The sequence below is a fragment of the Salmo trutta genome, chromosome 3, assembly GCF_901001165.1.
Source record: "Salmo trutta chromosome 3, fSalTru1.1, whole genome shotgun sequence".
In the NCBI taxonomy this organism is placed as follows: Eukaryota; Metazoa; Chordata; class Actinopteri; order Salmoniformes; family Salmonidae; genus Salmo; species Salmo trutta.
The window spans coordinates 21502227-21574315 of NC_042959.1; the positions used below are offsets into that span (position 1 = coordinate 21502227).

A 72089-nucleotide genomic window follows, 5' to 3' on the forward strand; every position below is an offset into this window, starting at 1 on the left:
CAACTGTAGGTCCAATCTTTGGATAGACTCAATGCCTTGAGGGAAGGCGTGTGTTTTTTTGTTTGTCTCGTAGGTTATTTGTGCAAATACTATATGGGGTACATGTGAACAGTAGAGGTCTACTGCAGACAACTCATTAAAGGAGACACATTGAGCCTAGGAAATGGCAACTTTATGAAGCTCAATTTTACAACATGCTGTGTGTTGGCCTAATGCCAGCATGCATGGAATGTATGGACAGTTGAACTGAAGCATGGTTCTCATGGACTAGGCCTCGGGGGAAGATTTTTCTTGGATGCTCACATAAGAATCTTGATATGACTTCAAGATACAGTAGGGAAGAGCAGTGCAGGATGACTCTGGTTGGCTACAAAAACCTTTCATTCAGACTTTAATTAGATTTGACCAAAACCTAGAAACTAGTCTGACCATTGCAAATGCAACTATTTTGATAATAAGCACATCCTTGTATACTATTGTGACATTGGGACTTCTTTGGACTTGAAAGCAACCCTTGAGACTACACGAAATGAGTTTTGCTTTTGTATCAGGTTATCATGGTTGATTTAGGCTATAGCACATTGGGATCTTTCAATTCAAGGCAACAGCGTAACTAACTTGTAAGTCAGTATGACTTTGCAGAAAGTGACAGATGTGGGCGTGTAGTTGGGAGTTTAGAAAGGGACAACCCCCCATTCAATTTTCAAACGTGTTCATTTCACTGATCACTGTCAGAGCCACCTAGAAGTCACTGCAACACTTGCGTCACAAAAGTAAGTAGCTAGCTTTAGACAACAATTGCAAAATATAGTTATGTTATAACAAAGCAATGTGCAATAGATGACTAGGACTTTAGGATTTATACTGCGCACAGTCAGATGTTTGTCCTAGCGGGCGAGCTATTTGCCTTTGAATTAGGTTAACTTTAATTAGTCTACCTTGCCATTAAATTCATTTTGCAACTTAAACTGATCCTCGACGGTATACGAAAAATAAGACCAATAGCTAGCTAGTTGGAAGTGATGCTACTTTCTTCGCTAAACCTGGGTTATGTAGCTAGTTAACTGAACAACAGATTGCCCTCCCACGCAGTTATGCATGGTGGTTGACAGTTGGAATGTTTTTACTTTCAGAATTCATTCAAGTTTCATATTCGAGGATATCTATGCTTGAGTTGGTTGAAGTGCTGTCAGACTGACTGGGTGAATTTGAGCGTCCTGGCTAGCTAGACTAGGGGTGTATTCATTAGTATGATTCCGTTGCAAACGTAACGTTTTGCAACGAAAACGAGTTTATATTGGCCAAACTCGGTATGTCCCTCCCCGTTTAGTGACATTTACTCTGGTTGCTTCCGTTTGTTTCCTAGAGTAAAAGTTTTGCAACGGAATCTGACTAATGAATACACCCCTGACATAAACCGGATGCTTGATATGCTGAAATGCCAGAGGCCAGACTGACCACACTGCGAGATTTGTTTGCCAACAAAAACAATCGTTTATTCAAATATTCCTAGGCGCATGGGATTTTCACATTCAAATAGCACTTACAACTTGGCCTATACTCAAGCAATAAGGCATCTCGGGGGTTTGTGGTATATGGCCAGTATACCAGGGCTAATGGCTGTTACGCGCGGCGCAACGCAGTGTCTGGATACCGTGATAAATTGGCAATATACCACCAACCCCTGAGGTGCCTTATTGCTATTATAAACTGGTTACCAACGTAATTAGAGCAGTAAACATGCATGTTTTGTTATACCCGTGGTATACCATCTGCTATTTAAAAAATTAGAGAGCCGCACGCGCTAGGAGCTCAGATGCAAAAATGTTATAAACTAATGTCCAACGTTTCGACAGACATGTCTTCAGGGTATAATGACAAACACTGCGGGGTGTCGAGTTTAGTGTCAATAGACACACAAGTGTCTGTAATCATGGCTGGGTGTGGCCTGATGTCTTAGTTTTTGCCTAACATTATTATTTGGAAACGGTATACTGATGATATTTTTGTTCTATGCAGGGGTGACGCAAAACAGCTCCCGTTGTTCCATGCTTTTTAAAATTCCTGTTCTGAGCATCTGAGATTTACTATGCAATCGGACACACGTCAAATCAGTTTCCTTGATCTTCTGATCTTGTGTGAAAATAATGTTCTATATACACTGATCTTTACAGGAAACCTACTGATCCTAACAGTTTGAGGGCTGATAGTTGTCACCCACTTACCTTAAAAAACAGTTTGCCCTACAGCCAATTCTGTCGAATGAAAATAATTTGCAAAAAACAATCAGATTCGACAGAAATATGGCTGAGACGCAAAGAAAATTCAAGGAGAGGGGGTACAAAAATGGTCAGATTAATACTGCCATTGAGAAAATTCTAAGCAAAGGTCAATCTCGCAAAAAGAAGCGTTCTTGCATTCTACCTACCCGCTATTCAAAGTGCTCCGAACAAATTAAGGGAATCGTTCACAAACATTGTCATATTCTAAGATCTGATGACAGTATCGGTAATGTTTTCGGACCCTCCCTTGGTCGTATTCTCGCGGGGCAGAAATCTCAGAGATCAATTGGTAAACCCTGATTTACCACTCCAACATATCGCTGCACAACATCTATTTGCGCCCCTACTGGATGGAAACTATAAGTGTAATGGCTGTGCTCAATGCAATGGCACTTATAAATGTAGATCCTTCAAACACCCCCAAACAGGGAAACAGATCCCAATCAAAGGTGTTATCACGTGCTCCACTAAGGCAGTTATTTATCTTATAACTTGTCCTTGTGGTAAAAATGATGTGGGTAAAACAAAGCGCACGTTAAAAGTACGAATCTCAGAGCATGTTAGCACCATTAGGTGCAAAAACTCAACTTACCCAGTTGCGGCCCACTTTTTGGAAGCAAACCACTCTGTCGTCCCTACGTTATATTGGCATCAAACATGTCACACTCCCTAGGAGAGGGGGTGACCTCGATAATTTATTGTTAAAATGAGAGGCTGCCTTGATCTTTAATTTAAAGACCCTTGCTCCCTTCGGTGTCAATGTAGACGTTGATCTGAAGCCATTATTGTGATTTTTCTATTGTAAATGTTTGTAGGCTTATGTAGCCAAATTGTATCTATGATCATATGCTATCCATTTGTTTTTTTGTATGCTATTTTAATATATGAGAATTAACCAATGATATCAGGCTGCACCCGGCCATGATTACAGACACCTGTGTGTGTCTTTTGACACTATATAAACTAGTGACCCCGAAGTGTTTGTCATTATGCCCTGATGAAGACAGCTTGTCTGTCGACACGTTGGACATTAGGTTATTACATTTTTGCATCTGAGCTCCTAGAGTGTGCGGCTCTCCTTTAATTTAAGTGTTCTACTCCGCTAGCCAGCACCTCGCCTAAATAGGTGTCCAGTTCTTTCGCCTCTATACCATCTGATATACCACGGCTGTCAGCCAATCAGCATTCAGGGCTCGAACCTCCCAAGTTTATATTATAAACCACAGGTATGACAACATTAAATATTTTCTGCTCTAGTTGCGTCTTGCCTAAGAACAGCCCTTAGCCGTGGTATATTGGCCATATTGGGCTCCCGAGTGGCGCAGCGGTCTAAGGCACTGCATCTCAGTGAAAGAGGCATCACTACAGTCCCTGGTTCAAATCCAGCCTGTATCACATCCGGTCGTGATTGGGAGTCCCATAGGGTGGCAGTCAATTGGCCCGGCGTCATCCGGTTTTGGCCAGGGTAGGCAGTCATTGTAAATAAGAATTTGTTCTAAACTGACTTGCCTAGTTAAATAAAGGTAAAATAAAAAATATATAAAAATAAATTCCACACCCCCCTCGGGCCTTATTGCTTAAATATACTATATTTGTAGTATTTAATACTAAAGTCTCTTTTTTTGCTTTTAAAAAGTTTAACAGTACTCTCATTAGTATTTTCTTCCAAAGGCAGCTATTTCATTTACAGTGAGGGGAAAAAAGTATTTGATCCCCTGCTGATTTTGTACGTTTGCCCACTGACAAAGAAATGATCAGTCTATAATTTTAATGGTAGGTTTATTTGAACAGTGAGAGACAGAATAACAACAACAAAATCCAGAAAAACATGTCAAAAATGTTATAAATTGATGTGCATTTTAATGAGGGAAATAAGTATTTGATTCCTCTGCAAAACATGACTTAGTATTTGGTGGCAAAACCCTTGTTGGCAATCACAGAGGTCAGATGTTTCTTGTAGTTGACCACCAGGTTTGCACACATCTCAGGAGGGATTTTGTCCCACTCCTCTTTGCAGATCTTCTCCAAGTCATTAAGGTATCGAGGCTGACGTTTGGCAACTCGAACCTTCAGCTCCCTCCACAGATTTTCTATGGGATTAAGGTCTGGAGACTGGCTAGGCCACTCCAGGACCTTAATGTGCTTCTTCTTGAGCCACTCCTTTGTTGCCTTGGCCGTGTGTTTTGGGTCATTGTCATGCAGGAATACCCATCCACGACCCATTTTCAATGCCCTGGCTGAGGGAAGGAGGTTCTCACCCAAGATTTGACGGTACATGGCCCCGTCCATCGTCCCTTTGATACGGTGAAGTTGTCCTGTCCCCTTAGCAGAAAAACATCCCCAAAGCATAATCTTTCCACCTCCATGTTTGATGGTGTTCTTGGGGTCATAGGCAGCATTCCTCCTCCTCCAAACACGGCGAGTTGAGTTGATGCCATAGAGCTCCATTTTGGTCTCATCTGACCACAACACTTTCACCCAGTTGTCCTCTGAATCATTCTCCACGAGGTGAGATCTTGCATGGAGCCCCAGGCTGAGGGAGATTGACAGTTCTTTTGTGTTTCTTCCATTTGCGAATAATCGCACCAACTGTTGTCACCTTCTCACCAAGCTGCTTGGCGATGGTCTTGTAGCCCATTCCAGCCTTGTGTAGGTCTACAATCTTGTCCCTGACATCCTTGGAGAGCTCTTTGGTCTTGGCCATGGTGGAGAGTTTGGAATCTGATTGATTGATTGCTTCTGTGGACAGGTGTCTTTTATACAGGTAACAAGCTGAGATTAGGAGCACTCCCTTTAAGAGTGTGCTCCTAATCTCAGCTCGTTACCTGTATAAAATACACTTGGGAGCCAGAAATCTTTCTGATTGAGAGGGGGTCAAATACTTATTTCCCTCATTAAAATACAAATAAATGTATAACATTTTTGACATGCGTTTTTTTCTGGATTTTTGTTGTTGTTATGCTATCTCTCACTGTTCAAATAAACCTACCATTAAAATTATAGACTGATAATTTCTTTGTTAGTGGGCAAATGTACAAAATCAGCAGGTGATCAAATACTTTTTTCCCTCACTGTAGTTGCAATAGCAATGGGGCACAAAACAGATTAGTTTGTCTGAATCCATGGGATAAAAGTGAGAATAATTTTTGTCTGAAATATTTTCATCAAAGTGTATTTTCTTGTAATGAATTGACACATGTTTTGTATCTCCTCTCTCCAGTGGGTCCCTACACAATCACTTACTTTGGAGTCCGAGGTATGTGGAGCCAGTTAATCCTATTCAACATCACATGACAGAGCCTGGTTGTTGTTTTGAAGTAATAATAGCCTACCATTGGAGAGTGCATGGTTGTTCATGCATTCCCTGTTATAATACGCTTTTTATATTGATAATATAGCTAACTATTACCAAATCTTTCCTGCAATTGGACCGTCTCTTTTAAAAAATGGTGTATGTATTCGAAGACAATAGCCTTGCACCTGTTACTGCTCACATTCATGAAATGTGAACTTATTTAGTGTCATATCCAAAGACCTTATCTCCATCATTCATTACCCAGTAGCCTACTGCAGCAGCTTGACTCAATACTCAATATTGTGTTTCTATTGATTTTATAACATAAACTGGAGGTGAAGTCATTCCAGGTCATCTTAACACCATGTGTGAACTTTCACACAGGTTTTATGACCTGGATTTCACCCACAATGGCTGTTTACCTTGCAGCCTCACCCATCACTTTTGATTGTTATCACAGAAAATACTTGGACTACTAGGTTGGCTCAGCTGGCCCCCTATTATTTGACGCATGCTGGTCATTTATGAACATTTGAACATCTTGGTCATGTTCTGTTATAATCTCCACCCGGCACAGCCAGAAGAGGACTGGCCACCCCTCATAGCCTGGTTCCTCTAGGTTTCTTCCTAGGTTTTGGCCTTTCTAGGGAGTTTTTCCTAGCCACTGTGCTTCTACACCTGCATTGCTTGCTGTTTGGGGTTTTAGGCTGGGTTTCTGTACAGCACTTTGAGATATCAGCTAATGTAAGAAGGGCTATATAAATAAATTTGATCACCGTTCATACACTTAAAACGGTATGTGTTCCTTCTGTGTCTGCTGCTTACATTATTCATGGGGCTTTAGCACCGAGAAGGGCTGGCTTTCAGTCAGGAGGAGCATGTGACCCAGGTTAATGTGGGGTGAACAATCATGTCATGGGACTAGGGTTTCACATTTTGGGGAATATTCAGAGGTGGGAATTAATGGGAATCTATGGGAATTAACAGAAATATATGCAAATTAATATTAATACCATTTAAATGTAGATGTTTTTTGAATTGGATATATTTACCATATATGGAGACAGAAACAAACCTTTTACCTTATCATAAGTAGACATAATTGCAAATTATTAAATCCTTCCAATATAATTTTTTTTTAAACTATTTAGTTACAAATTGAACTTCAATTAAATTAGTTGACTCTTCACATGGGATAATTTCACTGAGCAACAAAAGGGAATATTGAATGATCCATCGCATCACCCAAAAACGTTTTCAAAATGCATCTGTAAAATGATAGTCTAGAAACTAAAGCTTTGGTTGTCTTCCTCTCAGGCTTTCATGTCTTCTCCCTGGACCTCCTCAATGTCCACCTCTTGAACATCAGACTCTGAGGCCTCATCTTCACTGTCACTTTCCAACCTTGTTGAGGATGGCTCGTTGTCAGGCTCAAACACCCTCAAATTTGCCTGGAAGGCCACCAATTTTTCAACTCTTGTATTGGTCAGCCTGTTGCGTGCTTTGGTGTGTGTGTGTGTTCCAAAACAAGGCCCAGTTGCACACTGAGGTGGCTAATGTTGGTTGGAGTTGGAGGATGATGGAGGCAACAGGGGAAAGAGCCTCAGATCCACAAAGTCCCTTCCACCAGGTGGCTGATGAGATATGTTGGCACGACTGCCATATTGCATCTCCGTCCCAAAGCCCTTGCTTGGAAGTGTACTTCGCCAGACTGCCAAGAACCTTGCCCTCATCCAGGCCAAGGTGGCGAGACATGGTAGTGATGACGCTATAGGCCTTGTTGATCTCTGCACCAGACAGGATGATCTTGCCAACATAATTGGGGTCCAACATGTACGCTGCGGCGTGTATGGGCTTCAGGCAGAAGTCTTCATGATTTTTGATGTATTTCAGAAATTCAGTTTCCTCTGCTTGGAGCAACAGTGAATAGGTTTCAGGCTGCTTACCACTCTCTCCTAAAATACATAATCCAGGAAGATTCTCTTGATGGGCCTGTCCATATTGACAGACTGTGATATGGCCATTTCCAGGAGAGACTCCTCCCCTCCAGGAGACTGTCAAACATGATGACAACACCACCCCAACGGGTGTTGCTGGACAGCTTCAATGTGGTGCTCTTATTCTTCTCACTTTGCTTGGTGAGGTAGATTGCTGCTATAACTTGATGACCCTTCACATACCTAACCATTTTCCTTGGCTCACTTGTAGAGTGTATCCATTGTTTTCAATGTCATGATGTCCTTGAGGAGCAGATTCTATGCATGAGCAGCACAGCCAATGGGTGTGATGTGAGGGTAGGACTCCTCCAATTTAAACCAAGCAGCCTTCATGTGCACAGAATTCTGTCACCAGTGCAAATACCTTCTGTGATCCAAGGTCATTGATGACTGCCTTCAGCTCATCTGCAATGTAGAGACTGGTGTGTCTGTTGTCCCTTGTGTCTGTGCTCTTGTAGAATACTGGTTGAGGGGTGGAGACGATGTAGTTAATTATTCCTTGTCCACGAACATTCGACCACCCATCAGAGATGATTGCAATACAGTCTGCTTTCTCTATGATTTGCTTGACCATCACTTGAACTCTGTTGAACTCTGCAACCAGCTAATGAGTAGATAAAGCATGTCTAGTTGGAGGGGTGGGTGTATGCTGGGCGAAGTACATTCAGAAATCTCTTCCAATACACATTACCTGTGAGCATCAGAGGTGAACTAGTTGCACACACAGCTTGAGCAAGACATTCATCAACATTTCTCTGACTATGTTCCTCCATTCAGTCAAAAAAACTTCTGATTCCAGGAGGACCATGAGCTGTTGATATCGATAATGTGTCTGATTCATCATTTTCACCTTGAATAGAAGTAGAGGGACTTTTGTCAGAGGTTGCTTGTTGTGAGCGCTGAGGGAACTTTGTCACTTGGCCAGATGATTCTGCATCTTTGTTGCATTCTTCACATATGATTTGGCACAGTATTTGCAAATGTACACAGCTTTTCCTTCTACATTAGCTGCAGTGAAATGTCTCCACACATCAGATAATGCCCGTGGCATTTTCCTGTAAAGAAATGAAAAAATTTAGTAAATAAAAACCAAATACAACTCCATGTACAAATAAATAGTTAAGCAGTTAGATTAAACAACTCCTTTGTAAGATACATGTTTTAAAATTAAACATGTAAGGAAACAGTTGAATCAACACTCCTCAGTTAGCAGGCTCAAGCAAGCTAAAACCCACATGGTAGCAAAAACTAACTAGCAGAAATTGTTAACAAGTTAGAAATTATGTAAACACACTTTGCCGTAGGCTACTATTTGCAAGTTAACAAAAAATCATGTATGTCATTAAAAAAAATTCACCCCACCCAGTATTGTAATCAAAACTTACCAGAAAGCATGTAGCCCTTGGCTCAGACAGCATAGTAGTGTGGGCTCAATGGCATCTCATTAGTGTGCAAGATCTTGAGAATGCACTGTACATGTGATGGAAGAATGCACTGCACATGTGATGGAAGAATGCACTGCACATGTGATGGAAGAATGCACTGTGCATGCAGAGGATTGCAATTCCATTGAATTGGGGAGAGTTTAACCAAAATATGCCACAAGACCTAGAATTGCCTTGTGTGTATCCCACAAAAAAAGGTTCACTATTATAAGCTAACTTTTTTTTGATGAATTTAAGCAAAATTCCCGGACTTAACTTCCCATTAAAAATGTTATTAAATTTACAGGTAAGTTTCTGACCCTTTGTAACCCGACATGGGACTAAAGGTTCATTGACTTGAACCCAAAAAATATTTTGTACTTGAATAATCAAGGTCGTATAAATCATCCCAGAGATAAAATAGCCTTTTTATTTCTGGATATAAGCTGCCTTTTTATAGACCTACTACTGTACATCAACAAGAAAGCAAACTTTGCACCCCTTAATATTTTACTTCGGCTTACAGTCTTACATGTTTATTTTTTATCTAGTCTGGAATGCATATATTTACACAACACTAGTGCTATTTATAACGCGTTAGATCTGTGCCAAAGTGTCTTATGATTGAGAGCTGCTTTGTTTTTGTTGACCTGTTCTAACTGTCTCTTGTACCACAGGGCGCTGTGGAGCTATGAGGATCATGATGGCCGACCAGGGCCAGGAGTGGAAGGAGATCCTGATGGACTTCTCTGACTGGATGAAAGGAGATCTGAAAGCCTCTTGTGTGAGTGGGGAATGGATCATTCTTTTGTTACCATCTTTCATTTGTCAACCTGTTCAGTTTAGCCAGGGATGATGGTCTGTTAATAACAGCTGGGATGTGCTTTTAAAGGAAAACTGGTTTGTTTAGTGTACACTGTTTGTTTCAACAATCTCTGCCTGTACATTCCATTATTCATATTGAAGTAAAGCGATTTTACCTCATTAACTCAGTTGCCATCAATGTAGAGTTTATTCAGCTACAATAAATATGTAAACCCCATGTCCCTTTTTAGTTGTTACAATCTATAATAAATAACACAACTTCATTTTTTGGTTTAAGGTATTTGGTCAGTTGCCCAAGTTTGAAGATGGAGGATTGGCCCTGTACCAATCCAATGCCATTCTGAGGCACTTGGGCCGCAATCATGGTAATTGATCTGAATTGTAATGTCATATACACAGAGTATACAAAACATTAAGAACACCTGCTCTTTCCATGGTATAGGCTGACCAGGTGAAAGCTATGATCCCTAATTAATGTCACTTGTTAAATGAAGGGGAGGAGACAGGTAGAGGGAATTTTAAGCCTTGAAGACATGGATTGTGTATGTGCCATTGAGGGTGAATGGGCAAGACAAAATATTTAATTGCCTTTGAATGAGGTATGGTAGTAGGTGCCAGGCACATCGGTTTGTGTCAAGAACTGCAACATTGCTGAGTTTTTTCACACTCAACAGTTTCCTGTGTGTATCAAGAATGGTCCACCACCCAAAGGACATCCAGCCAACTAGACATAACTGTGGGAAGCATTGGAGTCAACATGGGCCAGTATCCCTGTGGAACGCTTTTGGAGTGGGGGGGGGGGGGGGGTTTCTAATGTTTGATATTTACATTGTTTTCCTCACTCCATTTATCCTTTATAATCTCTCAAATATTAGACTGAAATGTTTCACCTAACTCTTACACACACAGATGCCTATGGGAAAGATGGAAAGGAGGCCGCCCTCATTGACATGATGTGTGATGGCGTTGAGGACCTTCGTCTTAAATATGTAAAAATGATTTACCAGGAATACGTAAGTATTCACCAAGGCTGAAATTCTGACTAAGGGTACAGTTCATACAAAATGTTACCTTTACTAATGCAGTGCAGTAAAAAAAAACATTTGGTTCAATGTGTGGCGCCTGACAACGTGACCGGTAAAATAAAAAACATTTGATATCTGAAATATACAATACACCTGCAGTGAAGCCGCTCAACAACTACATCATACCAGTCATCCAACAGACTCCCACTCAGAGCGACACACAGGGTCAATGCCCTGCTCAACGGCACGTTGACAGATCTCCCACCAGGCCAAAAAACGTGAACCCAAACCCAAAAAAAAGAAGAAAAAAAAAAGAAAGTAAAACAAAGGACATCAAGGACAACTAAAATCATAACAGCAATGCCAACTGTATATGTTTGCATGTCTGGCACTATTACATGTATGTGTGTCTTCTAGTATGTGTTTTTTTGAATGAGAGTGTGTGTGTGTATATGCATGTGTACAAACACCTGCACGGCATCAGCCTCAGGCAAACCGGCATTAGTTGTAAAAACACTGTCCCTCAGTGCCATTCAAACATAATTTTTTTTAAATGTCATAATAAAAAGTATATTTGACCATCATTCTATCTCCCGCACAGCAACTCCACTTGTCTCCAATTCCACATCCCAACCCTCAGCTTCCCTCAGCCCATCCCATCTATCTCTGCTGGCCACCCACTTCGGCTTTCTACGCAACACGTCTTTCAACTATGCTGTGATGTTTAACGTACAATTTCAATCTATCTAATTGAATAGAATCCACAGATTGCGAGTTGAAGATAAATACTTTTACTAAGAGTATTAATATATACGTAATTGACTGACCCGGTCTCTCCAGATCTCCTAACAGTACTATTTCTAGGGTCAATTTTAGATCAATGCTATGCATTTTCAGCCATTCCTGAACCTGAGACCAGAAACAGGCTACCTGAGGACAATACCAAAACAAATGGTCTATTGATTCTGTATCCTCACAACAAAATCTGCAGAGCTTAGATTATTTTATGCCCCAAATATTCAAAATGTTGTTGGTTGCAAGAATTCTATATAATAATTTTAGCTGAAAAGCACGAAGTCTTGAATCTTGCGTTGTTTTACATATTAACTCATACACCCTGTACCATGGAATTGGTACATCAAAAATCTCTAACCAACTATTTTGCAATCTGTATGGCACAGTTGTCAACATCCTGGTCCTTAAATGAAACTGGTATACTTTCCTATTTATGCTATTTTTATCCCTCCACAAGTTTTGATCCTTTATATTGGACAGAGAGCCCAGTTCCCTGCCTCCTCCCGCTGCCACCTGCCTCCTCCATTTTTGGGGTAATGCTGTACTCAATTGGTTATACTCTTGGAGTAGACCTTCCCGTACAATTCTGATAACTCCATCAAGGACACAACTCTACCATTCCAATTTACAATATCATTTAAGAACAAAATATTCTTTTCAAACATCTTTCCCATAAATACAGGTATTTTATCAACCAGCACATTTGAGTTCAGCCATAATATTCGTTGTAATATTTGTTCCATCTTTTCAGGGGGATGAAACTGAAATTGTAGCCAGCTCTGCAATGCTTGTTTGAAAAGAAGACATACTTTGAAAAAAGGATCATTTTCAATTAATCGTAAATGAGACATGGCAATCTGCAAAAAGGCCATTTTTAAACAATGGATGAGCTTTTCTTTGTCATCTACTTGAGAACCATTTAGGGTTCAAATTTTTTTTGAATAAGTGAAGCTTTTAGAGAGGTTTAGTGCTTTTATATTTAATAATCTCAACCCACACTATTCATTAAATGGATATGCACGTTTTACTTTGTCTGGTTTAGCATCCCAGATGAAGCTAAATATTTTTTGCTCATATGATTTGAAAAACAAATCATCAGGAGTAGGCAGCGACATAAGTAAGTGAGACCGGGAAGATTTTAATTTACCGGCCATTTGAGAAATTTTTCGGACCCATATGCATTGGGTGCATAATCCAGTAGGGCGTCCACCCATGGTGCTCAGAATGACAGAAATCACATTTAGATTATGGTAATACATCTTAACAGAATTTTGTCATTTTCAAACATTTGTCAAAATGCAATTTGGGGAAAAACACCATTCTAAACTGCGCACGTGGGAAAACACTATTCTAAACAGTGCACCTGATAGCGGTTCCATATGTGACGGAGATGAAAATCTGTTATCTAAAGATGCAACAACTAGGATGGGTTGCTAATATGATTGTGCATTTGGCTGCATTAGGCTTTCAACTTTCTATTTTAATTATGATTTTTATGATTAACCACATGACAATGATTTTGAGAAACAAAAACATTGTTATTGAAATGAAGCTGTTCCGGGAGTATCATAACTGGCACACAGAACAGTGGAAATGGTAGGATAAATTGTATGCTAACCCCAAACTTGAAATTCATCTGCCGCCTATGAAGTCTTTATAAAATAATTGCCTCCACGTTGTCATGGTCAGATTTTGCCTTTAGGCTACTTTGAAGCAAGGTAAGACATGCCACATAATATGAAATGAAACATTCAAATTTCAAACGATTAAGTACAATTGAAGTCGGAAGTTTACATACACCTTAGCCAAATACATTTAAACTCTGTTTTTCACAATTCCTGACATTTAATCCTAGTAAAAATTCCCTGTTTTAGGTCAGTTAGGATCACCACTTTATTTTAAGAATGTGAAATGTCAGAATAATAGTAGAGAGAATGATTGATTGATTGATTTATTTCATCACATTCCTAGTGGGTCAGAAGTTTACATACACGCAATTAGTATTTGGTAGCATTGCCTTTTAAATTGTTTAACTTGGGTCAAATGTTTCGGGTAGCCTTCCACAAGCTTCCCACAATAAGTTAGGTGAATTTTGTCCCATTCCTCCTGACAGAGCTGGTGTAACTGAGTCAAGTTTGTAGGCCTCCTTGCTCGCACATGCTTTTTCAGTTCTGCCCACAAATGTTCTATAGGATTGAGGTCAGGGTTTTGTGATGGCCTCTCCAATACCTTGACTTTGTTGTCCTTAAGACATTTTGCCACACAACTTTTGAAGTATGCTTGGGGTCATTGTCCATTTGGAATACCCATTTGAGACCAAGCTTTAACTTCATGACTGATGTCTTGAGATGTTGCTTCAATATATCCACATAATTTTCCTGCCTCATGATGCCATCTATTTTGTGAAGTGCACCAGTCCCTTCTGCAACAAAGCACCCCCACAACATGGTGCTGCCACCCCCGTGCTTCACGGTTGGGATGGTGTTTTTCGGCTTGCAAGCCTCCCCCTTTTTCCTCCAAACATAACGGTGGTCATTATGGCCAAACAGTTCTATTTTTGTTTCATCAGACCAGAGGCCATTTCTCCAAAAAGTACAATCTTTGTCCCCATGTGCAGTTGCAAATCGGCGGTTTTGGAGCAGTGGCTTCTTCCTTGCTGAGCGGCCTTTCAGGTTACGTCGATATAGGACCCGTTTTACTGTGGATATAGATACTTTTGTACTGGTTTTCTCCAGCATCTTCACAAGGTCCTTTGCTGTTGTTCTGGGATTGATTTGCACTTTTCGCACCAAAGTACGTTCATCTCTAGGAGACAGAACGCGTCTCCTTCCTGAGTGGTATGAAGGCAGCGTGGTCCCATGTTGTTTATACTTGCGTACTATTGTTTGTACATATGAACGTGGTACCTTCAGGCGTTTGGAAATTGCTCCCAAGGATGAACCACACTTGTAGAGGTCTATAATTTCTCTTCTGAGGTCTTGGCTGATTTATTTGGATTTTCCCATGTCAAGCAAAGAGGCACTGAGTTTGACGGTAGGCCTTGAAATACATCCACAGGTACACCTCCAATTGACTCAAATGATGTCAATTAGCCTATCAGAAGCTTATAAAGTCATGACATAATTTTCTGGAATTTTCCAAGCTGTTTAAAGGCACAATTAATTTAGTATATGTGAATTTCTGACCCACTGGAATTGTGGTACAGTGAAATAATCTGTCTGTAAACAATTGTTGGAAAAATTACTTGTGTCATGCACAAAGTAGATGTCCTAACTGACTTGCCAAAACTATAGTTTGTTAACAAGAAATTTGTGGAGTGGTTGAAAAACTAGTTTTAATGACTCCAGCCTAAGTGTATGTAAACTTCAGACTTCAACTGTAGATTGTCAACTTGATTCATGACAATCCTTGCTAGCTAAGATTTTGAAAGTATGATATTGACATGATCAGTCTAATCAAAGCTACATTAGATATAAATCCAAGGGCCTTGAATTTTCAAGCTCTCCCTGTAGATTTTGCGGTGACGTATTGTCCCCATGAGTGACAGAACACTGAGCCAATCCCGGGACAACTAGAGAACATTACCAACCCATACGCTCCGTATTTTCTGCTGGTCACCCCACCGCAGAAAGCACTGAGCTAGGCTGAAACACCTGCATTTGGAAACCGCCTTACTCAAGGAAGCAAAAAAAGACACCGTGTTTTGTATGCGGCTTTATTACTCAATGATTTGTTTTTTTACCTTGTTTGCAAACTGATATGTGACATGTATTAATGCCAAAGTAACATGCAAATAAATAGCTAAACAGATGGGGCTGAACACAGGCTCTGCTCTGAATGATGGGTCACCATTGAATAAGATACATGATGACTAACAATACACACAGGCCAATTTTTTTTATTCCCCCAAAAGTATGCAAATTAATCTATAGACCGATAAGCATTATGTTGAAATGTATTTCCATCGACTGGTATTTCCATCAATTAATACAAAGCATTATTTTGCAACGTTTTCTTTTTTTTCTCCCAGTCATTTTGGCAGGTAACAGTTGTATTTATTGGCTTTTCATTTGCAAGCAAACGGAAACCCTGGTAGCTTAATGTGTAAACATTTATGAAGTGTCATTATTAAACACTTTCTCTTTTTTTGTAGGATACTGGTAAAGACCCATACATCAAAGACCTTCCTAACCACCTCGACAAGTTTGAAGCTGTGATGGCCAAAAACAAGACTGGTTTTCTCGTTGGTGACAAGGTAACCAATCCTGCAATGCACAAACAAAAAGAAGGCTATTGAATTATGGAGTAAGTTACCAAAATGTATTCATTAAATGGTTCGGTTCTCTTGTATTCACAGTACTGTCTGTTACCTATCACAGAACTAGAATGAGTAGAACATGCATCGCCATTCAAGTTAAATGCCATCATGAGAGAGTCTGTTTCTATGTTCCCTATCCTACATAGCCTTCGTTTGCTGACTACAGTCTGTTTGAAGTGCTGCTCAACCACCTGGTGCTCTGCTCCAGTTGCCTGGATACCTTCCCCTCCCTGAAGAGCTTTGTCGAGAAGATGTCAGCCCGTCCCAAAATCAAGGCCTTCCTGGGCTCTGACGCCTACAAAAAACTGCCCATTAATGGCAATGGCAAACAGTGAAATTCCTGAACAAAGAAGGCTAGATTCCATCCATTTACCTTCGCTGTAACCTGAACGGTTTTGGATAATAGCAATGTTTTACAAGTCCATCTTACACATTAGCCCACAAACGTGTTAACTAAATGTACAATTGTTAGCTACTGAGTAGATTAATTTTCATATGTTAAAAATAAAGGACTTTTTGAGAGAAGTATCCAGGTCTTTATGGAAAAAGCACTTTTGAACGTTACTGAAATTATTTGTATACACTTCTCTGCAGTTCATTCTCTGCAGTTCTGTGAATATTATGATAACCAGCCATGTAGCAGAATGGTACATACAGTATGGGGATTCCTGGTCAGTTGCACAACTGACTGCATTCAACCAAAATGTGTCTTCCGCATTTAACCCAACCCCACGGAATCAGCGAGGTGCCTTAAGCAACGTCATGGCCGAGGAGTTGTTGGGGCAGAACGGCTGATTTTACCTAAATCCACTTCTGATTTGTATTAGTCTATAAATAAATCTCTGCCAAAATTCGGCATCTCTCCAATGTCTTATTCGACTAGTATTTTTGAAAGTGTAAGGATACTAATTAAGCCATAGTTGTTCTGAAATGTTTATTGAAATGAATTATTCATTTCAGTTGCCTATCCTGACATGAAGTTTGTTCTATAGAAAATATTTGACTCTTGCCACAAAATTAAGGAAATTAGAAGAGGGGTGGTTCTGTCAGGGGGGAGATTTTCGGCACAACACCGGCTCAGGGATTCGAAACGGCAACCTTTCGGTTACTGGCCCAACTCTCTGAACCACTAGGCTACTGTACATGTCGCCCCACACCTGTGCCGGGGGAGTTCTCTCCTCTGGGAAAATCCTGTCTTCGGTTACATTCAGTAGATGATCAGTAAGGAGTACTCCTCTCCTTGGTTCAATTCAGTAGAAGGTGTAGGAGAAACTTCATGACTATGGGTGATTTTCCAGTATCTAGACTGTTCTCCCAGTAGTAGTAAGCAGAATCAACATAAGGTTATTTAATAGACATGTGCAAGCAGAATAATGGCTGAGCTCAGGTGAATGAACAGAGCTAGGTCAACATGTAAAAACAGAATGTAAGCAGAAAATGTATGCCTGTGCTGTTATAGGCCTGAGGGAAGTCATTATCTGGGTCTGTGACTAGCATTGAGACATGCAATTGCATTATGTATGTATGTATGCCTGTGCTGTTCTAGGCCTGAGGGAAGTCATTGCCTGGTCCTGTGACTGGCTTTAGGGCATGTAGTTGTATTGTATGTCTGTGCCATTACAGGCTTGGGGAGAGCCATCGTGTAGTCCTATGAGTATCATTGGACAGACACCTGCATTATGTGTCTTATTTTTTGTATCATTGCCATGGTTACGCCAACAACAGAATCTGTAGACAAGCAAGAATTGAGACAAAGATAATGGTGGTGAGAGGCCAAGGGGTGTTAATCATCTACATAGAGGGGAGTGACCGTGTGTTATCTGAAAGTGGAAACCTATAAAGCCTGTGATGAGAAGGCAGTTCTCCATGGAATTGCTCGGCTTTGTTACTTTTTGTAATAAGGTCTATTTGAATTCACATGCTCCGGTATCTGAGAAATATTTCATTCAATATTTCCACGACAATGATCCGTAAGAGGCACTCCTCTTGTTGGTCTTTGGGCAGTTATGGATAGATGGGTGGGTGGCAGTGATGGGATAAATTCTTGCTAAAAGGTGTCATCTTTTCGATGAAAAGTCAAAACAATGTCCTAAATCTCACTTGTCTTTTAAGATCCAAAACAAGGGTCGTGTTCCCCTGCTCAGATGTTGCATGCATCAACCAACGGTTGCGTGCCATGTCATCGACTGACAGATTTCTGTAACAAATTGTGGTTATCCAGGCATTGTAAGAAATGGCATGTGTCAGCTTCGCCTGGGCAGAGGAACACGTCCACTTTGTCCAGTCCACATTAAACTAGTGCAGGGAAACAAATACATGTTAGTGCCCAATGTATACTGAACAAAAATATAAACGCAACAATGAAAGATTTTGCTTAGTTACAGTTCATAAGGAAATCGGTACATTTAAATTCATTAGGCCCTAATCTATGTATTTCACATGACTATGCAGGGGCGCAGCCATGGTTGGGCATAGGGCAACCGATTTGGGAGCCAGGCCAAGTCAATCTGAATTGAGTTTTTCTGCACAAAAGGGTTTTATGACAGATATAAATACTCCTCAGTTTCATCAGGTGGCTGGTCTCAGATGATCCCGCAGGTGAAGAAGCCGGATGTGGAGGTCCTGGGCTGGCGTGGTTACATAATGCTATATTCTCTAAAACAATGTTGGAGGCAGCTTATGGTGGATAAATTAACATTCAATTATCTGGCAACAGCTCTGGTGGACAGTCCTGCAGTCAGCATGCCAATTGCACGCTCACTCAACTTGAGACATCTGTGGCATTGTTCACATTTTAGAGTGGCCTTTTATTGTCCCCAGCACAAGGTGCATATGTTTAATGATTATGCTGTTTAATCAGCTTCTTGATATGCCACACCAGTCAGGTGAATGGATTCTCTTGGCAAAGAAGAAATGCTCACTAGCAGGGATGTAAACAAATTTGAGCACAAATTTGGAGAGCACAACATTTCGGGATCTTTTATTTCAGCTCATGAAACATTGGACGAAAACTTTACATGTTGCTTTTATATGTGTTCTGTAAAACAAGGGCCATGTTCGAAATGATCAAATGTATCATGGGTAAATTGTGACTGTCTGACTGGTCTACAAATAATAATTTTATGATGCAATGTTCTTTGTTGATCAGTCAGTCCGCAGTCGCCGGCAATGTCGGAACAAGACCTCTGTCTTTGGTAAACCAGTGTGTGTATGCCACATTCAAAACAACTGGGAACTCCGACTTCAATTGCGTTCGAGACAAAAGGGCTCTGAAAAAAGCGAGCTCCAGACTGGGAAAAATCGTTTTGAACGGTCATCCAACTCGGAATTCCATGTCGGGAACGCGGGCCTCTTCCTAGAGCTCTGACTTTCCGATCTGAAGATCACTGACGTCCACAGGAGGTTTGTGGCACCTTAATGTCGAATGGTATTGTTATGTATGGTACGACGTGCTGTACGTCATACTATACGTTGTTATGGTTTACGACAGTGTGCTGCTTTACGGATGAATGGGTTGTCAGGATGAGTGGCACATGTCATTAAACGACAGAGTGATGTACAATGTGAAACCGTGCAGACGTGCGATATAACAGGTATCAAACATGGTTTCCAGCTGTTTGATGCTATTTCATTTGCTCTGTTCCAGCCATTATTATCAGCCCTTCTCCGCTCAGCCGCCTCCTTCGCTGACGTCATGATTTGACCTGGTTTTCTTCCGATTTCCCATGCCGCGTTTAAAACAACTGGGAACTCGGAAATCTCCGACCTCAGTGCGTTCAAATCAACTCGGAATTCCAGCTTGGGCCTTTTTCTAAATCTCCGACCTGAAGATCACTGACGTCTTGATTTGACCTCATATTTTTCCCAGTTTTGAACGCGGTACCAGTTGTATTGAAAGTATCAATACTTACAAAACAAACCATTTTGAAAACCATTTATTTGATAATGAGCTAACCGATAGCTGACATAAACACTCAACGTTTTAAAACTTTCCTCGTTGATATTTCTTCCTCTCATTATTATTATTCTAACTATTCCTATCGACCCCTACGCGGATCATACATGCTCCAGTACACTGTACCTTGTAAAACGGTTATCCGAGTTGCACAAAACAGCGGATATTACATCAATGAGTGCAACAACACAGAGGTCCGACGTTGCAAATAAGGCAGCACTTGTTCAGCCTGCAACCGAAAGACCAGCTTATTGCAGAATGTCAGGCATTGAAGAAACTTCACATGTATCCTCTGGATTGCAGGATGAGAGGAGGAGCGAGGAAGGGGTCGAAGAGGAGCCCGAGATTGACTATGAAAACCCGTTCCGTTATATGTTTTACAGGTAGGCTAATTCGCTAGTTAGGCTAAGTAGCTAGCTAACGTTAGCTAGAAAAGTGATTGCATGTTGTGGTTAGTGATGCCAAATTTAGCCATGCATTCATCATAAGTCGAAGATGCATAAAGACGGGTTCACATTGCTATCAGAGTGTAACGTTAGCTAGTCAAAGATTGTTCTCTGTGGAGTAATTTGGCTATTTTTCCCAACTCCATGAGCCGGTTTGAATTAGCTGGCTAGCTACGTTAGCTTGCTCGCCTTGAAAGGGAGATCCGATTGATCTGTAATTGATAGTACACTTACAATTATAGCTAGGTATTAGTGTTTTATATTTTGCATTGATTTAAATGGGATACCTGAACATTTGTCGTAGCCGCATTGGCGGAGAGAAGAGTTGCCCCATTCACTAATGTCCCTCTAGCTTTACCCTCTCTGTCTCCCTCCCGCCTCTGCTCATATAAAAGAGACAGAAAAGAATGGGCTGATTTAGAACCTGTTCCACAAGATGATGGTCCCAATCCTGTTGTGAAGATTGCCTACTCTGACAAGTGTAAGATATTAAACTTGGCATATAATTTAGAACCATACATCCATATTGTTTTATGGATATCATCTCATGCATTTAGCCTACCAAATGACTCCGAAGTCCTTTTGAGTAGTTACGATTCATGTCAAAATTATTTCACTTTGCATCAGAAACGTTTAATTTCACACGTACCAAATGCAACCAAACATGTCACTTTTGTTTCCAATAGTCACAGACGTGTATGACTATTTCCGAGCGTTATTGAAGAATGATGAAAAAAGCGACAGGGCATTCACGCTAACGGCTGAAGCTATCGAACTGAATGCTGCAAATTACACTGTATGGTAAGCCAATGTTATTATGATTTATGAACACAACAACAGTAGAATACCAATGGTTTTATTTGGTATAACCCTCTCTTCGAAAATGACAAGTGCAAGACCCTAAAGAAAGGGTGTACTTTTTCCTCTTTCTGTGTCTGTCTGTGTGTGTGAAGGCACTACCGGCGAGTGTTACTGCAGGCCCTGGAGAAGGACCTGAGAGAGGAGATGAGGTACATTACAGCCATCATTGAGGACCAGCCCAAAAACTACCAAGTCTGGTGAGCTCTTCCAATCTAAAATGTAGTGTCACTATACCACTATCACGATCTGACAATACTCAATTTTCCATGGCAAAAAGCAAACACGTAGCAGACTAACACTATAATCCTTTAAGAACCTACTTTATGTAAAATATTGTGTGCTGTACTTTTGGAAAATGAACAAATGTGACAGGCTGTTTGTCTCCAACATTTGCATTTGAGCATATAGATACATTTTCCTTCTCAACAAGTTGAACAATAAACTTGTTCTTCTGTTACACAAAGACTTGTGTAGAACCATAGAATGTGTGTCTTCTCCTTATCCTAGGCACCATAGACGTATGGTGGTGGAGTGGCTGAACGACCCCTCAGAAGAACTGGAGTTCATTGCAGAGATCCTAAGTCAGGATGCTAAGAACTACCACGCCTGGCAGCACAGACAGTGGGTCCTCAAGGTAGGAGCCTCAACAACCAGGTTGTGTTTGTAACTCATGGTGAATTGTTAGCTGTGTGCTTGTAGCGGCCATCGTGCAAGTGACATCTCCAGCCTGAGACACAGAATTACTGTTGTCCTGGACCAAGTGACATCTCCTGCCCTGAGACATAGAATTACTGTTGTCCTGGACCAAGTGACATCTCCTGCCCTGAGACATAGAATTACTGTTGTCCTGGACCAAGTGACATCTCCTGCCCTGAGACAAAGAATTACTGTTGTCCTGGACCAAGTGACATCTCCTGCCTGACACATAGAATTACTGTTGTCCCGGACCAAGTGACATCTCATGCCTGACACACAGAATTACTGTTGTCCCGGACCAAGTGACATCTCCTGCCCTGACACACAGAATTACTGTTGTCCCGGACCAAGTGACATCTCCTGCCCTGACACATAGAATTACTGTTGTCCTGGACCAAGTGACATCTCCTGCCTGACACATAGAATTACTGTTGTCCTGGACCAAGTGACATCTCCTGCCTGAGACATAGAATTACTGTTGTCCTGGACTAAGTGACATCTCCTGCCTGACACATAGAATTACTGTTGTCCCGGACCAAGTGACATCTCCTGCCCTGACACATAGAATTACTGTTGTCCCGGACCAAGTGACATCTCATGCCTGACACACAGAATTACTGTTGTCCCGGACCAAGTGACATCTCCTGCCCTGAAACATAGAATTACTGTTGTCCCGGACCAAGTGACATCTCCTGCCCTGACACACAGAATTACTGTTGTCCCGGACCAAGTGACATCTCATGCCTGACACACAGAATTACTGTTGTCCCGGACCAAGTGACATCTCCTGCCTGAGACATAGAATTACTGTTGTCCCGGACCAAGTGACATCTCCTGCCTGACACATAGAATTACTGTTGTCCCGGACCAAGTGACATCTCCTGCCCTGACACATAGAATTACTGTTGTCCCGGACCAAGTGACATCTCCTGCCTGACACATAGAATTACTGTTGTCCTGGACCAAGTGACATCTCCTGCCTGACACATAGAATTACTGTTGTCCCGGACCAAGTGACATCTCCTGCCTGAGACATAGAATTACTGTTGTCCCAGATCAAGTGACATCTCCTGCCCTGACACATAGAATTACTGTTGTCCCGGACCAAGTGACATCTCCTGCCTGAGACATAGAATTACTGTTGTCCCGGACCAAGTGACATCTCATGCCTGACACATAGAATTACTGTTGTCCCGGACCAAGTGACATCTCCTGCCCTGACACATAGAATTACTGTTGTCCCGGACCAAGTGACATCTCCTCACCCTCACCTTGGCTTTTACGGGTCAATGGTATTCACGGTGCTTATTGAGTAGGAAGTGTTCCTGTACAGTGTGTCTCTGGATAAGTCCAGTTTGGGACAGGGACTAGACCTACTCTGTTACACATTCACAATCACATATCTTCTTATGAAATTGAGAGTATATGGCTGCCTATGGAGTATGCAAATAATCTATTGTTATCAGAAAGGGTCAAATGACAATCTGTTGCTAGTAGAAAGGGTCAAATAATCTATTGCTATCAGAAAGGGTCAAATGACAATCTGTTGCTAGTAGAAAGGGTTAAATAATCTATTGCTAGTAGAAAGGGTCAAATCTATTGCTATCAAAAAGGGTCAAATAACAATGTATTGCTATCAGAAAGGGTCAAATAACAATGTATTGCTATCAGAAATTGTCAAATTTACAATCTATTGCTAGTAGAACGGGTGGTGCCAAAGATTTCCTCTCTGTGTCTCTGATTGGAAGGATAAACTGACACTTCTGCTAGACGAGCAAAGCGATGATCCCAGTTTCGGTTGTCCCTTTCCTTTCATTATCTCACTCCACTTATTACAGTAGTGTCGCATGATTTGCGGTCAAACTGCAAAAGCATTGTGAATGTAGCCTACCTAAGACTCAATGGCCCAATTTTGAAAATGTTATCAGCTCCAGATTTGTGGTAATGAAACCAAAATGGCCTTGATTTGCATAATTTATTTTCGCATGTCTATGCAAATGAAGTGACATTTGCATTCTGCCTCCGAACAGACCTCCTGTGGTTCTCTGAAATGGGCTGCATTGATTATATGACTGTGCAGTTTTGTTGTCCTAGTTATGTGTGATTGAATCACTGTATAGTCTTGGAAAGTATCTAGTAGCGGATGGATCAGAAATGTCTCTAGGATATCAGCATGAAGGGAGATTTCTCAACCAGAAAATCCTTTACCTGCAGTGCATATTAATCAGTGGTCAAATGCCATTGGAATACTGTATAGCAATGACAATGGTGTGTTTGTCTCTGTCATTACTAAATATGTGTATGGAGTGTGTCTGGTCTAAATACTGATGTGTGTATCTGGACTAAATACTGGAAGTGTGTCGACTAAAGTGTATGGCGTGTCAGTCTAAATAGGTGTGTATTGTTTTCCAGGAGTACAAGCTGTGGGACAGTGAGCTGGAGTATGTGGAGCAGTTGTTGGAGGAGGATGTGAGGAACAACTCTGCATGGAACCAGAGGCACTACGTCATCTCCCACACGACAGGCTACTCAGACCCAGCCATACTCAACAGAGAAGTACAGTATGTACCAGCTCTCCCTACATACCATATCTCATGTCAGCCCCACACCTTACTACTCTTGAGTAGAAACTGAAAATGGGAAAGAAACAACCTCCTACCCACCAGACACTTAAACCTCCTATCCCCTACCCAATAGACACACAATCCTCCTACCCACCAGACACTTAAACCTCCTATCCCCTACCCAATAGACACACAATCCTCCTACCCACCAGACACTTAAACCTCCTATCCCCTACCCAATAGACACACAATCCTCCTACCCACAAGACACTTAAACCTCCTATCCCCTACCCAATAGACACATAATCCTCCTACCCACAAGACACTTAATCCTCCTATCCCCTACCCAATAGACACATAATCCTCCTACCCACAAGACACTTAATCCTCCTATCCCCTACCCAATAGACACACAATCCTCCTACCCACAAGACACTTAATCCTCCTATCCCCTACCCAATAGACACATAATCCTCCTACCCACCAGACATTTAAACCTCCTATCCCCTACCCAATAGACACATAATCCTCCTACCCACCAGACACTTAATCCTCCTATCCCCTGCCCAATAGACACATAATCCTCCTACCCACAAGACACTTAATCCTCCTATCCCCTGCCCAATAGACACATAATCCTCCTACCCACCAGACATTTAAACCTCCTATCCCCTACCCAATAGACACATAATCCTCCTACCCACCAGACACTTAAACCTCCTATCCCCTACCCAATAGACACATAATCCTCCTACCCACCAGACACTTAAAGCTCCTACCCACCAGACACTTAATCCTCCTATCCCCTGCCCAATAGACACATAATCCTCCTACCCACAAGACACTTAATCCTCCTATCCCCTGCCCAATAGACACATAATCCTCCTACCCACCAGACATTTAAACCTCCTTTCCCCTACCCAATAGACACATAATCCTCCTACCCACCAGACACTTCATCCTCCTATCCCCTACCCAATAGACACATAATCCTCCTATCCCCTACCCAATAGACACATAATCCTCCTATCCCCTACCCAATAGACACATAATCCTCCTATCCCCTACCCAATAGACACATAATCCTCCTACCCACCAGACACTTCATCCTCCTATCCCCTACCCAATAGACACATAATCCTCCTATCCCCTACCCAATAGACACATAATCCTCCTACCCACAAGACACTTAATCCTCCTATCCCCTACCCAATAGACACATAATCCTCCTACCCACCAGACACTTAATACTCCTATCCCCTACCCAATAGACACATAATCCTCCTACCCACCAGCCACTTAAACCTCCTACCCACCAGACACTTAATCCTCCTATCCCCTACCCAATAGACACATAATCCTCCTACCCACCAGCCACTTAAACCTCCTACCCACCAGACACTTAATCCTCCTATCCCCTGCCCAATAGACACATAATCCTCCTACCCACAAGACACTTAATCCTCCTATCCCCTGCCCAATAGACACATAATCCTCCTACCCACAAGACACTTAATCCTCCTATCCCCTACCCAATAGACACATAATCCTCCTATCCCCTACCCAATAGACACATAATCCTCCTACCCACCAGACACTTCATCCTCCTATCCCCTACCCAATAGACACGTAATCCTCCTACCCACCAGACACTTAAACCTCCTATCCCCTACCCAATAGACACATAATCATCCTACCCACCAGACACTTAATACTCCTATCCCTTACCCAATAGACACATAATCCTCCTATCCCCTACCCAATAGACACATAATCCTCCTATCCCCTACCCAATAGACACATAATCCTCCTACCCACAAGACACTTAATCCTCCTATCCCTTACCCAATAGACACATAATCCTCCTATCCCCTACCCAATAGACACATAATCCTCCTACCCACAAGACACTTAATCCTCCTATCCCCTACCCAATAGACACATAATCCTCCTACCCACAAGACACTTAATCCTCCTATCCCCTGCCCAATAGACACATAATCCTCCTACCCACAAGACACTTAATCCTCCTATCCCCTGCCCAATAGACACATAATCCTCCTACCCACAAGACACTTAATCCTCCTATCCCCTACCCAATAGACACATAATCCTCCTACCCACCAGACACTTCATCCTCCTATCCCCTACCCAATAGACACGTAATCCTCCTACCCACCAGACACTTAAACCTCCTATCCCCTACCCAATAGACACATAATCATCCTACCCACCAGACACTTAATACTCCTATCCCTTACCCAATAGACACATAATCCTCCTATCCCCTACCCAATAGACACATAATCCTCCTATCCCCTACCCAATAGACACATAATCCTCCTATCCCCTACCCAATAGACACATAATCCTCCTACCCACCAGACACTTCATCCTCCTATCCCCTACCCAATAGACACATAATCCTCCTACCCACCAGACAGTTAAACCTCCTTTCCCCTACCCAATAGACACATAATCCTCCTACCCACCAGACACTTCATCCTCCTAGCCCCTACCCACCAGACACTTCATCATAGACACTTCATAAACTCAGCAAAAAAAGAAACGTCCTCTCACTGTCAACTGCGTTTATTTTCATCAAACTTAACACGTAAATATTTGTGTGAACATAACAAGATTCATTAACTGAGACAAACTGAACAAGTTCCACAGACATGTGACTAACAGAAATTGAATAATGTGTCCCTGAACAAAGGGGGAGTCAAAATCAAAAGTAACAGTCAGTATCTGGTGTGGCCACCAGCTGCATTAAGTACTGCAATGCATCTCCTCCTTATGAACTGAACCAGATTTGCCCGTTCTTGCTGTGAGATGTTACCCACTCTTCCACCAAGGCACCTGCAAGTTCCCGGACATTTCTGGGGGGGAATGGCCCTAGCCCTAGCCCTCACCCTCCGATCCAACAGGTCCCAGACGTGCTCAATGGGATTGAGATCCGGGCTCTTCGCTGGCCATGGCAAAACACTGGCATTCCTGTCTTGCAGAAAATCACGCACAGAACGAGCAGTGTGGCTGGTGGCATTGTCATGCTGGAGGGTCATGTCAGGATGAGCCTGCAGGAAGGGTACCACATGAGGGAGGAGGATGTCTTCCCTGTAACGCACAGCGTTGAGATTGCCTGCAATGACAACAAGCTCAGTCCGGTGATGCTGTGACACACCGCCCCAGACCATGACGGACCCTCCACCTCCAAATCGATCCCGCTCCAGAGTACAGGCCTCGGTGTAACGCTCATTCCTTCAACGATAAACGCGAATCCGACCATCACCCCTGGTGAGACAAAACCGCGACTCGTCAGTGAAGAGCGACGGTGGGTTTGTGCCCATAGGTGACGTTGTTGCCGGTGATGTCTGGTGAGGACCTGCCTTACAACAGGCCTACAAGCCCTCAGTCTAGCCTCTCTCAGCCTATTGCGGACAGTCTGAGCACTGATGGAGGGATTGTGCATTCGTGGTGCAACTCGGGCAGTTGTTGTTGCCATCCTGTATCTGTCCCACAGGTGTGATGTTCGGATGTACTGATCCTGTGCAGGTGTTGTTACACGTGGTCTGCCACTGCGAGGACGATCAGCCGTTCGTCCTGTCTCCCTGTAGCGCCGTCTTAGGCGTCTCACAGTACGGACATTGCAATTTATTGCCCTGGCCACATCTGCAGTCCTCAAGCCTCCTTTGCAGCACACCTAAGGCACGTTCACGCAGATGAGCAGGGACCCTGGGCATCTTTCTTTTGGTGTTTTTCAGAGTCATTAGAAAGGCCTCTTTAGTGTCCTAAGTTTTCATAACTGTGACCTTAATTGCCCACCGTCTGTAAGCTGTTAGTGTCTTAACGACCGTTCCACAGGTGCATGTTCATTAATTGTTTATGGTTCATTAAACAAGCATGGGAAACAGTGTTTAAACCCTTTACAATGAAGATCTGTGAAGTTTTGGGGATTTTTACGAATTATCTTTGAAAGACAGGGTCCTGAAAAGGGGCCATATATTTTTTTGCTGAGTTTATATCTGAAAGGATGTGTTCAGTATGAGCATCATAATAGTAGCTCCACCTTGCCCTCTGATAGGCTAGATGGGTCTTCCAGCATTACACCTATCAAATTGTTTTGGATCTCCTTGGGTAAGGGATTTTTTGTGGACTGGACAGAGATTTCCAGTGTGCTACATCAGACACATATCTGATAAATGTGTTCTCCTTTGTCTTTTTTAAGGTACAGTCTCAAACAGATCAAGAAGGCTCCCCACAATGAAAGTGTGTGGAACTATTTGAAAGGGTAGGTGTCATACAGGATTCATTCAGTAGGGAATTAAATAATACTTAAAGGGATACATAGGGATTTAGGACATTTGTATGTCTCTGCATCAAGTATGGAGCTCGTTTCCTGAGCCAATGCTAACTAGTGTTAGCGCAATGACGAAGTCTATGGCATCCACTAGCATGCTAGCAGTTACCATAAACTTCCAGTCACTGTGCTAATGCTAGTTCGCAACTTCCTTCAAACTGCACACATGGACATAAAAATGGTATCCACGAGTTCATCTACACACTGCGAAGTACTGTAGATAAAGTGCCTCATTGCCAAAATTCTTAAGTATTCATATTTAAGGTCCAATGCAGCTGTTTTTATCTCAATATCAAATCATTTCTGGGTAACAATTAATACCTTACTGTGATTGTTTTTCCATTAAAATGGTCAAAAAGAAACAAAAATAGATTCTTATCAAAGAGTAATTTTTCAAGCAAGAATTTTGCTAGGACTGTCTGGGAGTGTTCTGAGTGGGGAGGGGAAAACTGAAAACTAGCTGTTATTGGCAGAGAGGTTTGGAACTCTTTCTTATTGGTCTATTAATTAATTTACGGCCTGGTGATGTAACTAGGCAGGCCAAACTCCATCCCACCAAAACAGGCTGACATTTCAGGCAGTCTTTTTAAACCACTCTTACACTGACAAGGACATTATCATAATTTTCACAGTTATTTCAACCTCATAGTTTGGAAATATGTATAAAACACTGGTAAATCAAGTTTTTGACCGCACAGGGCCTTTGTGAGTCTACAACATAATGGCTAATAATAATAATAATAATAATGCACTTATCTTGCAGTTTCTATCCTCCACCAGCAGATGTCAGAAGTCACCATGTTTAGTGTAGGAGCTCTGAATTGGGATACTGCTTCTGTAGAGTTGGCTGAAGCTTTTCACACCCCTCTCCTCCTCCTTTTCCCCCAGGATTCTGCAGGACCGGGGCATGTCGTCCCACCCGGGTCTCCTGGAGCAGATCCTGGAGCTCAAGGAGACCCACTGCTCGCCCTACCTGCTGGGCTTCCTGGTGGACATCTACGAGGACTCCCTGGAGAACACCTCAGGAGACCAGGAGGAGGTCCTTAGCAAGGCCCTGGAGGTGAGCAGCACTGGGACCTATCGAACTTAAAGGGATAGTTCAGCCCAAATGTATGGGAAAATAGGCATAATCTAATTTCACATTTTGGGATTACTTTATAGTAGTGATATGCATATAAAATCAAATACAATTTTATTCGCAGAATACAACAGGTAGACCTTACTGTGAAATGCTTACGTACAAGCCCTTAACCAACAATGCAGTTTTAAGACAAATAAGAGTTAAGAAAAGATTGACTAAATAAACGAAAGTTTAAAAAAACTAAAAACATTTACACAAAATAATAATGAGGCTGTTTATACAGGGGATACCGGTACCGAGTCAATGTGCGGGGGTACAGTTGAAGTCAGAAGTTTACATACACTTAGGTTGGAGTCATTAAAACTCGTTTTTCAACCACTCCACAAATTACTTGTTAACAAACTATAGTTTTGGAAAGCCGGTTATGACATCTACTTTGTGCATGACACAAGTAATTTTTCCAACAATTGTTTACAGACAGATTATTTCACTTATCATTCACTGTATCACAATTCCAGTGGGTCAGAAGTTTACATACACTAAGTTGACTGTGCCTTTAAACAGCTTGGAAAATTCCAGAAAATTATGTCATGGCTTTAGAAGCTTCTGATAGGCTAATTGACATCATTTGAATCAATTGGAGGTGTACCTGTGGATGTATTTCAAGGCCTACCTTCAAACTCAGTGCCTCTTTGCTTGACATCATGGGAAAATCAAAAGAAATCAGCCAAGACCTCAGAAAAAAATATTGTAGACCTCCACAAGTCTGGTTCATCCTTGTGAGCAATTTCCAAACGCCTGAAGGTACCACGTTCATCTGTACAAACAATAGTGTGCAAGTATAAACACCATAGGACCACGCATCCCTCATACCGCTCAGGAAGGAGATGCGTTCTGTCTTCTAGAGATTAATGTACTTTGGTGCGAAAAGTGTAAATCAATTCCAGAACAACAGCAAAGGACCTTGTGAAGATGCTGGAGGAAACAGGTACAAAAGTATCTATATCCACAGTAAAACGAGTCCTATATCGACATAACCTGAAAGGCCGCTCAGCAAGGAAGAAGCCACTGGTCCAAAACCACCAGAAAAAAGCCAGACTATGGTTTGCAACTGCCCATGGGGACAAAGATCATACTTTTTGGAGAAATTGCCTCTGGTCTGATGAAATCAAAATACTTGGCCATAATGATCATCGTTATGTTTGGAGGAAAAAGGGGGAGGCTTGCAAGCCGAAGAACACCATCCCAACTGTGAATGAAGTACGGGGGTGGCAGCATCATGTTGTGGGAGTGCTTTGCTGCAGGAGGGACTGGTGCACTTCACAAAATAGATGGCATCATGAGGCAGGAAAATTATGTGGATATATTTAAGCAACATCTCAAGACATCAGTCAGGAAGTTAAAGCTTGGTCGCAAATGGGTCTTTCAAATGGACAAATACTCCAAGCATACTTCCAAAGTTGTGGCAAAATGGCTTAAGGACAACAAAGTCAAGGTATGGTCCAAAATTCACCCAACTTATTTTGGAAGGCTATCTGAAACGTTTGACCCAAGTTAAACAATTTAAAGACAATGCTACCAAATACTAATTGAGTGTATGTAAACTTCTGACCCACTGGGAATGTGATGAAAGAAATAAAAGCTGAAATAAATCATTCTCTCTACTATTATTCTGACATTTCACATTCTTAAAATAAAGTGGTGATCCTAACTGACCTAAAACAGGGAATTTTTACTAGGATTAAATGACAGGAATTGTGAAAAACTGAGTTTAAATGTATTTGGTTAAGGTGTATGTAAACATCTGACTTCAACTGTATAAACAACTATAAAATAATTTAGAGACAGATGGTGGCAGAAGTAGTATTTGGTTGTGCACTCAGCTGAAAGGAGTCTTCTGGATCACTGTTTCTCAATCCATTTCTTGGAGGACCCGACGGGAGTGCACATTTTTATTCTAGCCCAGAAGTAGCACACTTGATTCAACTAAACACCAAGCTTTGATGAGTTGAAATGTGCTAGTGCTCTGCCCGAACAGAAATTGTGAAACTGGTGTAGATGCTGAAGAACTTGGCAACAATGTGCAGAGAATGAAAATGGAGTGTTCTACCATGGCTGGGACGTCTCCTTTCTTAGTACATTTCCAGTATAAAACATTGACTCCGAGTCAATCAGTGTATAACAGCCCTCGCACCAACAGTTCAAGGCTGAGGAAAAAGGGTAAATCAGTAGGAATTATTCAACGAGTCCGCGTGTCGGATTTGAAAACTCTTTCGCCTGTCGCGCTGGATGCCTTGCGTGCTTTTCCAAGCCTCCCATGTCTACCTGGCAGTTTGAATGACAGCTCGTATGTTGCCTCTGTATTGGGGAACTCAATGCTCGGGTGTGTGCTGGAGTTAATTAGGGTTCTGGGGAGGGTTTTTTTTCTGCTGTTGCTGTTTTCAATAGGCATTGGCTCATTCAGAAAAAAACACTGCAGGAGCTCTTAAACTTATTTTAGTTCCGTCTACTCGGAAATGCATGCAGCAGGACGGGATTGCTTTCAGTTGGTTGTTGAGAATATGATTTGTATTTTTCTTCCTATTTACTTAAAAAAACAATTGACATCTCTCAATGCTAGTGCAACTTCGAGAGATGTCAATGTACAGGTAACTGCTAAAATAATGGAAACGCTTGAGTAAATGAGGGATACAAAGTATATTGAAAGCAGGTGCCTCCACACACGTGTGGTTTCTTTAGCTTAGTGTCATCATGCTTAGTGTCATGTATAAAAATGCTGGGCAGGCCATTATTTTTGACATTTGGGATGACAGTGCTCCCATCCACAGGGCACGAGTGGTCACCTGAATGGTTTGATGAGCATGAAAATGAAATGCCGTGGCCATCTCAGTCACCAGATCTCAACCCATTGAACACTTATGGGAAATTCTGGAGCGGTGCCTGAGACCATTTGTCACCACCACCAACAAAACACCAAATTATGGAATTTCTCGTGGAAGGATGGTGTTGCATCCCTCCAGTAGACTTCCAGACACTTGTAGAATCTATACCAAGGTGCATTGAAGCTGTTCTGGCTCGTGGGGGCCCAGCACCCTATTAAGAGACGTTATGTTGGTGTTTCCTTAGTTTTGGCAGTTACCTCTATGTTGAGTAGCCATTAGCCAACCTATTCACTACCAGTACTCCTACCATGGCTGTGGTAATGGATATAATATAAATAATGACCAGGTCATTTCATTTGCACATAATCAAACAAGCAAGTTTTTTGTATTATTGTTTTTATAGGGGGTAGATCAGCTTTGTTGCAGATACTGTATATTGTAGCTTCTATCAATGTAATTGTCTGCATCATTTAAAATCCCCCATATATATATTTTTTGTAGATACATGGTGCATTCGGAAAGTATTCAGACCACTTAACTTTTTCCACATTTTGTTACGTTACAGCCTTAATCTAAAATGGATTAAATCGTTTTTTTCCTCATCAATCTGCACACAATACCACAAAATGACAAAGAAAAAACAGGTTTAAGTTTTTTTTGTGCAAATGTATACAAAATATAAAAAAACTGAAATCAGTTACAAAAGTATTCAGACCCTTTACTCAGTACTTTGTTGAAGCACCTTTGGCAGCAATTACATCCTTGAGTCTTCTTGGGTATGACGCTACAAGTTTGGCACACCTGTATTTGGGGAGTTTCTCCCGTTATTCTCTGCAGAGTCTCTCAAGCTCTGACAGGTTGAATGGGAGCGTTGCTGCACAGCTATTTTCAGGTCTCTCCAGAGATGTTCAATCTGGTTCAAGTGCAGGCTCAGGCTGGGCCACTCAAGGACATTGAGACTTTTCCCAAAGCCATGCCTGCATTGTCTTGGCTGTGTGCTTAGGGTCGTTGTCCTGTTGGAAGGTGAACCTTCTCCCCAGTCTGACATCCTGAGTGCTCTGGAGCAGGTTTTCATCAAGGATCTCTGTACTTTGCTCCATTCATCTTTCCCTCGATCCTGCCTAGTCTCCCAGTCCCTGCCGCTGAAAAACATCCCCACAGCATGATGCTGCCACCACCATGCTTCACCGTAGAGATGGTGCTAGGTTTCCTCCAGACTTGGCATTCAGGCCAAAGAGTTCAATCTTTGTTTCATCAGACCAGAGAAACCGGTTTGTCATGGTCTGAGACTGCTTTAGGTGCCTTTTGGCAATCTCCAAGCGTGCTGTCGTGCCTTTTACTGAGGAGTGGCTTCAGTCTGCCCACTCTACAATAAAGGCCTGGAGTGCTGCAGAGATAGTTGTCTTTCTGGAACGTTCCCCCATCTCCACAGAAGGACTCTGACTGTTTCATTTTGAATACATTTGCAAAGATTTCTAAACCTGTTTTTGCTTTGTCATCATGGGGTTTTGTGTTTAGATGGATGAGGGGGAAAGAAATCTATTCAATCAATTTTAGAATAAGCCTGTAATGTAACAAAATGTGGAAAAAGTCAAAGGGTCTGAATACTTCCCGAGTGCACCGTATAACATTCTATTGGTTGCAAGAATTTTGTATAATTTTTTTTATTGAAAAATGCAGTTTTTTGAATCCGGTATTGTTTTGTGTATCAGTTTATAAACCATGTAATATGGAATCGGTATATCGTAAATCGCTTCACAGCTATTTTGCAATCTATATGGCACAGCTGTCAATTTTTTGGTCCTTAAATTAAACTGATATAGTTTTTTTATTTATGACAATTTTCTTTAACCAATTTTGATCTTTAATGCAGGGCGGACAGACAAGTTCCTTACTTTCCCCCCCTTCCACTTGCCTCTTCCATTTTTGCGGTAATGCTGCAATTGTTGTAATTTTGAGTAGAGCAGACATTTCCATATGTTTTCATTAGCTCCACATGTGACAACTCCACCAGTCCTATTTATGACATAATTTAAAATACTCATACTTGTTTTTATTCCAAAAATGCTTTTTTAATCAATTAGTATATTTGCGTTTTAACCATAATATTAGTATTTTTTTTGTTCTGTCTTTTCTGGCGGATTAAACTGAAATTGCAACCAACTTTATGGTTTGTTAAATAATATATATATACATTTCAGAGATTTTCATTTTCAAATAACAGAGTGAGAGGTTGTAATCAGAATGAAGCAAAAAAGTCCATTCTTGTTCAAGGGGTGAGACATTTTTACTAATCTGCTATAGAATCAGTTTGGATTTAAGTATAACTTTTGTATGACTGAAGCCTTTAGTGAGAGGTCTAATGCTTTCATATTTAATCATTTCTGCCCTCTGAATTCATATTCATTATATAAATAGGCTCCTTTGCATTTTGTCTGGCTTGCCGTTCCAAATGAGTTTTTTTTTTTTTTTGCTCATAATTTTTTTTAAACAAGTCGCTAGGTGTAGGCAAGGCCATAAACAAATAGGTAAACTGGGACATGACTAAAGAGTTAATCTGGGGGATTTTTCTACAAATAGACAGGTATTTTCCTTTTCATGGTAGCAAGATTTTCTTTTTCGCTAACTTTCAATTGAAATGTATTTTAGTGAGAGAATGTATTTCTTTCAGGATATGAATACCGAGTATATCCACATCAGTCAGATTATTTTATTGTTAAACTACACGGACATATAAAAGGTGTGTTTTTTTTTTGTTTTTTTTTTTGTGATGCAATACGTAATATTTATCATAATTTGGTTGTAATCCAGAGGTTAGAAAAAGTATCTAGATCCTCTGAGGCTGTGGAGGGATCCAAATTGTGGATTTAAAAGAACATGAATCATCAGTGACACCTATTTTTAACAGGGATGCAAACTAGTCACCTTTCGGCGAAATTGGCCGTTTTGAATCAAAAATATGTGACCTAGGTGAATCGTGTAGATCTGATGAGAAAAGTTTGGGGAGTGGGGGCTTTGGATGGCTGTAAGCGTTTGGATGCGCGTTTGGAGCAATACTGGCTGTATCCATGGCTCAGCCAGCCGTTCACATAACAACAGAATGCAGCACGGGATTGAAGAGATTTGCTAGTTACAGATTCAGTGAGGGCTCTGGAAAGACAGTAGGGTGCAAAGGCAGTTTGTTAGTTACAGCAGCGCGTCCCTGAATGATGACGAAGAGGTAGATGAGAAGCCTGACCACGAACGGGGGTGAGAAGGTGACGAAGCATACTTCATGAGCTGTAACCGGAAAAACAACTGGCATTTGGAAAGTTTGAGGTGAAGGAGAAAGTGTGGTGGAACAAGTATTGTCAGCATTGTTAAGTATTTTGCTATAGTAGTTGGAGGGAGTTCTCCGTAAACTAACCAGAGAAATGTTGAGCAACATTAGCGAATTTAGCTGATCAAATAATTGAGTTTGTTTGAAAATTAGCTGGCTAATAAAGTCCGACAGCTGGCTTGCTAACCTTACAACATCAGATGAGCTAACGTTAATAATCTAACTGATTCGCTATAATATTACCTGGTATACGATTCTTGCCGTTCCTCAAGTTAACGCCTTAGTTGTTTAATGGACCCTGGCAGTCTGTGTGAAATGTTAACTAGCTAAGGAACAAACTATATCTGTGAACTAACGTTTTCCCTGTACAGCATGTGGTTAATTTTCAAAATGAGAGAATGGGGTGAAAATGAGGCGTTGCTTATTAAACAAGTGGATTCAGGGATCAAGTGTAGCTGGAGCTGGGCCTGATTTATGCTGTCGGCCAATAGAGGTGAAAGAAACGTCACACACTTTGTCTTTCAATACAGTGAATAGAAATGGTTATGCCAGGTGTACTCTGCCTGAAAGAGATCAATTATGCCAGCAAAGGGTATCATGCTCTGCTGGCACATTGTAGAACCGATGTCCACAGGCAGAACGTGAACAATGTAGCCCAAAGATATTGCTTTTGTTGTTGCATTTGACAGTAACACTTTTGTGAGTGAGGGGGGATTATTTAATTTTTTACTCGGTGAACGTTATTTTTGCACACATGTAGCCTTGTGCACTTGACCAATGTCTACTATAGTGGCCACTATAATAGAGCAAAAATAGAATGCCTGTTTGTTTCATTCTATTTCTACTTTTAAATAGTTTTTTTCCCCCCAAGTGCAATATTTAGATGTGTGTGTGTGTGTGTGTGGTCACAAGCATTCTATTATAAAGGCTGTCATGGCAAACTGCAATATTAGTATTGTTTTTTTCTCAAGACTTGAGTGTCATTTGCAGTAAAGTCTAGGCAACAAATAACATTGGATTGCTTTCCTTGCATTTTTTAGCTGTGAGTTAGGTTCACATTAACCACTTTATTTTACATACAGACTGACCATGTAGATCATATTCTTTGTTTTAATTAGTTAACCTGCATTCCCCCCTAGCAGGGATTTGTTTTGCATGTTTCAGTGAGAAAAAATAGTCACCTTTTTTGGCCCCTCACCAGTTTGCATTCCTGTTTTAAGCTTTGGATTTCTAACCCCTTGATATTATTGTTGGATCTGGTTTTAATAGCTAACATTTCAATGGCCATAATAAATAGATATGCCGATAGTTGACAGTTTAATACTATCTGAGAAGAAGCCATTATTTAATATTTTACACCTAGGGTTACTATACATAACTTTAACCCATTGTATAAGAGATTATTATTGTATAAGAAATCATTATCTTACCACATCAGTTCTTTCTGCTGTGTTGTGTAAATGGATCTCTTGTCCACTTGTTTCGTCTCTCGTGTCTTGCCCCTTTAATCGTGCTATAACTCTAACCCTCTCTGTCTCTCTCCATCCCCCTCCCTCTCCTCCTGTTCTCCCCCAAGCTCTGTGAGCTCCTGGCCCAGGAGAAGGACACCATCCGGAGGGAGTACTGGAGATACGTAGGCCGCTCCCTGCAGACGAAATACTGCTCTAGTGACCCCTCTACCACCAGCAGCGCCCCAGAAACTGACTGAGGATCAGCCTCGGTCTCCGTTCACCAGGAGACCACCTGCAATAGCTAAAAGAAGAAGACATAGAACCCAATGGGAGTCGAGGGAGCAACTGCTTTTATTCAGCCTGAGTTTGTTTGGCAATAGCGCAGCATTACCACATTGGTTAAATAAAATACAAAGAGAAATAACAAAAGAAACACTCTAAGCTTACTGTAAAAGAACTCACTGCAGATAAGTATTATGACTTAGGGTAGAAGATATGAATGCCTGCTGTCATGTATTAAGGTTTATAGCCATAGGTGAGCTAGTTTGGATGTTGATGACTTGAGTGTGTGCTAACCAAGAGTCTTATTGCTGTGAATGTTGGCTTTCAGATCATACTGTATCTAGAGAAATTATGCTTGTTTTGGATTTCTTCTGCTGCGCAGTACACAGGTACATTTGTATGTGACGCTGTAGCTAAGAAGATGTTGCTTCTTGCCTAAAAGCCCTTAAATCTCTGTAGATAGATATATATATTGCTGTCGTTGCCAAAACACTGTATAACCAAACTCGGCATTGCTGGAGGCTCCAGTCTTTTGTACGCTATAACTAATTATATGGTTATTCTAAACTGGAAGTTCTGCCCTTGTCTGTTTTCTCTCTCGTTTACGTGCCTCTCATTCTAACATGTACCCACTTTTCACCTTTTTTTCCCCTAGTGAGCCATTTTTGTCGGCACTACTGGGCATAATGGACCTGTGTTTGAGTTCATACAGTAATTGTCTCATCTGGATTCGGTCCCACTAACGAGCGAGCGAAATGAATATAACACATCCGCTCATGAACAAGCATTTCATCGTATTAGCAGTTAGCTGCTGAGCTAAACTACATTTACCAGGGATTTTTTGGGGGTCATGTAGAAATTATACATCGAAAGCACGACCCAATCGCAATGGCTTTCCCCTTATGTTGAAACTAGAAAACCTTGACTAATTTATATCTGAGGTTAGGAGGGGAAAAGGCATATCTTAAATCACGGGACTAAAAGAGTAACTTAATTCCAATGAAACGGAGCAGTGTGAAAGTCCCATACTAGGGATGAAACCATAACGATGTGTGCTGTAAGTGCAACATTAACTTTCCAGTATACCTGCATTGCAAATTGGTATGTATTTCAATGCAGACATTTCTCAAGACTGAAACGAGCTGTTATTTAGTCAGGATCATGTATGACAAGTCTTCCAGAACAATACATTATAACCATATAATAATGCATTACACCAGTTGGCTTCAAAATGCTACCCACATCAGTTGTCAATTCTCCGTAATTCCTCCCAGTCACATCAGTATTTAAGGGCATTAATACATTGGGGAGAATGTAATCAGACTTCATAGATGCTGGACGGTCTAGAGTCCGTTAGCACACGCCACGCTCATTAGCAGCATTATCGGCCTAGCGTATGTTAGCACAAGCCACGCTCATTAGCAGGATTATAGGCTATGTGTGATTACCGCACCGATCGCTCCCACGAGTGCCCTGATTGCATCATCATAATCACAATGTAATGGCTGCCTGCCAGGGGGCATTGGTAGGCTGGGCACGCAGGCGGGAGGGTTAAATCTGTGTGTGCTTAAGGGCCTGATTCTGACCCAAGTTAAGCGAGCGTATATTGAACATAATTCCCTTTTGTCTCTATGCTATTTTGACATTTAAACATAAGAATAGCATGCTATTCACCCGCTATTCGTTCGGGTGGACATCTAAGAAATTAAGGTGCGGCAGAGATGTCTACAGATAAGCCGTATTCTTTTTATAACTTTTTTTTACCCTTTTTTCCTCCCCATTTTGTGATATCCCATTGGTAGTTACAGTCTTGTCCAATCACTGCAACTCCCTTATGGCCTCGGGAGAGGCGAAGGTTGAGAGCCATGCGTCCTCTGAAACACGACCCTGCCAAGCCACACTGCTTCTTGACACACTGCTCGCTTAACCCGTAAGCAAGCTGCACCAGTGTGTTGGAGAAAACACCATACAACTGGCGACCAAAGTCAGCTTGCAGGAGATAAGTGGTATTCTGAATTTGACTTAATTCCCTTATAATTCCACCAAATTTATGTGTGAGGAAACCTGGAATAAGGTCGAGCGAACCTACCGATTCCAAATGGAAAAGCAAATACTGCATTTTTTCATATAAAAATAACACCCTTCTCCATGCACTGTAATTTACAACTTGATACGAGCTATTAATAATAGCTAGGTAAATGAATAATTCATTTGGATAAGGGAATTGTAAATATAAGTGACACCAGTTTTGGATCTATTTTACCTTATAATCGCTGGAGACAAATGTGAAACCAGTCATATGGCAGTAATCTGAAGCATAAAATTTACTGGTGGAAAGTTGATATGAAATGCTGTGCCATTATGCAGAATTTTTATTGTGTAGTCTTTTAACTTGCAGGGATGGGCAGTCTTGAATGTCTTATTTATAGGCTACCCTATTTCCTATTTCTAGCATGTTAAAAATAAGCCACTATCAGTATCGACCATCAGTTGGCCTAATAACACATTTTCAACTGCCAATTTTCTGTTTGTTCCCTTCTGTTGGTATAGCCTACATTATCATTCCATTTAATTACATTGTTTCGTTCACCTTCATTTGCTTCCTCTGTAAATGCCGTAATGGCCGTGTGGTTGTTGCTGAGGATCATTAGTAACAGGTGATAATATAAAAAAAGAAATGTAGGCTAATTAAATCATTATGGAGCGGAGTGTCAGACCAAGCGCTAACAGTTTGAAACTGACGCATGGCGCAATACTTGGCCGTGTCATCACACAGTTCCCTGGTTAGTGCAGGCAATAGACCAGGGTATAGGCTACTATTGTACACTGTTCTCCCTATTATAATTATATGTACGCTAATCTTCCAACATTATCATGTGTTTTCTGAATTAATCAAACAACTTTCTTTAGTTTTTTTATGATTCATGAATACTTTCCTAAATCTAAATAATCTACAAGAAAATAGTATTTTTAAATCTACCAATTGGTGCTGAGACAGAGATGAATATGCATATAAACGGAGTATACAAAACATTAAGATGCCATGACATAGACTGACCAGGTGAATCCAGGTGAAAGCTATGATCCCTTATTGACGTCACTTGTTAAATCCACTTCAATCTGTGTAGATGAAGGGGAGGAGACAAGGATCGGACCCTCATTTAAAATGTTTGCCTAAAATGAAATACCCAAATCTGTCTGTGGCTCAGGCCGTGAAGCAAGGATATGTATATTCTTGATTCCATTTGAAAGGAAACACTAACGTTTGTGGAAATATAAAATTAATGTAGGAGAATATAACACATTCAATCTGGTAAAAGATAATACAAAGAAAAAAACATCCATCTTTGAAATGCAAGAGAAAGGTCAAAATGTATTATTCCAGGTTAGGCGCAATTTCGATTTTGGCCACTAGATGGCAGCAGTGTATGGGCAACGTTTTAGACTGATCCAATGAACCATTGCATTTCTGTTCAAAATGTATCAAGTCTGCCCAAATGTGCCTAATTGGTTTATTGATACATTTTCAAGTTCATAACTGTGCATTCGCCTCAAACAATAGCATGGTATTATTTCACTGTAATAGCTAATGTAAATTGGACATTGTTAGATTAACAAGAATGTAAGCTTTCTGCCCATATCAGATATGTCTATGTCTTGTTACTTACAACCTCATACTAATCATATTAGCCTACGTTAGCCCAGCTGTCCCGGGGGGGTGGGGGGGGGCTGCTTAGCAAACTCATGCTGAACAGTTTTCTGTGTGTATCACATGGACCAGCATCACTGTGAAACGCTTTGACACCTTGTAGAGCCCATGCCCGACAAATTGAGGCTGTTCTGAGGGCAAAAGGGGGTGCAACTCAATATTAGGAAGGTGTTCCTAATGTTTACTTCACTCAGCGTATTTAAATAGCTTTCTTTGATCCCTAATATTCTGAACCCATTCTCTCAATATATTCTAGTGAGTCTGTGGACAAAATTCTAACTAGAAGGTACAGCATATTTAAAGGGATGGCTTAAGATAAATGTACTGAAATCCCTATTGAATGAAAACTCCACCAATCTGTTGGCAAATAAGTGGGACGGTTTCCAGCGGTTGAATGAAATGTATTCAGAGCGTGTAAAGAAGCCACACCTGCAGAGCGTGTTACATGACTGAGTAAGGAAAGACGTGTGAAGGAAAGGTGTAAATTCCTAAGTCGGAATCAGCCCCAAATAAAACTTTGTGGTGGGGGGGACTCACCAGCGGGGAGTAAACATGTCATCAATCAATGCTTCTCTCTATCGGTGGGGCCTGTGCCACATGCCTAATGGCTGAACCGGAGGATTGGAGTCTTAACATTCTTAAAAATCCAATTTGTCTTGCACAGTGCATTTTGCGTGTGGTTGGTCGCATGCGGTGAAAGCTATTTTAGAACTTTGTCAATGGAGATAGTTAGGTTTGCGTTGTGAAGTGTTAATGTCGGAGAGGACATTTGACACGTGGAATCATCCAAATACCTAAAGCGGACATTTCCATTGGCTGCACGGAGTGACATTGACATAAATCTCATGCAGCCTTGTTCACAGGTTTGAACACTAGAATGTGAGATGTAATCTACACCTTGATAAGGCTGATAGAAATCCTAATTATTTCATTTAAATATTTTCTATTTGAGCATCATTATTTCTATATAGCCTATACCAGGGGTACTCAACTACTATTTGAGAAAGTCCAGTGACACAAATTTCCTAGGTGGCAAAGGTCCTGATGGATATCGTCTATGATCGGCGCTGTGGCACAGTGTAGTAACAAACATAGTCGTCTACGATTTAGGGAACATGTTGTTATATAAAATGTACATTAAATACATTAAGTGAGACTAAGAACTGTAATTAATTACAATGTCTTTCGAATGTAAACATGTGCAACATTGCTGAAGAACAAAAGTGTTTGCATAATTGTCTATGCAAAAAGTGCACTGTGAACCATTTGATTTTTTTTTTAACAAAGTGCTTGTTTTCTGGAGAACAAAGGAGAGTTGAAAAAAAAAAATCTGAATGCACAGAAGGTCACTGTGGGCCATGCAATATTAATGTATAAGTCACTCCGGGCCTTGCTCTGCATTAATGAGAGAAATTACACTTTCTGTCTCCTGCCAATGCTTTGAGCTTTGGCACAAACAGTGTGAGAGAAACTCCGAGACACTGGTGCAGATGTTCATTGGTGAGCCTGGTGTAGTATTTGTTTTTAATAAAGTTAATTGTGGAGAAGGCTGATTCACAGCTGTATGTAGAGCCAAACATGGTAAGGATGTATAGTGCCAGTCTCTTGAGAACATCAGCTGCAGGCACCATCTTTCCCCAGAAAGTGACAGGGTCACAATCACCAGCCAGCTCCTTCAAAGTCACATTTTCTTGCAGCTCAATCAACTCCATTTCAGTGAAGCAACATCTACCCATCTGAAGATCTGTTATGCTTCTTCTGACAACTTTGTCACATTTGTGACCAAGAAGGGGTTCTGAATGGGCAACAGCAGTTCTCTTCCAACAGTGAAGTCATCAAAGCATGCCTTGAAGTTATCCATCAGCTTCTGGATGAAATCTATATGGTTGGGAACATCTTTGTCTCTCTGCGTTTTCACCAGAAGATTGGGGAAGTGGACAATTTCTGCCAGGAGATCATTCTTGAAAAGCTCCAATTTCTTCTGGAAAGCCCGGTCTGCTGTTATCATATCACACACTGTGTTGTCCCGTCCCTGCAGCTTAACATTCAGTTGATTAAGGTGTGATGTAATGTCTGGCAAAAATGCAACTGTTTCCATCTTCTCCTCATTTTCCAAAAACTCAGAAAACTGAGTTGCCTTGTCACTCTTTTGCTTTGATAAGAAAGCTTTGATTTCCTCCTGAATGGCCCAAAAGCGTTCCAAAACCCTGCTTTTGCTGAGCCATCTGGCATTGCTGTGCAGTAGTAAGTCATCAAAACTGGCATTGGCCTCTGTCAGAATCCCTCGTAGCAGGCGGTGTTGTAGGGATGATGTTGCTCTCAAAAAGTTGATCAGTTTCCTCATTGTTGTCATGACCTCAGGATACTCTTTTCCCAGACTGGCACACAGGACAGATTGATGGATGATGCAGTGATCTGATGTCAGGTCAGGGTGGTCCTCTTTCAAAACGTGCAACCAGCCCCCTCCCTCTTCCTATCATGGCTGGAGCTCCATCTGTGGTGATGGAGACCACTGACTTCAGATCTATCCCCCTTCTTGTCAGCATCCCTTTGATGGCCTCATAAATATCCTCTCACTGTGTGTGTGCTTCTAGATTTGTTAAGCCCAACAGCTCCTCACAGAATTTCTTATTTGTTTCGTTATAAAATCTGACAAACACCAGAAGCTGGGCATTATCAGTGTTATCTGTTGATTCATCCACCGCTAATGAAATGCATGGTGCATTCTGAATGGCCTCATCAAGTTGTGAAGTTAAATCTTCAGCTAATATTTCAGTTCTCCTCATTGCTGTGAATCTGACAGTGGGATCTGTTTGATCTTTTCTCTGAGCTCATCTTTTTGTTTACCTTCAAGGAAGGTGTCAGCAACTTCACACATGCATCCTTTTACCATCTCACCATCTGAAAAAGTTTTCCCAAAACCCAACCTATCCTCAGTGAACACTCCATTGCACGTTGTTGGGCTGTCAGGGAATTGACAAGGACTTTGGTGGACCTCTCATATTGGGATTTGAGTTGGTTAATCTTGTGTGTTCTCACCTCTGTGTTCAGAGGATACATCTGATCTAATTTACTATGCCTGGTGTCCAGTGGAAATTTTAGCATGTCAATCTTGGTGGGGCAAATGTCGGATGCATGCAGGCAAAGCCACTACACAACACTAAACAATACATGAATTGCACTATAACGGTGACAAACGGTGCCCACAAACTGTTAGAGCCTACATAAAGCTGTCCCAACAGCAGTCCCAACACCTTACCAACTGGCTATCAGCAGTCCCAACACCATTACAGTGCCTTGCAAAAGTATTCATCCCCCTTGGAATTTTTCCTATTTTGTTGCATTACAACCTGTAATTTAAATGGATTTTCATTTGTATTTCATGTAATGGACATACACAAAATAGTCCAAATTGGTGAAGTGAAATTAAAAAAATAACTTGTTTCAAAAAATTCTAAAAAAAAACATAAAAGTGGTGCATGCATATGTATTCACCTGCTTTGCTATGAAGCCCCTAAATAAGATCTGGTGCAACCAATTACCTTCAGAAGTCACATAATTAGTTAAATATAGTCCACCTGTGAGCAATCTAAGTGTCACATGATCTGTCACATGATCTCAGTATAAATACACCTGTTCTGAAAGGCCCCAGAGTCTGCAACACCACTAAGCAAGGGGCACCATGAAGACCAAGGAGCTCTCCAAACAGGTCAGGGACAAAGTTGTGGAGAAGTACAGATCAGGGTTGGGTTCTAAAAAAATATCGGAAACTTTGAACATCCCACGGTGCACCATTAAGTTCATTATTAAAAAATGGAAAGAATATGGCACCACAACAAACCTGCCAAGAGAGGGCCGCCCACCAAAACCCATGGACCAGGCAAGGAGGGCATTAATCAGAGAGGCAAAAAAGAGACCAAAGTTAACCCTGTAGGAGCTGCAAAGCTCCACAGCGGAGGTTGGAGTATCTGTCCATAGGACCACTTTAAGCCGTACACTCCACAGAGCTGGGCTTTACAGAAGAGTGGCCAGAAAAAAAGCCATTGCTTAAAGTGTTTGCCAAAAGGCATGTGGGAGACTCCCCAAATATATGGAAGAAGGTACTCTGGTCAGATAAGACTAAAATTGAGCTTTTTGGCCATCAAGGAAAATTCTATTTCTGGCGCAAACTCAACACCTCTTATCACCCCGAGAACACCATCCCCACAGTAAAGCATCGTGGTGGCAGCATCATGCTGTGGGGATTTTTTCATAGGCAGGGACTGGGAAACTGGTCAGAATTAAAGGAATGATGGATGGTGCGAAATACAGGGAAATTCTTGAGGGAAACCTGTTTGTCTTCCAGAGATTTGAGACTGGGACAGAGGTTCACTTTCCAGCAGGACAATGATCCTAAGCATAGTGCTAAAGCAACACTGAGGGGTTCATGGGTAAACATTTAAATGTCTTGGAATTGCCTAGTCAAAGCCCAGACCTCAATCCAATTGAGAATCTGTGGTATGACTTAAAGATTGCTGTACACCAGCGGAACATATCCAACTTGAAAGAGCTGGAGCAATTTTGTCTTGAAGAATGGGCAAAAATCCCAGTGGCTAGATGTGCCAAGCTTATAGAGACATACCCCAAGAGACTTGCAGCTGTAATTGCTGCAGTAGGTGGCTCTTCAAAGTATTGACTTTGGGGGAGTGAATAGTTATGCACACTCAAGTTTTCTGGGGTTTTTTGTCTTATTTTTTGCTTGTTTCACAAGAAAATTGTTTTTGTGTTAGTTGCGGGGAGAATTAATAAATACTGTTCCGTCCACTCGTCTTTGAATATACGGTTTTCAGAGTCAACTTATATTTTTTTTAACAAGCTATATTAACAAAGATACTGGTAACTAAGCTCCTTCTATCTATGATATTAACAGTTGAACCGTGGTCAAACCTTTCTGTTTCTTTCTGCCTGCTTGTCCCAAGGTTCCGCAGAGGATATTTGGATTGATGTGATTGTGTAAGTCGCGGCCTCTTGTATTTGCATATAACCATGCAATTGGATTAGACAGGGCACTAGTAGAGGTGGGCGTTACTTCCTGAGTGGGTGAGGAAGAGAGGTTGCTGAGTTAGAGGCCGCTGCGGCCGGTAGATTTTTTTTTAAAGCTGTCTAAAAATAATTTTACTTTTATATAACAAAATGTGACGTTGTCCGGTTCGGATTGACCCTTCTCTGGGTCCAGACACAGACCGTGATCCACCAATTGAGTTTGGCTGGCCTACACTTTCTCGTTCTGAACTTCTAATATGAGTGGGATGGGTGTGGCTTCATGACAATGATAAAGAGCAGCTGCTCACCGATTTGACAACTCCAAAGTAGTTACACCTCCAAAACATCTGCTAGGCGGGTGTAGACTATCGCCGGTTAACGCTTGATCTGATTGAATCTAGGCCTCAGTTTTAGATATCAAAAAGCTTTATATAAAAGCGAAGGGATCTATTCAATCTCTAAAGCTAAAGCATTACAGATTCTGCGATAGAATGTAACATTTATGCAGCGTTTTACCGTGAATGCAGTCTACGCTAAAGCGGGAACATTGCCTTTAAATTTCAATCATGCTGTAAAGATCTACTTCCGCCATGCCCCCTAAGGGCTCGTTTCAATCTGTAGCGCTGAAGGCCTGCGATATACTTCAAGACTTTTCAGTATTTCTGTAGCCATCAATTGAGCAATTGCAATGGTTAGAACACCAGCATCAAATTGACATTGAAAACAATGCAGATCATTAATTGAAAAGTATACTGTTATTAAAGTATAGGATTGTTTTTATTAGACAGTGTTGCTGCTTTTGGATACCTGAGTTTACAACTCATAATTTATCAGCAAGCTCAGGAAGCAAGCTCAGTCCTGTGACTCTGTAATCTTCATAAGTTATTGAGGGAAATGCCAAGCACATGAAAAGAAATGGAGTAGAAAGGCATTAGAGGAGGTGTGTGGGAAAATACTGTCAGATATTTCCTTCCCCTACAGCTACCCAGAACTAATCAGAGGCTATGCTGAGCCCCTGTCAGGAACAGAGGTTGGTTTCACACGTACGCACCCACACATATGCAAGGTTGTGTGATATGATAAGATGGTTGTATACTGTACAGATAAAGGAAGCAGTGACTCTGGACTCCAACCAAACACACCGTCCACTATGACCCCGTCCACAATCACCCAATCAGTTAGCAGCAGCAATGGGCCCAGTTCCATTTCACACAAAAATGTTACACTATCATTTGACAGTAGCTAGGTTTCCATCCAATTGGTGACAGATTTTCATGGAAATATTTTAAAAAGCAGCATTAAGAAAAAATATGCACATTTTCCCACCAGAGGTGTGTTTCCACCAAACAGACTTGTTGCGGATAAAAATCAGTGTGTGATGACAACTTTCACATAAGTTTTCGTGTACCGAATAAAAATCTAAAGTTCAATGAGTTTCGCATTTTCAACACTACCGATAGTTTTGACTGTTGCGTTAAATAGCAAATGTGCCTACTCTGGTCTTGGCATGTGCACTCCAGCGAACAGCTCGCAGACACATGCCACCAGAATAAGAACCTCAATATTTATTGGAAAGGAGCATCAAGATCATCGTGCACTATCACCACCCTGTAAAGTTCATCATTTATTTCATCTGTAGCCTAATAAATTGCATGGTTTCCCGAATAGTAGTGGGAGGACCACACACCATATCATCTTGTGAATCCAAGTTTACTTCGATATGATGGTTATTATATCAATATTTATGCATGAAGGCATCTCCACCACCATTTCTCACATAATTAATTTTACCAAGGCAAAAAGATCCCACCATGTCGAACGAACAAATGATCGACTTGCATTTATAACATTTAGCCAAAAGTTCCATTTTCCAAAACAGCTGTCATGTTTTTTTATATGGTATGACTTTACTCACATACAAACTGTGGATGAAAATGTGTTTAGAGACACATTCTTTCTGTGATTCCTCCCCTCAGACCCTCTTCTCCAATGCGTTTTAGGAAGGAGGGGAGGACATAGGATGCAAGGAATGGAGGAAAGATGAATTAAGAAAGAGACAACATATCCAATATTGGGATGCAAAGTTCAAACAAAGGTTTTTAGTATGTGACAGCTACCTGTTAGCAGTGGGCATGGTTTGTTGTAAAGTTAGTTGGCTTTTGACCTAATTACCACCTACTGCAATGAACTCCTACTGAGATGAATCAAGACGTTCCAATAACAGATTTAAAAAATACAGCTGTGTGTGTGTGTTTGCGTGTGTGTGTTGGTGTGTGTGTGTGTGCGCGCGCGTGCGTGCGTGCACACGCTCAAGAGTGAGTGTACAGGCATTTGCATTCTTTTTCACAGGTACGATATTTGCCTGATTCCTTTTGAAGGGTCCAACATAAATCTTTGGAACATATAATCCCAAAAATATAACATTTATTGTAGTGCCAAGTCCCAACATCCATGACTTATATAACCTACTGTACATTTCCATTGATGTCCACAGCTCCTTGTTCGCATTCACCATCAAGCCATCAAGCTCTACACTGCATTTTTTTCCTCGTTTAGGGAAGAACTTGAAATAGGGAGAGGGACGCATACAAAAAATATTGCAGTTTTGAAACTGCAGTAAAAGTGCAGTAACTGCAGTCAACTGTGTTATTTTGGACGCAATGATTGCAGCATACTGCAGATATACTGCACTCTGACAAAAATATTTTTTAGTAAGGAGTGAGAGCGACCAAGAATATGGTTGCTTAGCGACACCAGGTAAAACTTGGTTCACCCAGCCTTCATTATTGCTGTATGAGTGAAAAGAGGAATGAGTTTGGAGGTGAGGAATGGAAAATCCCTCCTCCCTCACCTTGTCACGGCGCAGGTAAACCTTCATTTTATGGCCCGGCTGGGGACGAGAATACTGATGAAAGAGGGAGGGAGGGCTGCCTCGCCTAAATGTCTCAAGTAGGCCTGTGTCTGTCTGGATTCGTCTGGCACTTATTTTTTGAAGCGTGAGAGCATCTAGATGTTCAATGTACTGTATGTGTTTACATGGCAATATACTTCATTTTGGCCTTTTCTCCTGTTAAATCTGTGTTGTGATTCCATTGTCTGAGTAGTTTATCAAGAAAGCTGTCAAACTCCATCCAATGTACTGAGACCTGTAGTGAGTCATTTGGCCTTTGGCTTTGTTAGTGGCAGTGTCTAAGGGACTGGACTTCTAGGGTCGCATACATCGCACCGAATGTGGTTCTCCCATTCCTCTACCGATCGTTCAGCGCGCTGTAGACGCCTGACTGCAGACATTTTCGCGCGATTCTACATGTAAAATCGTTTTGAACTCCCTATCCGTGTGTTCGAGCCCTACACCAGCTGCTTTGCGCCATAGCAACCACATAAACTATGTAAAAACATAAAGGGAGAAAATAGCAATCTCATCATCTGTCATCTGTCCTCATTGTGCCTTTTTTTTTTACCTGGCAAGCATGAATAAACAAGCTGGCGACACAGTCTTAACAGGACACATGTACAGACGTCTCACACCAACACAGTCTAACTCGACACATGTACAGACGTCTCACACCAACACAGTCACCAACACAAAAATAAATACATAAGCATATTTTGCTCATGCATATGTATGCTGGATGACATGCAGACACACAAGTAAGCATGTGTCTAATAACAAAGATAGCTATAAGAGAGCAGTGTGTACGGATTAATAGCCTTATGGTATTATTACTTGATCCCCTTTGGTAACACTTTTTATGCCTCCTGGTTTGTAATGCATCATAAATACATAGGCATTTAAACATATAGTGAGCTTTCATTTAATGCTTAATGGGCAATTCTACCACTGGTCAACCTCCTTTTCATTATCTCCAGCACAATACCAGTGTCTACATATGTGAAAACGATGCATTTCTACGTTTTGTATGTTGTTGTTTTTTTTACAAAGTTATACCTGATGACGTCATCAAAAGTTGAATAAAAATAATTTAAAAAACAGTGACACAGAGATTTGCTGGGAGTGCTAGAAACTCGTTGCAGGTTTTGAAAACCACAGTTTTTCATAGGGTTCTATTCAATATGTATAGCGGAAATTCAGGGTTACAGCATGATTGTAATTTAAAGGCAATGTCCCTGCGTTAGTGGAGACTACATTCACGGTAAACGCTGTATAGGCTGTCAGCTCAATCGGAAATGACCTTAACATTTCTCACACAGAATCTGTAATGCTTCAGTTTTACAGATTGAATAGAGCCTTTACTTTTAATCCTACCCTGTGATGCCACAGAGAAGCAATTTATAGGACCTTTCTTCTTATCTTTTTAACTACAGATCATAGAAACACGATGTTTTCACATATGTAGACACTGGTATGGTGCTGTAGATAATGAATATGAGGTTGAAAAGTGGCATAATTGCCCTTTTAGAATTGCCCTGTATGCATGTTGTATAATGCATACAGCTATATTTCGAGTCAGTCAATTTTATGAACGCTTATGTTTTATATTGCATATGTCCATGTGTGTAATCCTTTAGGAATGCATATGTAGCATTTAGACATTTATAAAGGGTGTTAAAATGCAATAGTTATGAATGCTTATAGCAAGTCTTATACTTGCACTATGTGGTGATATTAGGCACTGCAAGTGCATCCATAATGTATTATAAACAGGTGGTTTTTAGAAACGGCTATTATTATGCCCTAAAATACCAGTTTATGAAAGATGTTTGGTTTAAAACCGCTGATTTGTTATTTTGCATGTCTAGTTTCAGTTTCACTTTCTCTGGAGTTAGTACCTTCACATGCAGTAATACAATAACGCCATTGATCTATTTGGAGCGCGGAGGCCAAAACGGTATGACACCTGAGCTGCCCATGGTGCTGAAACACACACACACACACACACACACACACACACACACACACACACACACACACACACACACAGTTTGGACCAGTGTTCAGGGGTATTCTCTTTAAGATAGCAAGTCAATCAGACATCGGGATCAGCAGTTAATTGCAGTGATTACTTGCTTAGCGGGATAATGGAGGATTTCACTGGAGGGTTTCATTAGTGCCTTGGATGTCTATGGATTATGTGAAAGGAAACACTTGGAATTGTCAAAATTAATCTGTGGATTTTGGAAAATACATCGTCTACCTCCACAGGGTTTTAGTTCCAGTGAAAAGATAAGGTGTGGGTGCTCTCTAGTGTGAATTCTAGATAGAGTCAGGGTTACAGGTGCAGAAAAAGTTCTCTCTTACATCCGTTTTAGTCACCTGCCAGTCAGACTGCTGACATTCGCGTTCTTCTACAAGGAGATCTAATACACAGAACCAGGGGCGAAAATCTGATATCAACTTTGGGGGGGACAATTACATGACATTTTCTCAAGAGCAATTCCTGAGGGGGACACCAAAAGTAGTGCGGTAACACATAGCCTACATTGTAATATGGTAAATGTATATTGAGGATCAAAGAAATAAGGTGTTTGCTGTACTCCTAACTACCGGTACCCAAAACTACACAACTAATCACAACAGCAATACCATTGCCTTTAACAAATCTTAGTTCAGTCACCAGTTTAAGTTGAGAGTGGCATTTTCCAATTATGTTCCTATTTTACAAGTCAAAAAAATTGAGAACCTTTCATAATGTTGCCAAACAAAGACTCAACAAACTTACCTGAGACTCCCTGTCTCTGCCAGTCTGTCCCTGCATATCTGTCCCCAACTCTGCTGTCTGTGTGCCATCTGCCTAATGACATCATTGCCTAATGACATCATTGTGAAACATTTCCATTAGAATTTCATTTCTTTCTTATGAACATTTTATCAACTAGTCTGAGATATTAGGCTACTAGGGTTCTTACTTTGCGTTTTGGTGTACTGAAAAATACTCTGATGTCCGTCTTTTATTTTTCTGCCATTTTTCTACCTGGCTGGCTGGCTACACACACACACAGTGTGTAGGTTATTTACAGTAGGAGATGGGCTTCTATCATCTTATCTTTTATCATTCTATTTGGGCTTCGATCTAAAAGGTAGCTAGCAAATGTGAAACGGATTAAAATGACAAGAGTTGACAGCTGTATGAGTTCACCATTTACACAACATATGCTACAACCTTTTGTACTTTTAATAGTTTGTTTCATATTGGCTGGCTTCCAACAATAGCTGAATTTGCAAAGCAAGTGAGCACCAATTCTGTTTCAGTGGTGTTTGCTATAATCTTTACTACCCGGGTTAAATAAAATAAATAAATAAAAGTTCCCTTGCGACAATTTAGCTTTTGCAACGAGACCATTAAATATATTTAAGACAATGGTAGAAGAGAGTGTAGTTCTGTTCAGTTTGGACTTCAGTTTATCGCTAACCTTATCACAGGGACTTTGAAGCACTAACTTACATCATCTGCATGCTGATCTCGGAATAAATTGACGATAGCAAAGATTCCATCTTTGACGAGGCCACATAAATGGAATAGGTACTAGCTAGCTTAATAGTTAATATTTGCGCGCTAGCTCTGCATATTCAGCTAGTGTGTGTGCGCGATTGACTGGATTAACCTCACGTCAGTTACGTTCATTGAGTGCCTTGACAGTAGACACGACCCCTCTGTTACCTTGCCAGTGGATCAAACCATTGTGAGGAAAAGGGTGGGGGGGTCGCAATCTTTTGAAACTTAAAAACACGCTATTAAGTGTCTATAATCAGCACAATTGCTTTCATTGCGTATTATTAATATTATCTAAATTACATAGTTATGTTTCAGTGATATATTGGGGGGGACAAATCATATTTTTCCCAGGATGGGGGGGTCGTGTCCCCCCCGCCCCCCCGGGATTGCCGCCCCTGCACAGAACATAATCTCAGTCTCTAAAACCCGATTTTATTAAATAGCTAGGCGATTCATTTCATTATCAAGTTCCACAGCTGGATATTTAAACAGCATATTGAAGGCCTAAAACATAGAATATAAAATGTCGACATGATGCATTGATAAAAACGGTTCTTATGTTCAAAGAATGGATCCAAGGTTAGCCGTACAATGGTTGGATTTAATTATTCTCCCCACCAACTTGCAGCTAAATCCCCAGCACCCTGAAGTTGCTGAAAACAATATATCACCATATGACCCTGGGTGCTTGCTTACAAATGGGAACTAACATGGCACTAATTCCTGTCACTAACAAAAACAAATCCGTCATCTCAGTGTCAGTCCAGAAATTGATTATGATTGGATACCTGCGCCCCCCTGAACGAAAGACAGGTAGGCTAATCAAATGATGTGGACAGTAATGCTTTAAATCACAGACATGATGTTACGTTCCAAATTACTTTTCCAACTTTACCTACTAGGCCTACATCCTCGTTAAACTCTGTATGTCCTCACTTACCAGTCCCCTCTCGGTTGAGGCTGAGGTTAACGACTTTTCTGCACAGCGCACAGCTCGTGCAATACTGAACAGCGATAACCAGGCGTTTATCCTCCTAAAGCCTTGATAACCCCGCCAACCCCTTCCCTGGCCGAGGTTTCAGCACAATGGACAGCGCATGTAATACTGGTTAGGGACAACGCTTGTTAAAATGGACACGGACTAAAAAGCATGGGGCTATTTGTTTTCTTTTCAAAGCAAAACCACATACCAATTATTCACGATTCAGTTTGTACATGAGTGATGGGCCAAAAAGGTGTAACAGGCTAGAGAGCGGCAACCAGTATGGCCATTTGCTAGGAGCTGCAAGCCGTCTGGATTCTGAACAATTTAATAGCCGCCTTCTCTACTCCCTCCTCCCGGAAAGAGTTGTTCTGCGCTCCCAGCGGCACTCCACTGCCGCATGCCGTTTAGCACTCAGTGTATGATCGCAATCACGCGGGTTTGAGCTAATGGTCCTACCTTAACAATTTGCACTCGCGTTTGAAGATGTGGCTGCTTGCATAACGGTGTGGATGGGGGGCGAGCAGGGTCATGAGGGTGATCATTACCTTTGAGTTGGATTTTGGGGGTCGCTACCGTAGAAGGAACGCGCTCTTCCTATCAATAATTAATCCATCCCTGAAGCAGCGGAAAAGGGGGGGAGAGCACCCAGCTCCGGAGATACAGGTTTTGAACTGCAGTCACCGGCGTATTATGTCACAATCTGACAGTGCTTCGAGACGGGCTGACGAGGAGGACAAAGGAGGATGAAGGAGGGAGAGGGACCGGGAGAGGCAGAGGAGGAATATAATGAAGTTGAGTGGGAAAGGACTGTGTACCATCGTCTCCAGCGCCCTCCTCTTCGTCTGCGCGGTGAGCGAAGTTGTTGTCGGATTCAAATGCATCTCGCTGGGCACCAAAGTAAAAGTGCATTTTCACCTGTCGACCGCGGCCGGGGCTTTCTACTCGGGGATACTGGTCGGACTCGGGCAGGCGCTGCTGGGCTTTGCGCTACTTTGTTGCAAAGGGACGCCCGGATGTCGGAATTTCTTTCTCCTGGGTATCCTGGTGTTTTTGTTGGGAGTTCTCACCGCCTTCTCCGGCGCCGTGGTGGACGGGGACACGGTGTCTCTGGTGGAGCGCAAATATTCCCATTATTGCCTAGACATAGACTCAGTGGAATTAACCGCCATCTGCAACCAACTGAAGGAATATCAGAGAAGTCTAGTCATCTCAACCATTCTTAGCACTTTGGAATGCCTTCTCGGGCTTATGAACTTGGTGATCATCAAAAGGTACAAAACAGCGCAGTTTTACAGACGGAGGCAATCACAGAGGCAGAGCGTGGGGACTATTATTTTCAGTGAGGAGCAGGACTTTACCGTGTCCGAATTCCAACCGGTTTCCTACATTAACTTGGGGGTATTTCAAGTGTTCGACGAAGCAGGTGTTGAAGTACAATGCGGGGGCCACCCGTCTATCGATCTCCCGGGTTACTCACCCACGGATCCCGAGCTCAACCATTCCTACCCCTTTTCTTACCCGCTCCCGAACGAGTTACCGCCCGCGTACGAAGACATTTTCCCTGGAGACGAAAGTAACAAATAGCAACTCACTCTGAACAAACAAAAAAGTTGGAACATGGGCTCTAAATTCTGCAGTGACAATCACTGGCTTTCTCCCTTCGGTCTATACAGTGCTGGGACAAACAATCATGGAGAGATTCTTACGTAAACAGTTTTTTCCATTTCCTTCATGCTTATTTTTTCTCAGCAAAGGTAGCCTCCTGGTCCACTTTATGCGCATCTACCATTATGTTGCCAATTAACTAGTCTATTACCATCCATCGATACAGTCGAAATTCCATGGTAATAAATACCAGATCCATAGACCATAAGATGCTACCATACCAGTCCAAATCTCAAAGCAGCAGTTGTTTTGAGCTCAGATTGGATACACATCAAATGCCCATATAGTTTGCTGTTGTTATTGTTTTCTTTAACGTATGAATAAAAGTATATTTACTCTCACCTGATGTTAGAAGTTCTATTCAAAAACCAACCTGCATTTTACCTGCCTAATACTCTAACATCCACAATGGGCTTGTAGTGTGTCTTGTACACCCAACAGGTGTAGCCCATTACATTAGGCTAGTGCTTGATTAACAAGACCACAGACAGGCCCACATCATTCCGGATCGGAAATGAATTTACTTGTCCATATAAATGCAATACAGTAGTAATGAAAAAGGTAGATGTATTCCCCTTCCACCTTTTTGCACACTTTGCGGAGCCAATTGCTCTTGTTCTCACTGCAGTATAACCTAATGGGTAGCCTGCATTTGTTTCACATGCTTAACTAAATAGCAACTGAACCATTGAGTATTATGCCTGCATCCCAAATAGCACACTATTCCCATAGTGGTCTGGTCAAAAGTAATGCACTGTAAAGGCAATTGGATGCCATTTGGAACACATCCATTCACTAGTATGAGTCACCAGAGCACCACACCTCCCATTCACCCCCTAAGTGGCCGATAAAAACTCTCATTGATGAAACTCTCAACACTGAATTTCACCCAGTGTTGAGTGGGTGTGATGCTCTCACTCTCACCTGATAAGATTACTCAAGTTGGGTGTGAAATCCCTTCCTCAGCCGTTGCTAGGAACTTTGATATTACCTCTGTTTCTTGTGTGCGACTAGCGAGTATGATTGGATATAAATGGGGTTAGATATTCATGTGACCTTGGCATACAGGAGTTGAACATACAGTATTTAGAAAGACATGCCCCGTACTGTATGGGACAGTGGAGCTGTAGGGCTGTATGCCTCTGAAATGTACTGAATCACCTGATATATACACTGTATGCTCATTTCAAAGCAAACTGTGACAATAGTTCAGTTCAAACTGCTGTCTTTACATGGTCATAGTGTTGTCATTTGTAAAAGGGATAAAATATATTGTGAGTTGAGATAAACAACTAGTTTGTTTGTTTCAGGGGGAGATAATGGATTGAATGGGTCTACATGCCCATATTGGGGGTCTTTTGAAAATAGGGAACAGTCATTTGAGCATAAAGACATACAAAACTGCAGGGCCTGCTAGTTGTTGCGGTTCATTATAGTCTATCTGAGATCTCAATGAGAAAGTGATTTCTGGAATTGATTAGGGACCACGGATATTTTATTGTTGTTAGTTCTCAGTTTTACCTTGGATATTTTACAGAACAGTTTGCATAATAGGATACCTGTATGATTATGCTTGCATATAATTATTCCCTGAGATATATCATAAAACTTTATTTTACAGTGGTACTAATTGAATTCTGTCATTACCAAGCACAACATATGTAGATTATGTACTTGCAGTTACAGTATATAGTGCTCAGTGGGGATATATCAGTATCCAACCTGGCATGTAATTGCTGCAAAGCTGCAAGTCGTTTAGAAAATATTTGACATAGTTTGGGTCATATGTTACAATAACACTATGATGTCAGGCATGTTTAATGTTACATTGATGGCATCTTGGCATCCTGTCTTTCTGAATGGTCTATTGTACATCAAAACATTTAAAGCTGACTAAAATTATCCTTGATTTGTAAAATCACTGCTGGTTAATTTGCTTAATGTAATGTATTGCAATGCAATCTTCTTATTTCCTTCCTGCTCACCTCATCCAATTAATGATTATTCAAATGACCAGGATAAGAACATACAGGGCTGTTAATTAGGCTAATTAATAATATTTCCAAGTTGTAAATTCTAACTACATCGCTTATTTGTCAGACAGACAAAAGGGGTTAAGGGTTATGATTTACATGTATATGGACATGCATTGACTAATGTGACTTTCCTGTGATGTGTGATGTCATCAGGTACAGTAGTGTTCTTTGAAAGCAGTGTAACTTTAATACGAGAGGGCGATTTAGGCTCACGGTTTCACAGGCAGTTTAACTAAACTGATTTACTTCATTTGGGCCTTTATATTATTACTACTAATGCACTTTAGTTTGCTTAATGAGGTTCTCTAAGACTGCCAGCCAGGAGATAATGGTGGATGTCACGGTGCGTATTCTTTCTGACTCTCCAATAGATATTCATATGGAACTGTAGTACTATCACAGTGGGTTATAGTATCCATGTTAAGTCAAGGTACTGTAGTACTATCACAGTGGGTTATAGTATCCATCTTAAGTCAAGGTACTGTAGTACTATCACAGTGGGTTATAGTATCCATGTTAAGTCAAGGTACTGTAGTACTATCACAGTGGGTTATAGTATCCACGTTAAGTCAAGGTACTGTAGTACTATCACAGTGGGTTATAGTATCCATGTTAAGTCAAGGTACTGTAGTACTATCACAGTGGGTTATAGTATCCATGTTAAGTCAAGGTACTGTAGTACTATCACAGTGGGTTATAGTATCCATGTTAAGTGAAGGTACTTTAGTACTATCACAGTGGATTATAGTATCCATGTTAAGTCAAGGTACTGTAGTACTATGATAGTGGGTTATAGTATCCATGTTAAGTCAAGGTGCTGTAGTACTATAGCAGTGGGTTATAGAATCCAGGTTAAGTCAAGGTACTGTAGTACTATCACTGTGGGTTATAGTATCCATGTTAAGTCAAGGTACTGTAGTACTACCACAGTGGGCCATAGTATCCATGTTAAGTCAAGGTACTGTAGTACTATCACAGTGGGTTATAGTATCCACGTTAAGTCAAGGTACTGTAGTACTATGACAGTGGGTTATAGTATCCACGTTAAGTCAAGGGGCTGTAGTACTATAGCAGTGGGTTATAGAATCCAGGTGAAGTCAAGGTACTGTAGTACTATCACTGTGGGTTATAGTATCCAGGTTAAGTCAAGGTACTGTAATACTATCACAGTGGGTTATACTATTCAGGTTAAGTCAATGTACTGTAGTACTATCACAGTGGGTTGGGAGAGGATGGTATAGATATAATGATGTTGTAGGTAGGCAATCTTACTCTGCCAAGTTCCAGCCAAGCAGTAACACATCTAATTAAACTAATCAGCTAACCACAATCTTGAATCATATGTAGCCTAGCCCTTGGCTGGAAGAAAAGCCTGCCCCCACTGCCCATCCCTTTCTAGAGAATACTGGGCACCTTCTAATGTGGAGAGGAAACGTTGGCATCAGAGCCCCTCCATCTTGGACGGTGTTACGTGTAGCTCTCGGTATTGTAATGCAAAGTAGATGTCTGAGGCCAGTGTTTTTTCTGCAGTGTTTCTGTTTGTTTCTCTGTCAGCACTGGCCTCCAGCCAAGGTCCTGACACCCGCACTGTGGTTACTGCACTCAGTCAATTGACAGGGAGGAGAAGGAAAGGAGGAATGGTGGAAGGGAGGGAGGGTAGGTGGGATGGTGGGGTGAAAAAGAGGGCTTCATCTTTCTGCTCAGCAAAAAGAGCTGGCAAAGTGAAAATCACAGTCCTGGGAAAGGTGGGAGCAAAACAAGCATCCTATTCTAGTGGCTAACATCCTATTTTATAATCTGAAAACTGGATTTTTCTTGCAATTTTTCTCTCCATTTTGTCTCTCTTCAAAAGTTGTTTGATATAGCTACAATGGTATTTGTTTGTCAGCCCAACAGCAGCCCCACAACTTAAATTGAGGGATTAGGCTGGAGAACTGTAACCACTCTTAAATTCATAGGCACATTTCATGATATCAACATCTGCAAATATTCCAGACTGCACCTTTAAGACTATTTTTTTCAGCCTGACCAATCTCAGATGGAACCTTTAAACCCAATGAGACACGTTGCATTAAAGCATCCCATTAATTTGACTCCTATCCAGTGTTTAATAAAACCTGTTTATTCAGTTTGTCTTTATTGCTTGGCCTTTCTGGGCAATTCCACTGAAATCAAGATGATTTACTGCACTGGCTCCCACCGACTACCAGGTGGATCATTTAAATCAGAGGACTGTGATTCCCTATGTAGTGCACTACTTTTGACCAAGTTATTATTGTCTTGTTTTTTTAATTCTGTGCTTGAAGGGCTCTTGAACCATTTGTAATGAAAGACAACAGCTGGTCTTTGGGTAGAACTTTCAGATGTCTTTCTACTACCTGGAACATGGCTCTTATGGGGCCCGATTCAGACTTAGGAAATGTACGCCTTTCCTACAAAAGCCTTTCCTATGCACTTCTCAGTAGTTGGTATTCAGACTTACCTTATGAAGGTGCACAACAGACTTTGCAGGCGTGGTTCCCTTGCGCGCGCTGAATACATTTAATTAAACCGCTGAAAACCCTCCAACTTGCTTGCCAACATATTTTCTTGTGGAGTTTTCATTCAATAGGGTTTTCAGTATCTAAAGCCATCCCTTTTATCTGTAGCCATCCCTTTAAATTTGGTGTACCTTTAATTTGAATTTTTTCGACAGACTCAAATATATGGAGAGAATGGATAGGAATATTAGGGATCAATGAAAGAAAGCCATATATGCATATTCGTCTACTTTTCAGCACCAATTGGTAGATTTAAAAATACTCTGATGTTGTATATTATTTAGGTTTGGAGAGCCTTTGTGCATTAAATATAGATTCATTTAAAAAATACAGTGGTTGGATGCATCCTGAAAGCTGCCATATTCAATTGTTCAATCCGTTAAATATTAGAAAGTTATGAACAGTGTATAATAGGTGTTGAACTGTAATCCTATAAATCTACCCTAATAATCCGCACTAATCATGGAACTGTATGACAACAGTCCAGTCGTCGTGGACCGTGTGCCAGGCTCCAGGTTTAAACTGCTACGTATGGTCTGTGTTCCATAATGATTCAAATAGGCTACATGTCTTATTGCACAACTTGTAATATGTTAGCCTAATATGATCCACTATTGCTAGCGATCCTCAGGAACAACCACACGAATGTGACAGAGGAAAGAAAGGTAAACTAACAATGGATAACTTGGTAGGTTTGCACTTGGCTACAGAAGCCAATAGCTTGGGTCTCCAAATTTTAACACAAATTATAAGGCCAGCATTTCATAAACTTCACCATGGAAAAGGTGATATGTTAATATGCTTCAGTTTGCTTGCATATGACCGGTTTCACATTTTAGTCATTTAGCAGACGCTCTTATCCAGAGCGACTTACAGTAGTGAATGTATACATTTCATTCATTTTTCTCCGTACTGGTCCCCCATGGGAATCGAACCCACAACCCTGGTGTTGCAAACACCATGCTCTACCAACTGAGCCACACGGGACCGTTTGTCTCCAGCGATCACAAGGTAAAATAAATCTAAAACAATTGTCATTAATATTTACAATCTACTTATCCAAACAAATTACTAATTTTACCTAGCTCGTATCAATAGCTCTAATCAAGTTGTAAATTACAGTGCATGGAGAATGGTGTTATTTCTATCGGAATAAATAAAGTAGATGTTGTTCCACTTGGAACTGACAGGTTGCTCCACCTTATTCATTGCTTCATTGCATTTAAAGGTGGTGGAATTAGGAGGGAATTAAGGTCAGAATACACACCTTCATGTATTAGATCACACACCTTCATGTATTAGATGTATTAGATCCCACCCAAAAGGAATAGCAGGTAAATAGCATGCTATTCTCATGCTTAAGTTCAAGGTCAGAATACATACAGAGAGAAAAGTGCATAAAAAGGGAATTACCTTCCATTTACGCATGCTTAACTTGGGTCGGAATACCCCCCCTCGCATGTTAATGCGCGTGTAGCGAAATGCTTGTGCTTCTAGTTCCGACAATGCATTAATATCTAACACGTAATCTAACAAATTCACAACAAATACCTTATACACACAATCTAAAGGGGTGAATGAGAATATGTACATGGATGAGCGATGGCCGTGCGGCATAGGCAAGATGCAATAGATGGTATGAAATACAGTATATACATATGAGATGAGTAATGTAGGATATGTAAACATTATTAAAGTGGCATTATTTAAAGGGACTAGTGATACCTTTATTAAATATATTTATTATAGTGGCCAGTGATTTGGGTCTGTATGTTGGCAGCAGCCTCTCTATGTTAGTGATGGCTGTTTAACAGTCTGATGGCCTTGAGATAGAAGCTGTTTTTCAGTCTCTCGGTCCCAGCTTTGATGCACCTGTACTGACTTCGCCTTTAGGATGATAGCGGGGTGAACAGGCAGTTACTCGGGTGGTTGTTGTCCTTGATGATCTTTTTGGCCTTCCTGTGACATCGGTGCTGTAGGTGTCCTGGAGTGCAGGTAGTTTTCCCCTAGTGATGCGTTGTGCAGACCGCACTACCCTCTGGAGAGCCTTGCGGTTGACGGCAGTGCATTTGCCATACCAGGCGGGGATACAGCGCGACAGGATGCTCTCGATTGTGCATCTGTAAAAGTTTGTGAGGGTTTTAGGTGACAAGCTAAATTTCTTCAGCCTCTTGAGGTTGAAGAGCCGCTGTTGCGCCTTCTTCACCACTCTGACTTTGTGGGTAGACCATTTCAGTTTGTCCGTGATGTGTACGCAGAGGAACTTAAAACCTCTACGGATCCCTTCTATCCCACTCCCGCTCGAATCCCGTTAACAGGATTGATTTGACCACACCCAGTGAAATTACAGCGCACCAAATTCAAAAACAGAAATACTCATAATAAAAATTCACAAAACATACAAGTGTTATACATCAGAATAAAACTTAACTTCTTGTTAATCCAGCCAAGGTGTCAGATTTCAAAAAGACTTTACGGTGAAAGCAAACCATGCGATTATCTGAGGACAGCACCCCGCATACAAACACATGAAAATGAGATTTCAACAAGGCAGGTGCGTGACAAAAGACAGAAATAGTGATATAATTAATGCCTTACCTTTGAAGATCTTCTTCTGTTGGCACTCCAAAATGTCCCATAAACATCACAAATGGTCATTTTGTTCGATAATGTCCTTGTTTATGTCCCAAAAATGTCAATTTATTTGGCGCGTTTGATTCACAAATACAACTCGCCCAACATGCCTACAAAGTATCTAATAATTTACCTGTAAACTTGGTCCAAACATTTCAAACGACATTCCTAATCTGACCGTAGGGACCCTAACACATAAATAATCGATAAAATTTAAGACGGGATATACTGTGCTCAATACCGGACGAAAACAAAGTGAAGCACGTTCCAGGTCGCGTGCAACAAAAGACTTGAGTCCATGTGAATGACACATGGAACGGAAAGGAATACTTCTTAATTTCTCAAAAGAAAAACATCAACCAAATTCTAAAGACTGTTGGCATCTAGGGGAAGCATAGGAACTGCAAGCATATTCCTATTAAAAAGGCTTTACCATAGAAAACTCATGGAAAACATATTGACCTCAATTTATTTTTCTCCCTGGATGGATTGTGCTCGGGGTGTCACCTGCCAAATCAGTTCTGTTATACTCACAGACATTGTTCAAACAGTTTTAGAAACTTCAGAGTGTTTTCTATCCAAATCTATTAATAATATGCATATCCTAGCTTCTGAGCCTGAGTAGCAGGCAGTTTACTTTGGGCACGCTTTTCATCTGGACGTGAAAATACTGCCCCCCCAAAGAAGTTATCAAAACTTCGATGTGGATAGGGGGTGCTTCCTTTTGACTCGGTCCATAGGGGTGTAGTGCACTGTAGGGAATATGGTGCAATTTTGGACACAGTTATACCTGGAAGCTATATCACTCCATATTCATCTCTCTGACTGGTGCATTCATTTAAATACAGTACATGTATTCTTCCCTATCAACTTTTAGGCCTTATTAGCATTATTAAGATGTTCAAGATGGGGTTTTGGATTGTATCTGACACAGCTCTTGATAATGTACTTGGCCACTCAGTGAGAATTAATGTGCTGTCAAGTGATGTGCTGTCAAGAGCCAACCTTTACAGACTGGAGTGTGAAAAAGTAATTTCCTTGTTATTTCCTTTCACCGTGAAAAAACAGTATTATATGGAGGTTTAACAACTCAAAAATTAACACCTGTTTTTCGGAAGACATTGAAAGTAACCATTTTGCAAAAAATGATTCTGTCTGTTTGAGGACTTGAAGACTAAAAATATCAGGAGGATAACTACACATGATTTTACAATTGAACCTCTACTGTGCCAATATAAAGGTGAATTTTGACAGGAAATGTTGTTGATACAGAAACACTTATGTATAAACATAATGACAAACATAATATACTGTAAGAATGTGTCTCAAATCATGTTTGTGGTTTATCTGCAAACCTCCCTGGAAATATGGTATCAGAGCAATTTTCTGTCCAAAAAAGCAACAATTATAAATCCACAGATGATGTTTATCTTTCAAATTGCCTCCACTGCTCCATTGCCCCCACAATTGTATTTATTTGATAAATAACGACTGGCTGATAGAAGACGGACAGAAATATCAGCCAAAGACAACAGGCCTCATTTATTGGCCCTTTCCATGATTGAATTTACCCTGAGCAAATTTCTATACATTCTGTAGACAGAGAAATGCTTCTTTGAATAAATTGCTCTTCTTTTAGGATGAGGAAGATAAGCACCTCACAGCCTCACACAGCCTCTAGAAGCCTCCCAATTCCCATCTTGACAGGGGAGTATTCTGTGGGCTGCATCAAACACAGATTGTAAGCCCTTCCACGGAACAGAAACTGGTTGAATCAACATTGTTTCTACGTCATTTCAACCTCAAAAATGCAAAGTGAGGATGTTGAATCAACCTGGAAAACTGATTGGATTTGCAAAAACTCCTCAACATAAGGGGATTTCATAATTTTTTTTCACCCAAACTTTAACCTAAATCTAATGTCATGGTGACATTTTTTGTCATTTTCACTTTGAATTCCCATTAGTTGAATTGACGTCTGTGCCAAGTGGGTTTTTTCCTTTCTTCGACCAGTTGAGTAGAAAATACAATACCACAAGTTAGTTGTCAGCTTATCCCCCTGACCTTGTGTTCCTGACTCCCCGAGCTGTTGTCACGAAATGTCCTCCGCTAAGTTCATCAATCACAGAGACAAGGCTGCTGAGAAACGATGCTCGTTTTGAGAAATGGCCTCCTGCCATCCCCCAATTGCTCTTCTCTTTGCCTGCGAAGATATAATGGTTGAGAGCTGTGCCAAGAACCCTGTCTACGATTTCTCAGCCCCCAAGTCCCAGACATACAGGGAAAGCCTGTTGGTACAGTCACCCTCTCCCTCCAACTCGTTTCACATTTCAAATGCTGCTCGAGCAACACCCAGGGAATGCCAACATCTCTAGTAGCCATTGTTTCTTTCTTGTGCTGCCTGGCATACTTTCTCTCAGCTTTTAGTTTTGTTATTGAAGCTTGGTTTGGTTAAGAAATCAAGACGAGTCGTATTTTGCCTCTACTTTTCTCTTACCTCCTTGTAGTTCTCAGAATGTCTAAGCCTAATGGCAGCCGGTTCAAATCATGTGTCACCGTGACAAGAGACGTGGACAATGTCAGTGGATACAATAGTTAGTACAATTTCTTAATTGTTTGGCGCTGTCTAACTGTTTGTTCATGTAAACTGTACTATCATGTCACACTTTACAAATCAGTAGTTAGAGTGCATTTACAGTGAGATTAGACGAGGCTTCCAGTGCCCAGGCTTCATCAGGGAACAGGGGCAGACTGGCCATAGGGCAATTCTGGCAAATACCAGAAGGGCTGTTTCCTTATTCAGAGAAGTAGGCCTGTCTACATTTATTTATCTTTTTGTTGCGCAGAATTACCATTATTTTACTAATAATGGGGGCTTCAAGTAAAACATGTCAGTGTGGGGGCCTTGAGTGAATAAATGTGCTGTTAGAAATGCCCAGTCCGATTTCTGGTCCCATTCCATCCCTGAAAACCACTCTAATATTCTCCATTACTGATGATAATGGGATAATAACATCATTAGAGGCGAGACTGCTGAGCAGTGATCCCTGGTGATTGTCTTCTCAGTTGCTGTTCAAACAGCCAGTTGATGACTTAATCCCTTTGTTGGGGCTCCTGGGTTAGGCTGCTCACTGGTGGCAGCAGTGGGATCCATATCACTTTTCCTGTAACTGCTCTTATCTCTAACTATTGATTGGGCGCTGTCGCCTGAGTGGTTCGCTGAGGGACTAACTGAGGGTGTGGCCTGACTGGGATCAACTGGGGGTGAATGATGTAATGTCTCTGAAAAGCCAGCTCTCTCTCTCTGGGCTGCACGTGTGTGTGTGCGTGCGTGTGCGTGCGCGTGCGTGCGTGTGTGTGTGTGTGTGAGAGAGAGAGTGGGTGTGTGTGTGTACCACGGTGATGTGACTATCATTAATGTGATGACATGCTATTTATCGAATAATTAACTATGTTTAATTATTACATGTTTAAATGAATCATGTAACAATTAGCAACGGGAAAAGTTTGTTTAATGAGTTACCGTTTTCCGAATTAACTCAAGAATATATCAGAATATCTCGATATCATAACAGTCAATAATCAATAATTTCCTCATATCAGTCTCATTCTGAATGTTGCATAATCGGTAAATCTGCACAAACCCGGGTTCCACTGATCATTCCGTACCACACAAATGTATTTGATCATTTATTTACTAACAACCTAAATGATACAATAAGATACACATATACACACGTTGTAAAGGTTATTGATTAGAAACTTAATACGATGACAACAGGTCCCTAGCGGACCAACACAATATGACAGGAGTTACACAAGATGGAAATTTAAAGAGAGAAAGAGAGAGAGATAGAAAGAGAAACAACACTTGGATACATTTTTAAACTACGCTTAGTTTAGCCCTAATACCTTGCAGCGAACTGCCGTTCTTACGGGTAAATAATGCATGTATTTACCTGTTGAAGGTCTTTGTCGGGTATCTGTGTTGGGTATCTCTGTTGGGCCCAGGCCTTTGTGGGCCGAGTTCCGCTTAGTGGGAGAGGTTTGACCGATGCCTTGTTCTTTGGATGGCCGTCTCCTTCCCGGGTGTAAGTCTCTGATTGTCAACAAGATGTCACACTGTCCTTTCTCTTAGTTTTCGGATTCATTGTACTTCTTGGTCTTCGTAGGGCGGCTATTCAGCCGTGTAGATGATCTCAGCGTGGGAATGACGCAAGCGTCCCACCCCTGGTACACCCTATCAATAGCAGGTGAAATATCAAGGGCGCCAAATTTGAAAACAATTAAATGTCATAATTCAAATTTCTCAAACATACAACTATCTTACACCCTTTGAAAGATAAACATCTCCTTAATCTAACCCCGTTGTCCGATTTCAAAAAGGCTTTACGGCAAAAGCATAAAGTTAGATTATGTTAGGACAATACATTGAAAATAGCTGTGTGTAATGTTTTGTCAATGCAAAGACAGGCGTCACCAAAAGCAGAAAACCAGCTAAAATTATGCACTAACCTTTGACAATCTTCATCAGATGACACTCCTAGGACATTATGTTAGACAATACATGCATTTTTTGTTCTATCAAGTTCATATTTATATCCAAAAAAAGCATTTTACAATGCCGTTGATGTTGAGAAAATATTTTCCCTCCAATACCGCCAGTCAATCAGCACAACAAATTAAATAATTATTATTTGAAACCATTGGTAAAATATTACATTGTCATTCAAAGAATTATAGATTAACATCTCGTGAACGCAACCGCATTGCCAGATTTAAAAATAACTTTACTGGGAAATCACACTTTGCAATAAATGAGGTGCTGTGCTCAGAAAAATAGGCTTGGCGATACAGACTAGGCGCCATGTTGGAGAGATATAAAATCAAAAATACTATGTAAATATTCCCTTACCTTTGATTATCTTCATCAGAAGGCACTTCCAGGAATCCCAGGTCCATAACAAATGTAGTTTTGTTCAAAAAAGCTCATAATTTATGTAAAAAAAGCTCCGTGTTGTTAGCGCGTCCTGTAGGCTACTCAAAAACATGAACGTCGCCCGCCAGACTTGTCTTCACCAAAGAGGGGAAAAAAAATATTTACGTTCGTTCAAACATGTCAAATGTTGTATAGCATAAATCATTAGGGCCTTTTTCAATCAGACGATTGCATTCTCTTTTAAAACGTATTGGAATGAGAGTACCCAAACATGCACTCGCACGCCATAGCAGTATAGGCCATCCACTTATGACCAATTTACCAGGCCTCTCGTTCGGTCAGTTTTCACAGTAGAAGACTCAAACCACTTTGTAAAGACTGTTGACATCTAGTGGATGGCGTAGGAAGTGCTAAATGATTAATAAGTCCCTGTGTGTTTCAATGGCATAGGCTTAAAAGTAATTCAACACATCAGATATCCACTTCCTGTTAGAATTTGTCTCAGGGTTTTGACTGCCATATGAGTTCTGTTATACTTACAGACACCATTCAAACAGTTCTAGAAAATTCAGAGTGTTTTCTATCCAAATCTATTAATAATATGCATATCCTAGCTTCTGAGTATGTGTAGGAGGCAGTTAAAAATGGGCACATATTTTTTTCAAAATTCTCAATACTGCCCCCTAGCCCCAACAGGTTATTAAGAGGTTCCTTTGTCTTCTTCAACCTTGTGTTGCGTTTCGGGTTCACGACTATCCGTAGCCCTTGGCTGCAGTGCCTGGTCATCCTAGTCTGATATGTTAATTCTTAACTCACATGTTTTATACCCTCGGGTAGAAAGGGGGCGTTTCCACATTGATTACACGCTCTCTGGGTTCCCTGGGGGGCGTAGTTAGTTACGCGGCAGGTATCACAATTTACTATGATCTCATTTAGATAACTAAAATCACAGTCTCATCAACATTAAAATGTTCTCTTTAATCTGGATATTTTCTACACAACGTAAAGTATGTAAACATCATATACACATTATGAAAACTCTTCAAGTTACAATGTTTTCGTCATAATGTGTTCATTTAACTTTTAATAACATTACAAACATAGACATTCATCTTCCACATTCCACCTCCTATCATTACTAGCATTTGGAGGATGAAATATATTGTCCCTTTGTCCATTGTTCGATGTTCTAGTTTTGGGCTATAAACTCTTCATAAGGCATAAAGACATTCCAGTCACCCATGCTAGAGCAGAAAGGAATCGTCTGCTGCCTTACAATTTATAATGGGTGCGAGGTGTCATAAAACCCCCATCGCAATCCCTCTCCCCCCTTTTTATTTATTTATTTCACCTTTATTTAACCTGGTAGGCCAGTTGAGAACATGTTCTCATTTACAACTGTGACCTGGCCAAGATATAGCAAAGCTGTAAGGCTCTGGGTGTAGTGGGTGCGAAGTCAGGCGCAGGAAGCAGAGAGTACAGGGTAGTGCTTTATTTGCACACACAGCGAACATAAGCCACCCCACGAAAATACAGGGCGCACACAAAACAAATGCCCCAAACACTGGGGACTGAAACAGTCCAGTGAAAACCCACGACCGAAAACACGTCAGACACAAGCGTGCACAGTAGCAACATACAAACAATCCCACACACAGAGCAGGCGGGCCTACTGGCTAAAATAACCCGACTAATCAGCCCAACACAAAACAGGTGAAACCAATAAACAGAAAGGGGAAAAAAGGGAATCAGTGGCAGCTAGTAGGCCGGTGACAACGACCGCCGAGCACCACCCGAGCTACCTTCGGTAGGAGTCGTGACAGTACCCCCCTGACGCACGGCTCCCGCAGCGCACCGACACCGGCCTCGAGGGTGACCCGGAGGGTGAGGCGCAGGGCAATGCGATGCAAATCCCTCAACAGTGACGAGTCCAAGATGTCCCCCACCGGTACCCAGCACCTCTCCTCCAGGCTGTACCCCTCATTACATTACATTTTAGTCATTTAGCAGACACTCTTATCCAGAGCGACTTACAGTAGTGAATGCATACATTTCACACATTTTTTTCCCCCTGTACTGGTCCCACGTGGGAATTGAACCCACAACCCTGGCATTGCAAACACCATGCACTACCAACTGTGCCACATGGGACCAGTCCACGAGGTAGTGCAGGCCCCTCACCCGGTGTCTCGAGTCCAGAATGGCCCGTATAGTGTACGCCGGAGACCCCCCGATGTCCAGAGGGGGCGGAGGGACCTCCGGCACCTCACCTTCTTGCAGGGGACCAGCTACCACCGGCCTGAGGAGAGACACATGAACGAGGGGTTAATACGGTAATAGGAAGGGAGTTGTAACCTATAACACACCTCGTTTATCCTCCTCAGGACTTTGAAGGGCCCCACACACTGCGGCCCCAGCTTCCGGCAGGGCAAGCGGAGGGGTACGTTTTGGGTCGAGAGCCACACCCTGTCCCCCGGTACGAACACGGGGGCCTCACTGCGGTGGTGGTCAGCACTCCTCTTCTGCCGTCCACCGGCTTGCTTGAGGGATTTCTGGACGGCTCTCCAGGTCTCCTTGGAGCGCTGCACCCACTCCTCCACCGCAGGATCCTCGGTCTGACTCTGGTGCCATGACCGGCTGGTAGCCCAAGACACACTGAAATGGTGATAGGTTCGTAGAGGAGTGACGGAGTGAGTTCTGGGCCAACTCCGCCCATGGAATGTACCTAGACCACTCCCCTGGCCGGTCCTGGCAATACGACCGCAGAAACCTACCCACCTCCTGGTTCACTCTCTCCGCCTGCCCATTACTCTCGGGGTGATAACCGGAGGCCAAGCTGACCGAGACCCCCAGATGCTCCATAAACGCCCTCCATACCCTGGACGTGAACTGGGGACCTCGATCAGAGACGATGTCCTCCGGCACCCCGTAGTGCCGGAAAACGTGGGTAAATAGCGCCTTAGTAGTCTGTAGGGCCGTAGGGAGACCGGGCAACGGGAGGAGACGGCAGGACTTAGAAAACCGATCCACCACAACCAGGACAGTAGTGTTCCCCTGAGATGGGGGGAGATCGGTCAGGAGGTCCACTGACAGGTGAGACCATGGTCACTGTGGAACGGGGAGGGGCTGTAGCTTCCCTCTAGGAAGGTGCCTAGGAGCCTTACTCTGGGCGCATACCGAACAGGAAGAGACGTAGAACCTAACGTCCCTAGCTTCTTCGAAAAGAAAGTGTAGGGGCGGAGTTTCAGTGGCGTACCCGAGCGCTGTGATAGCATGGCACCCATCCCAGCCTTGGACGCGTCCACCTCCACTGTGAATGCTAGAGAGGGGTCCAGGTGCGCCAACACGGGTGCATCGGTGAACAGTGCCTTCAACCTATTGAAGGCTCTGTCAGCCTCTGTCGACAACCGCAAACGCACCGGCTCCCCCTTTAGCAGTGAGGTAATGGGGGCCGCTACCTGGCCAAAACCCCGGATAAACCTCCGGTAGTAATTGGCAAACCCTAAGAACCGCTGCACTTCCTTCACCGTGGTTGGAGTCGGCCAATTACGCACGGCCTTAACGCGGTCACACTCCATCACCACCCCCGAGGTGGAAATGCAATAACCCAGGAAGGAGACGGCTTGTTTGGAGAACACACACTTCTTAGCCTTGACATATAGGTCATGCTCCAGCAGTCTACCAAGCACCTTGTGCACCAGAGACACATGCGCGGCGCGAGTGGCGGAATATATCAGAATATCATCGATATAGACAACCACGCCCTGCCCGTGCAGTTCCCTGGGAATCTCGTCTACAAAGGATTGAAAGACGGCTGGAGCATTCTTTAACCCGGCATGACGAGGTACTCATAATGACCCGATGTGGTACTAAACACGGTTTTCTACTCGTCTCCATCCCGAATACGCACCAGATTATACGCGCTCCTGAGGTCCAGTTTTGTGAAAAACCTTGCTCCGTGAAATGATTCCACCGCCGTAGCAATGAGAGGTACCGGGTAACTAAACCCCACCGTGATGGCATTTAGGCCTCTATAATCAATGCACGGACGCAGACCTCCCTCCTTTTTTTTCACAAAAAAGAAACTCGAGGAGACGGGTGAAATGGAGGGCCGAATGTACCCCTGTCCCAAAGATTCCGTGACATATGTCTCCATAGCCAACGTCTCCTTCTGTGACAATGGGTACACGTGACTCTTGGGAAGCGCAGCGTTTACCTGGAGATTTATCACACAATCCCCCTGTCG

At 41.7% G+C, this 72089-nt stretch overlaps 2 protein-coding genes across 2 annotated transcripts; both read left to right on the forward strand.

Moving 5' to 3' along the window:
• Positions 1–683: 683 nt before the first annotated feature.
• Positions 684–16828, forward strand: LOC115170171 (glutathione S-transferase P). The gene is made up of 7 exons (XM_029726536.1): positions 684–773; positions 5503–5538; positions 9676–9782; positions 10101–10188; positions 10733–10836; positions 15797–15898; positions 16108–16828. Coding segments are annotated over exons 1-7 (627 nt in total). The 5' UTR covers positions 684–772; the 3' UTR covers positions 16297–16828.
• Positions 16829–19559: 2731 nt separating this feature from the next.
• Positions 19560–38431, forward strand: LOC115170191 (protein farnesyltransferase/geranylgeranyltransferase type-1 subunit alpha). The gene is made up of 9 exons (XM_029726563.1): positions 19560–20299; positions 20758–20843; positions 21049–21163; positions 21316–21420; positions 21731–21857; positions 24332–24480; positions 28712–28774; positions 29732–29903; positions 37702–38431. Exons 1-9 carry the CDS (start codon positions 20091–20093, stop codon positions 37831–37833), a joined length of 1158 nt encoding a protein of 385 aa, XP_029582423.1. The 5' UTR covers positions 19560–20090; the 3' UTR covers positions 37834–38431.
• The last annotated feature ends 33658 nt before the right edge of the window (positions 38432–72089 follow it).

What these genes read in the sequence shown, in the direction of transcription:
- LOC115170171 (XM_029726536.1), top strand. An exon ending in CACTTACTTTGGAGTCCGAG is followed by an intron (nt 5,539 to 9,675) that starts GTATGTGGAGCC and finishes CTTGTACCACAG; the next exon opens with GGCGCTGTGGAGCTATGAGG. An exon ending in GAGATCTGAAAGCCTCTTGT is followed by an intron (nt 9,783 to 10,100) that starts GTGAGTGGGGAA and finishes TTTTGGTTTAAG; the next exon opens with GTATTTGGTCAGTTGCCCAA.
- LOC115170191 (XM_029726563.1), top strand. Translation starts at nt 20,091, where the DNA reads ATGAGTGCAACAACACAGAGGTCCGACGTTGCAAATAAGGCAGCACTT. An exon ending in GATTGCCTACTCTGACAAGT is followed by an intron (nt 20,844 to 21,048) that starts GTAAGATATTAA and finishes TGTTTCCAATAG; the next exon opens with TCACAGACGTGTATGACTAT. An exon ending in ATACTCAACAGAGAAGTACA is followed by an intron (nt 24,481 to 28,711) that starts GTATGTACCAGC and finishes GTCTTTTTTAAG; the next exon opens with GTACAGTCTCAAACAGATCA.